The sequence below is a fragment of the Zingiber officinale genome, chromosome 9A (assembly GCF_018446385.1).
Source record: "Zingiber officinale cultivar Zhangliang chromosome 9A, Zo_v1.1, whole genome shotgun sequence".
NCBI classification, from domain to species: domain Eukaryota; kingdom Viridiplantae; phylum Streptophyta; class Magnoliopsida; order Zingiberales; family Zingiberaceae; genus Zingiber; species Zingiber officinale.
Window position 1 is genome coordinate 11,635,340 of NC_056002.1, and position 72,089 is coordinate 11,707,428.

At 37.6% G+C, this 72,089-nt stretch overlaps 3 protein-coding genes across 3 annotated transcripts; all 3 read left to right on the forward strand.

Annotated features, from left to right (window-relative positions):
- The first annotated feature begins 20,695 nt into the window (after positions 1-20,695).
- On the forward strand, positions 20,696-21,779 carry LOC122020665 (cyclic phosphodiesterase-like). Its single transcript, XM_042578675.1, has 3 exons — positions 20,696-21,102; positions 21,197-21,251; positions 21,329-21,779. The coding sequence occupies exons 1-3, from the start codon at positions 20,803-20,805 to the stop codon at positions 21,538-21,540; spliced, it is 567 nt and encodes a 188-aa protein (XP_042434609.1). The 5' UTR covers positions 20,696-20,802; the 3' UTR covers positions 21,541-21,779.
- A 1,910-nt stretch (positions 21,780-23,689) lies between these two features.
- LOC122019027 lies at positions 23,690-23,995 on the forward strand. The gene has a single exon (XM_042576538.1). It carries the CDS (start codon positions 23,690-23,692, stop codon positions 23,993-23,995), a length of 306 nt encoding a protein of 101 aa, XP_042432472.1.
- A 2,623-nt stretch (positions 23,996-26,618) lies between these two features.
- LOC122020664 (VQ motif-containing protein 4-like) lies at positions 26,619-28,522 on the forward strand. Its single transcript, XM_042578674.1, has 2 exons — positions 26,619-27,366; positions 27,915-28,522. The coding sequence occupies exon 1, from the start codon at positions 26,629-26,631 to the stop codon at positions 27,340-27,342; it is 714 nt and encodes a 237-aa protein (XP_042434608.1). The 5' UTR covers positions 26,619-26,628; the 3' UTR covers positions 27,343-27,366; positions 27,915-28,522.
- Positions 28,523-72,089: the final 43,567 nt, after the last annotated feature.

Consider the following 72,089-nt stretch of genomic DNA (forward strand, 5'->3'; position numbering starts at 1 on the left):
ATCCATTATACTCACCTCACATATTTGAAGCTCCATTGTATCCTTGACCTCTCAATCTTAATAATAACAACTTATGTTTTGCAAACAATTCATCAATAGCCTTTGATCCTGTCTGAGAAGCCTGACAAAACGGAAAGTTGGGAGAAAACCTACTGCTGATGAAGAATAATACCTGTAGAATACCGATTCGAGAAACCCAAAGCGGATCTAGGAGAATGAAGTCAAAGAATGCCCTCCTTATGCGAAGATCCAAAGACGAAAGGAAAGCTTTAATGAAGAAAACCGAGATATGGAGCTTCCAAGGCTTCCTACGCACAAGAGACCAACCAACACTATTGTCAGTGACCTAAGACCGAGGTGGGAATCCCTGACTAGACCCTCCGACGCTCAAGTCAGTGATATCTCTTTTTTGTGTGGAAAACCAAAAAGAAGAAGAAGATGAACAGTAGTTGAAAACTAGGGTTGTCAGTGTGAGCATCAACGTGAGCATACCTGGCCAACGGAGAGGATTCCCCCTTTTATACCACTTCATATAACCTCCGTAGTCATGAAGTGGACCCCGGTTTGTTAGAGTTTGTTATGAGATGACGTAAGCCACGTACTTGCAGAAAATGACTTTTAAAAAATCTTTTTTGTACCCCAGATGTACCTTTTTTGTCATCTAGTACCTGCAGAAGAGTCTAGAAACATTCTTCCTGCCGAGTTAGTCAACCTGTTATACGATTACATAAAGCAAATATTTTCATAAGCTATTCATAAATATCCTTAAAATGTTTATTCTCGTCCTGTCCTATAAGTTATATTTTATCACCTTTATTTGGTTATCCTGTCTTCACTATGTTGTGGACAACCCGATATTATATTATGTTTTGTATCGGTCGGGATTGACCATAGGTTTCGTACAAGCGGGTTATTATTTTTATTTAACACATGTCCTCTTCGTCCGATAATATATTATAAATCCTGTACGGTCTTGTAGTTGCTCATTCTCGGACGATCATATACATCCGCCTGATATTAGTCTATATTCGCATGTGCTAGCTCAGACAATCCTGGCCGATATTGGCCTTTCTTTCTTAAGATATATCCTGACCGATATTAACCTATCCTTTCTTTAAGATATTGTCTCGGCCGGTGTTGACCTATATTTTCTTAAGTGTGTTAGCTCGTCCGATATTTGCCTATATTTCCTTAAGCATGTTGTCTCGGATGATATTAGCCTACCCTTCTCAAGATGTACTCCGACCGGTATTAGCCTATCTTTTCTTTAAGGTATTATCCCGACCGGTGTTGGCCTATCTTTTCTTTAAGGTATTATCCCGGCCGGTGTTGGCCTATATTTTCTTAAGCATGTTACCTCGTCCGATATTTGTCTATATTTCCTTAAGCATGTTATCCCGGACGATATTAGCCTATATTTTCTTAAGCCCGATATCTCGGCCGATATTTACATTACTTAATTCTGCTATCTCTTTTCTTTCCCCTTTTCTCCGGGGACCTACTAAAACTAACCCATATCAGTCTTCTTCAAAGAAATAGCAGAAGTGTTAGATACATATACAATAGCAAGAAATCTTTCAATAACACATCCATGTTTGTTCACGTATATTAAAACAACTCTCATTTGCTCTTTGACTGAAATATCTCGACATTCATCAACCATAAGAGAAAATATATTGTCTTATATTATTAAGAATGACATTTGTGACTTCAACAGCATAAGCTCATGTTAAATCCTTTTGAACTGTTGGAGACATCATTTGATTGTTTCCAGAGGCATTTTCATTCATTGTTTTAGCAACCTCGTCATTTCTTTGGGTATACCACTCAATCAATTCAAGAAAATTACCTTTATTTGAGAAATTCAATGACTCATCACGTCCACGGAAAGACAAACCTGTTGGTTAGTCCTAGGAAGATCGTACTGGTTCCACTGTATAAAAATTTTGTACAAGTGTCGAACCTTTCCTAAATAACCTATTGTGTTCTTTAGAAGTTAAATTAGGAATCGCAGATGGAACTTAACATCATTGATTCCAAATTTAACTTATCTATTCTTAATGGTTTAGATTTGAATCGCAAGCGGAACTTAACACTATTGATTCAAATCCACCTATGTTATTAATTCCATTAAATATTAATTTCCAAAATTGGCTTCCAGGACTGTATGACGAGACACATGACCTTCTTGGATATGGTAGCAACCACCACCGCCTAGACAAAGCCTTTTAAGGAAAGCTAATATTTAATTTCCTTAAATAACTCTAGGTTTAACCAAAAAAAATAATTGAATCACAAATTCAAAAAATAAAATAAAAGAAACACAACTTCGAAACAAATCTGAAAACTCTAGAATCATATGTCTCTTGTGTTTGGTATTTCCAAAAATAACTATACAAAGAAAACTAGTATGATGTCGAAAATAATTACTAGTTATACCTTTCTTTGTAAGCAAATAATCTCTTGATCTTCTATCGTATTCCTCTTCTTATCCCGGACGTTGTGTGGGCAACGATCTACCACGATGAGAATCCACCTAAGTCACCTTCTTCTCTAAGCAAAATTTGGCCATCATAATTCTCCAAGAGAAGTAGAGGTCCGACCACCACCATCAAGCTCCAAGGGATGCTAGAAACAAAAATTTCTTTCTCTCCTTCTTCTCCTAGCTAGAACCAGCCACCATTGATTGCTCTTGTGTTGATGCCGCTGACCACAAAGGAGGAAGAGAAGAAAAGAGAAGAAGAAGAGACCCTAGGGCCGGCCACACCAAGGAGGAAAAGAGAGGAAGAAAAAAAATAGAGTCGTTAGTCATGAAGGCACCTCTACCCCCTCTTTTATAATCCTTGGTCTTGGCAAATAAGGAAATTTTAATAAAAACTTCCTTAATTCTTTTGCCATGAAAAATAAAATTTAATTAATTAAAATTAAAAATCTTTTCTCACATATCATGGTCGGCCACTATAAACTCCAAAACAAGGAGAGTTTTAATTAACACAAGAATTAAAACTTCCTAATTTGTTTCCAAAAATTTATAAAATATTTCTCCAATAATTTTTCCCTTCATGGTGATTTGTAAAAAGGAAATTTTATAAATTAAAATATTTCTTTTAAATATGTGGATGATTTCCAAAAAAGAAAGTTATCTCAAAAAATTAAAATCTCCTTTCAATCTACAAATAAGGAAAAATATCAAATCTTTTCTTAATCTTTTGTAGAAACTAATAAAAAAAATATTTAATTTTTAAACTCTCTTTCAAATCATGAACATGGTTAAAAAAGGAAAGTTTTCTTAAAATTAAAATCCACCTTTCAATCTACAAATAAGGAAAGATTTCAAATCTTTTCTTAATCTTTTGTAGAAAGCTATAAAAGGAAAGATTTAAATTTTAAACTCTCTTTTAAAACCATGGAATCCACATAAGAAAAATTTTTAAAATAAAATTACTTTTTGTTTTAATAGGGTCGGCCACCTAAGCTTGGGTTCAAGCTAGGGCCGGCCACCTCATGAACCCATGAACCATGCCTTTGGCCGACCCTAGCTAACTTGGTCGGCCCCTATAGGATGGGTAAGAAGGTGGGTATAGGTGGGTATCGTTGGTTGCTACTCAGAAAACCTAGAGGTTCCACTGTACAAAAATTTTGTACAAAGGTCTGAACCTTTTCCTAGCTATCATGTGTTCTTTTAAATTAAATTTTGGATCGCCTGCGGAACTTAACACGTTTGATCCAAAACTTAATCTATTTGTTCTTTTAGGTTTTGACTTGGATCTCCTGCAAAACTTAACACGTTCGACCCAAACCACCTTAAGTTATTAATTCCATTAAATATTAATTTCCATAATTGGTTCCCAGTACTGACGTGGCGAGGCACATGGCCTTCTTGGATATGGGAGCGACCACCACCGACTAGACAAAACCTTTTATGGAAAGCTAATATTTAATTTCCTAAAATAACTTTAGGTTAACCGAAAAGAACAATCAAATCACAAGGAAAAATAAAACAAAAGAACACAACATCGAAAAACATATTCGAAATACTAGAATCGTAAGCCTCTTGTATTTGGTATTATTTCCATAAATAACTAGTATGATGCGGAAAGGAAAAATTACTAGTTATACCTTCTAGAAAGACCTCTTGATCTTCTACCGTTTTCCTCTTCTAACCTCGGATGTTGTGTGGGCAACGATCTTCCGAGATGAGAAACCACCAATCACCTTCTTCTCCTCCTAGCTAGGTTCGGCCACAACAAGGAAGCTTTACCAAGGATGAAGAACAAAACACCAACCAAGCTCCAAGAGATGCAAGCTTTCTCTCCTTCTTCTTCTTCTTCTTCTCCAAGTAGTATCCGGCCACCACAAGAGCTCCAAGGGAGATGAGGGATTTGGCCACCACAAGAGGAAGAGAGAGAGAGAGGATGATGGCCGGCCACAACACCAAGGAAAAGAGGGAGAGAAATAATAGAGGTTCTCTCTCATGAAGGCACCCCCTCCCCTTCTTTTATATTCCTTGGCCTTGGTAAATTAGGAAATTTAATTACAATAAAATTTTCTTAATTTCCTTGACATGATTTAATTGAGAAAAATAAAATAAAATTTCGCAATTAAACTATAATGACCGGCCACGTCATGGAGGAATAAATTAGACAAGTTTTAATCAACAAATTAAACTTCCTAATTTGTTTCCGGAAATTTTAAAAATAAAATTTCTTTTCAAAAATCTCTTCATGGTTGATAAAAAGAAATTTCTATAATTTTAATTTTTCAACATGTGAATAATTTTTAAAGAGAAAATAAAATATCTCACCAATCTACAAATAAGGAAAGAGATCTAATCTCTTTCTTTAATCTTTTGTAGATCATTTACAAGAGAGATATTTTAATTTTAATTCTCTTTAATAAATTATATCTTCCACATAATAAAAATTAAAATTAAAATTCTTTTTTTTTAATTTAATATGGCCGGCCCCTTCTAGCTTGGGTTCAAGCTAGGGCCGGCCACCTTAAACCATGCTTAGGCCGACCCTAGCTTGATTCCAAGCTAGCTTGGTCGGCCCCCTTTAGGTGGGTATAGAAGGTGGGTATAGGTGGGTATAGTACTCTATAAATAAGAGGCTACGATAGGGACCGAGAGGAGGAATTGGTTTTGGTCTCCCGATAAAATTAAGCATCTCGTGTTCGCCCCGAACACACAACTTAATTTTATCAATAATAATTCATTCCACTAGAGAACTATTATTGAACTACCGCACCAATCCCAAATTACATTTTTGGGCTCCTTCTTATTATTAGTGTGTTAGTCTCCCTGTGTTTAAGATATCGAATGTCCACTAATTAAGTGAGTTACTGACAACTCATTTAATTAATATCTTAGTCCAAGAATAGTACCACTCAACCTTATCGTCATGTCGGACTAAGTCCACCTGCAGGGTTTAACATGACAATCCTTATGAGCTCCTCTTTAGGACATTATCAACCTAGTATCTCTAGGACACAGTTTCCTTCTATAATCAACAACACACACTATAAGTGATATCATTTCCCAACTTATCGGGCTTATCGATTCATCGAACTAAATCTCACCCATTGATAAATTAAAGAAATAAATATCAAATATATGTGCTTGTTATTATATTAGGATTAAGAGCACACACTTCCATAATAACTGAGGTCTTTGTTCCTTTATAAAGTCAGTATAAAAGAAACGACCTCAAATGATCCTACTCAATACACTCTAAGTGTACTAGTGTAATTATACAGTCAAGATAAACTGATACCTAATTACACTACGACCTTCTAATGGTTTGTTCCTTTCCATTTTGGTCGTGAGCTACTGTTTATAATTTATAAGGTACTGATAACATCATCTTCTGCATGTGACACCACATACTATATTATCTACAATATAAATTAATTGAACAACTACAATCAAATGTAGATAATTTGACCAAATGTGATTCTTTATTCAAAATAAATATTTACAAAAGCTTAGGCTTTCAGTATACACTCCAACAGGTATAGTACTCTATCATTAAGAGACTACGATAGGGACCGAGAGGAGGAATTGATTTTGGTCTCCCGATGAAATTAAGCATCCCGTGTTCGCCCCGAACACATAACTTAATTTCATCAATAATAATTCATTCTACTAAAGAACTATTATTGAACTACCGCACCAATCCCAAATTACATTTTGGGCTCCTTCTTATTATGAGTGTGTTAGTCTCCCTGTATTTAAGATATCGAATGTCCACTAATTAAGTGAGTTACTGACAACTCATTTAATTAATATCTTAGTCCAAGAGTAGTACCCCTCAACCTTATCGTCATGTCGGACTAAGTCCACCTGCAGGGTTTAACATGACAATCCTTATGAGCTCCTCTTGGGGACATTATCAACCTAGATTACTAGGACACAGTTTCCTTCTATAATCAACAAGTCACACTATAAGTAACACCATTTCCCAACATATCGAGCATTTTGATTTATCGAGCTAAATCTCACCCTTTGATAAGTCAAAAAAATAAATGCTAAATATATGTGCTTGTTATTATATTAGGATTAAGAGCACACACTTCCATAATAACTAAGGTCTAGTTCTTTTATTAAGTCAGTATAAAAAGAACTTACCTAAAATGGTCCTGCTCAATACACTTAGAGTGTACTAGTGTAATCTATTAGTCAAGATAAACTAATACCTAATTACATTATAACTATTCCAATGGTTTGTTCCTTTCCATTTTAGTAGTGAGCTACTGTTTATAATTTATAAAGAACCGATAACACGATCTTCTATGTGTGACACCACACACTATTGTTGGATCGTAAAACATCGATAGAGGGGGGGGTGAATATCGAGTTGAAAAATAACGAGTATAAACGCAGCGGAATAAGAAAATTGAACACAGTGGATTTACTTCGTTCGGAGCCTGTGACGACTCCTACTCGAAGGCCCGTACTCCGTGAGTACTTTCGTTGGGCAATTCACTAGCAATTCGAAATATAGATTACAAGTTAAGTACAATATTGCTAATAAGGAAAAATTACCGATAATAAAAAGACTTAGAACAGAAAGGAAAAGCTTGTCGGAGATCGCAGCGCAGCAGGAGCACAAGGAAGCAGATTCTTCGTTCTGAGAGTTGTGTCCTTGAAGCTTGCTCACCCCCTCCTTTTATAGCCCTTTGGAGGGGTCTCCAGAGCTTATCAGATCCCAAAAATTCGGATCAGATGAGGAGAGTTCGAATCTGGCTGATCTGAGTCGTCTCCAACTACTTGTTTGACACAGTCATCTTCCAAAGGTCATAACTTTTGACTCCGAACTCGGAATCAAGCTTTGTCAGTTGCTACGCGTGCAGAATTTGAAGCTCTACATTTGTATCTACAAAATAGAGTTAGAAAAATATATGTATAGACATGTTATATAGATTTATGAGTTAGGTCTTGTCTTTCCGAGACCAGAACCTAGTCAGGGTCTCAATTTAGAGATCCAAAATGGACCTAAACTGGACCGACGCCTATTGTCCCTTAACTGGGATGCGTCCTCACAGTCACTCTCCTCCAGAGACTTACCTTTACTTACCTGCCAGACGTTCGGTCAGCCCTTCGACCCATCTGGACTTTGTGCCAACTATCCGGTCAGCCCGTCGACCTAGCTGGACTTCATGCCAAGCGTCCGGTCAGCCCGTCGAAACGCTTGGACTTCGTGTCATCTATCTAGTCAGTCCGTCGACCTAGCTGGACTTCTCGCCAAGCGTCTGATCAGCCCGTCGACCCGCTTGGACTTCGTGCCAGACATCCGGTCAGCCCGTCGACCTGTCTGGACTTAGCCTGCATACTCGATCAAAGCATTAGATAACGACAAACCTAACTTAACATATTTGTCATTCATCAAAACCTGGGTTAAATCGCTAGTGCTAACCGCACCAACAACTATGTTATCTACAATATGAATTAATTGAACATCTACATTTGGTATGAATGTAGACACTTGACCAATGTAATTTCTAAATAAATGTTTATACAAAAGCTAGGTTTTTAGTATATACTCCAACAAAACCTTATTTCAAAAGAAAGCGTGTAACATCCAAAGTTGTCATTAATCGAGTGTGATATGCAACCTCCATTCCACGCCCCTGTGCTTGTAGCAAATGTGACACACTTTGTCGTTGATTTTGAAAAGCCTCAAGTTGTGTTCTTGCATCATTGTGAGCACTAGCTACACCACCAACATGCGTATTAAATACTTCCATTGCTTTTCTCCAATTAGTCATCCCTAAATTAGTAAATGCCTCATCTCTAACTCGACATCCTCTATGAGAATTTTTAAAGAGATAAAATCAAAACAAAAAGTTGCATCTTTTGATATGCAGTGCTCTAACCATGAAAATTTGTTAAACCAAGCAACTTGGAAACTTTTATGCTTTTTACCAAATTATATTTGGGGATAACTATGACCAAATGGTTGGCAAGGTCCTCTAATCAAATATTATCTTTGAATATAATCTCTAATAGAAACATCAAATTTATTAATTGGGTTGCGTAGCCTTGGGTCACTAACAACATCATTCGGGTTGAATTCAATGCGAGGATATTTTTTTTTTACTGTTTTCTTCCATATAATTCTCAGAAGACTCAATACTTCGTTTTAAAATTTTCTCCATAACTTATGTCAATTCATCAAAATTATTGATTTATGCAATCAACATAACAATTAAAGTACTACCAAGTATAAATCATGAAATTAGGAATTAGATGAAATAAGGAACAAGATTCACCTAAAATTGAAGGGATTTTACTTGTAGTGGAGAATCGTCGGCGGAGCACAGTGGTAGCGGTGTCAACCGAATAGGCGAATCGCAAACAGTAGTGGCGTCACTGGCGTGAGGCGTCGATGAAGTGAAGAGGCGCAAAGATGAGGGCAACGGTTTGAGGAGATCGGAGAGGGGGAAACAATGAGATCTCTTAGCGCGATTAGGGTTTTTTGTTTGAAGAAGAAAGGGTGGCTTAGAAAAAGAAGGTTCAGCTACTGGAAAAAGCTTTTGGAAAAAGGATTGAGAACGAGAAAGAAAAGGAAAGCTATTGGAAAAAGGATCGGGAATGAGAAAGAAAAGGAAAGGTGTTTTTAATGACACTTTTGAGAAATGGTCCAATAAGTTTAAAAAGGAGACCAGCTTATCGACAGTAGTTGCTATAAGTAGGGGTGATCATGGATCGGGTTGGTTCAGTTATTGGGATAAAGAATTATCCGACCCTACTAGATCAGATAATGCAATATCAGAACCCTACATCCAGTCCTATATCCAGCGATTTTTTTTTAGTTCAATTTGGGTCAGTATGAGCTGGTTTGTCTGTTTAGAGGGTTGACTGCTCAACCCTGTAGATCTTAATGAACAACTAGAATTAATTATATATTGTTGGTGCAGTTAGCACTAACAGTGTAACTCAGATTTTGATGAATGACAAAGTAGGTTAAGTTAGTTTCGTTGTGATCTAATACTTTGACTAAGTGTGTCGGAGAAGTCCAGCTAGGTCAACGGGTCGACCGGATAGCTGGCACGAAGCCCAGCTAGGTCGACGGGCCGACCGGATAGCTGGCACGAAGCCCAGCTAGGTCGACGGGACGACCGAATAGCTGGTATGAAGTTCAGACAGGTCGACGGGCTGACCGGATGTCTGGCAAGTAAGTTAAGGTAAGTCACCGGAGGGGAGTGACTTGGTGAGGACGCATTCCCAGTTTAAGGGAACAGTAGGCGACGATCCAACTTAAAATCATTTCGGGAATCTAAGTTGAGATCGTGACTAGATTCCAATCTCGGTGAGACGGAGTCTAATTACTACTCTATAATTATGCTAACACTTTATTTTGCAGGGTAGTATAAATTTCATTTGCCTCGGACTAACATTTTCTTGCAAAAAATTGAGTTGCTGGAAAATGGTGGTCCAGGCGCCCGGACTCCGGGCGCTCGGAAGGGATCCGGGCGCCCGAAGCTTCCTATATAAGGAGGCCACCACCTGAGCAAAAGACAACAACTTTTGCTACGATTGGCCTCATGTGCGATGCTTTCAAGATGCTTTTGCTACGCTACGAAGCTTCTCCGATAACCAACAATTTAGTCTTTACTCTCTTGTTGTCGATAATTTAATTTTGCAAATTCCTATACTCATTTTGTAAATATCTTTTCGAATTATTAGTGATTGCTCAACGAAAGCACTCAATGAGTACAAGCCTTGGAGTAGGAGTCGACGAAGGCTCCAAATCAAGTAAAATTAGTTTGTGTTAGCATTGTATCTTTCGTATTTCCACCGTGTACTCCACTCGATTTAATTATGAATTTTTTGAACGCTATTCACCCCCCTCTAGCATTTTCATGATCCAACAAGTGGTATCGGAGCAGGTACCACTCTGATTTGGTGCAACCACCAATCAAACAAAAGGGGTGAAATGCTTTTTTATTTTTTTCCGACTTTAAGTTTTTTGATACAAACTAAACTGATATCGTTACCTTTTTGGAATTATTTTTTTTAGTAAATTAAACTGAATTGGTGCAACACCAATTCAGTCTTAAATTTCCTTTTTCTCCCGCACTGCTAATCCAAGACCAAGTCTTGAGATTTTTTTATTGTTTCCTTATGTGCAAGATCAATGTCTCAAATCGAAGGTTTCAGCACAGTTCGTCCTCTTCTGTTCAATGGTGACGACTTCCTGATAGATCGATTAAGTGCGATAGAGGGGGGGGGGGTGAATATCGCGCTCTTTTAAAAACTTTTCTTTTTATATTTCAAAACAATTCGAGTAAGCAGCGGAAAATATAAAGAGATAATAAGTTCATTTACTTCGTTCGGAGCCTAGCTCGACTCCTACTCGAAGGCTCGCAATCCTTGACTGCACCAATGAGCAATCCACTAAGATTCTTCTTCCCGAAAATCTCGGAAAGAAGTAATGCGTATAAAATATAATAATATAAGATAGTAACAAGCATACTATCTTATATGAGTTTAAGTGCAATACAAAAGTAAAGTATACCGACAGTATGTGAAAGTTGAAGCTCGATCGGCACTTGCTTGCGTGTAGAAGAGTTGTAGAGCAGTAGCACAAACAATAGCAGCTAGCACAGAGATTGACTTCGAACTTGAATAGTGTTTTTTAGCCCTGGACCTTGAGCTCTCTTTTATAAGAATCGTCGACGTTCGGTCGACCGATCCCTGGGTTCGGTCGACCGAACCCGCTCCATTCCTTCTGTGCTGAGATTCGCTGAGATCTGATCTTCAAGCATTAACTGATCTTTAATGGTTCGGTCGACCGATAACCTTGTTCGGTCGACCGAACGATGGACTTTCCTTCTCGTCAAGATTCGCACTTAATGCTCCATTAATGCTTTTACTATTCAGTCGACCAAACCTCATTTTCGGTCGACCGATCATGCTGTGATACCATATTTGCGAGCCTGATCTGTTTTGCCATTTTTGCTTGTTCGGTAGACTGATAAAATGTCTTTTTTGATCGACCGAACCTCCTGTTCAGTTGACCGAACCCTTGGTCAAATGAAGCTTTCTAAGTGCTAGTCGCATGCCCGCTGACAGAGCCTGATTCTGAGTTCTGAGTCAATAGTTATGACTATTTGAAGTTCAAAGGGTCATATATATGATTCTGCAACACAAAGTTAGTTCGATATAATAATAATATTCCTGCAAAACAAAGTTAGCACAGTTATAATACATGAGTAGTAATATGCATGAGTATAACAATTAGGACTGTCTTGATCTCAACTTGGAAACCTTCCCGGTTTCTTCAGTTGTATCAGCGACCTTAGGTTGTTCCCTTCAGGAACCCGACCTCACTGTCGCTCCTCCAGTTATTTACCTCAACCTACCTGCCAAACGTTGGGTCCTCCAGACCTGTTTGGACTTTACTGTCTGGTCGTGACTAGGACTTTCTCGATTGAGTAAATAGCCTGCACACTTAACTAAATCATCAGATCATAACAAGACTTAAATTGAACCTTTGACAACATCAAAACTCAGGTTTGATTCTGGTGCACCTTACACCAACACTTCCCCTACTGGAAGAAGTGAATGAAGGTCTATCTGAAGACCGCCTTCGACCAGTGATTTAGCGTCACCAGAGGCTACAAGGCGCCTATCGACAACTCCAAAAATCCATTGGACCTGAAATAGTGGAATCCGGACATGAAGAAGAAAGCCCAGACGAACTTCAAAGCCCTCAACACGTTGTAATGCGGGCTAACGAAGGACGAGATGAACCGAGTGGGCCCGCACCAAAATGTAAAAGAACCGTGGGACAAGCTTATTGAACTGCACGAGGGAACAAGCGACGCTAAGGTAACCAAATGAGACATTTTATTAAATAAATTGTTTAATATTAAAATGAAGGAAGGAGAAACGACAAGTCAATTCCATGCAAGAATAAAAGATATTCTCAACGGGCTCCACACTATGGACTACTAAATGGAGAACCGCGACTTAATCAGGTACGCTCTAAACGCATTTCCTCGAAATGCATTGTGGGCATCCATCATGGATGCCTACAAGATTTCGAAGAATATTTCAAAGTTAAAGTTAGATAAGTTGTTTTGTGAACTTGAGTTACATGAGCAAACTAACGCCAGAACTGAGAAAGGTGTTGCTCTTTTTACAGGTTCCTCCAAGGAAAAGACAAAGACCAAGCCTGAACCTGAAGATGAGTCTGACCAAGATTCAGAAGACGAAGAGTACATGGTGAACTTGGTAAGAAAGATGTTCACTAGAAGAAAGAAAAACTTCAGCAAAAAAGACCTGCAGAAGATCAACTCCACCGACGAACCAAGAAATGTGACATGCTTCGGGTGCAACAAGAAGGGTCACTACAAGAACGAGTATCCAAAATTGAAGAACGACAAGTCAAAGACAACCAAAAAGAAGGCACTCAAAGCAATGTGGGATGAATCGTTTTCAGAGGAATCGAAGTCGAAGACTAGAAGAACCGGAGCTACCTCGCGCTGATAGCCCGCGAGTCAGAATCGGAGGACGAATCAGAAGACGGATCTGAACCTGAATCGAGTCACGAGTCCGTACTCATTTCCGAAGGTTCCAATGAGGTAAATTTTTATTTGAGCAGAAAGTTTTTTAAAGTTATTTCTTGCCTAAATAGAAAATTAACTGAACAAGAAAATCAAAATAAATTGCTCCTTGAGGAAAACCAACAACTCAAAGAACAAATTGCAAATTCTAATCCAAATCAAGTTTTAACACTCGAGGAGGAAAATTCAACACTAAAAGATGAAATTAACAAACTAAAAGGGCAATTAGAAAACTTTACAACTAGATTTAAAAATTTAGATCTTATCTTAAATAACCAAAAGGTTGTATAAATCTGGACTTGGACACAAGTCAAACTCAAATAAATCATTTATATCACTAATAACGCAAAATAAAAAAACAAACCAAAGCTTGGGTTCCGAAAACATGTTTAACCACGCAAGTAGGAATTAATAAATATTATGTACCTAAAAATAAAATATATTATGTAAAAATCCAAAAATCCAATTTAGAATTCTAACTATAAAATTAAATCAATTAAACCAATATCAAATAATAGAAATAACTATAGAACCAAAATAAAACCAAACTATCATCAAATTGATTACAATTATAAAAGTAATCGACATAAACCAAAATTAAAATTTAACTCAGATCAATAATTTAGGGGGAGACTTCAAACTAGTTGGCACATCCAAAAATAACCTACCCGGCAGGGTAATTAGGATTAGCTTAAAAAGGGACTAAGTTTAACTTGACCTACGGTACTAATAAAATTTTAAATGATAGTAGGTTAGGGAAGCTCAGTCTATGCATGTTTAAGAAGATATGGCTTCGACTTAGTGCATTTGGTTGAGTGGAACTAACTGAAGCTACCCCTTACAGATCCTAACCAGTTAGACCAAGGTTTTGTATTAAGTTCAGTGGATAAGACTATTTGGAAAACCTCGAACACATGATTACTCTAATGATGTCCAGGTGACTCACCATAACCCAAAAGTTTATACAAAGAATGTCTATTTGTTATGTCCAAAGCTAAATCTGAATCTAACATAAAGTTAAACCAAACCCTAAAAATTGAACTTAACTTCATCTCACAAAAATTATAGATTTCCCTGATTGAAAACATAAATCGGGTGAGATGACTAAGGACTTTAAATTAAATTAAATATAATTAAATTAAATTAAATTCAAAGTTTAATTTTAAAATTTTCTTAAAAATATTTTAGCTTAAAATTATTTTAAAAAACATTTTAATTTAAAACTTATTTTAACTTAAAAAATTATTTTAAAATTTATTTGAACTCAAAAAAATTACTTTAAAATTATTTGAAAAATTATCTAAACTTAAGATTTTCTTTTAAAAAAAATATTTTAACTTAAAATTTTCTAAAAAAAAAATATTTCAAAAATTAACTTAACTTAAATGTTTAACTTAACTTGAATTTGATCTTAAAAATTAACAATTAAAACTTAAAAATTAGATTAAAATTAACTTGAACTAATTTTTAAACTCCTACCTATTGTAGGAAACCAAGTGGATATTGGACAGTGTTACTCCAAACATATGATTGGAGATCATACCAAATTCACTTAATTAACCTACAAAAGCCTAGGAACCGTTGCCTTTGGAAACAACGACAAGCTCAAAGTAATTGGGATAGGTAATATTGAACTCAAAACCGATTTCATTATTAAGAAAGTTTTACTTGTTGAAAAACTCAAGTACAATCTGTTCTTAGTATAAGTCAACTGTGTGATTCTAGTTATAAGGTTAGGTTTCTTTCTAATGAATGTTTAGTTAAGCACTTAGATAACCCTACTATAAGCCTAAAAGGGTTTAGAAAAGACAATATCTATGCAATTCACCTAACATTTTCTTCACTCAAGTGTTATTTAACACAAAAAGAAGAAACATGGTTATGACATAGAAGAATGTCACACACAAACTTTAGAAATATAAGTAAATTAAATGGATTAGTTAGAGGCTTACCAAAATTATCCAATTTAGACTCAATAATTTGTAATGCTTGTCAACAAGGAAAATAGATAAAATCAACTCACCAATCAACTAATCAACTTCAAACAAATTCAATATTAGAACTATTACACTTAGATTTATTTGATTCTCATGGGATTAAATCAATAAATGGAAGTCTATATTGCCTGGTGATAATAGATGACCACTCTAGGTTCACTTGGGTAAAATTCTTAAAAAGTAAAGATGAAACATTTGAAATCTTCATTAATTTTTGCCAACAAGTTGAAAATGAAAAAGATCTAAAAATTAAAAGAATCAGAAGTGACAACGGAGGAGAATATAAAATCACAACTTTAACCAATTTTGTCTGGAAAATGGTTACTATCACGAATTCTCATACCCTAAAACACCTCAACAAAGTGGAATCGTAGAAAGAAAAAATAGAACTCTACTTGAAGCTTCTAGAACAATGCTGAATGAATACAACTTACCAAAATATTTTTGGGCAGAAGCTGTTAGTACAACCTGTTATGTACTAAACCGCAGTACAATAAATAAAACTCATAATAAAACATTATTTGAAATATATTATAATAAACAACTTAATATTAATTATTTTAAAGTACAACCAAGTGATTTTGTTCAAAATAGCCCTAGTGAAAATCTAAGTCAAGAAGAAGAAGAACAACCTCAATTAAATGAACCTAATAAAACCATAAGAGTCAACCCAAATCATCCAATTGAACAAATAATTGGTAATCCAGACTTAAGGGTTCAGACTAGGTCATCCTTTAGAAACTAAAGTCAAATATCCTTAATCTCAAAAATTAAATCCAAAACCATAGCTGAATCCTTACTTGACCCAGACTGGATCATAGCTATGCAAGAAGAGTTGGCCCAATTTGAGAGAAACCAAGTCTGAGATTTAGTACCACCACCTAAGAATAAAAAGATAATAGAAACAAAATGAGTAGTCAGAAACAAATTAAGTGAAACCGGGAAAATTATTAGAAATAAGGTCAGATTTGTTGCCAAGGGATTTAGTCAAGTAGAGGGACTTGACTATGATGAAACATATGTCCTAGTAGCCAGACTTGAGTCCATTAGAATGTTGCTCAGCTATGTAGCTCATAAAGGATTTAAACTCTATCAAATGGATATTAAATCCGTATTTTTAAATGGGCTAATAAAAGAGGAAGTGTATGTAAGTCAGCCACCTAGGTTTGAAAGTCTAGATCATCTTGACCATGCATTTAAACTAAAAAAAAGCCTTATATGACCTTAAACAAGTACCTAGGGCATGGTATGAAAGGTTAACCTCTTACTTAATTTCTAAAGGATTCAACCAAGGACAAATTGACCCAACCCTATTTGTTAAATCAATCAAACAAGATATTTTTATAGCCCAAATCTATGTAGACGACATAATTTTTTGGTCAACAAATTCAGAATTTTTACAAGAATTTACAACTCTAATGGAACATGAATTTGAAATGAGCTTAGTAGGAAAATTAACTTAGTTTTTAATGTTACAAATTAAACAAACAAATGAGTACAATTATATTTATCAACAGAAATATGTTAACAAATTACTTAAAAAAATTGGAATGGATAACACTAAGGAAATAAAAACACCTATGACAACTAACACAACCTTAGATGATGATCCAAATGGAAAATCAATTGACTTAAGATACTATAGGAGTACCATAGGTAGCCTATTATACTTAACTGCAAGTCGACCTGATATTCTATTTGCAGTTAGTAAGTGTGCTAGATACCAAACCTGTGCTAAAGAATCACATTTGACACAAGTCAAAAGAATCTTTAGATACCTTAAAGGAACATCAAATATAGGAATTTGGTATCCTAGGACAAGCAACTTTGAACTAATAGACTATTCTGACTCAAATTACCCTGGCTGTAAACTAGACCGAAAAAGTACAAGTGGTGGATGTCAACTACTTGGCTCATCACTTGTCAGCTGGTTTAGTAGAAAGCAACATTGTGTTGTCTTATCTACTACTGAGTCAGAATATATAGCTATAGAAGAATGTGTTGCATAATTATTATGAATGATGCACACCTTAAAAGATTAATTTTAACTTAAACTTTACAAATATAAAAGTACTAAATGATAATATTAGTTCAATAAATTTAACAAAAAATCCTGTGCATCATTCAAGAACCAAACACATTGAAATTAGACATCACTTTATCAGGGATCATGTCACTAAAGGAGATATTGAACTCAAATACATTGAGCCCAAGTCTAACTTAGCTGACATATTCACTAAACCTCTTCCTGAAAGTGAATTTAGTAACTTATGTCGACAGTTAGGAATGTGCTTAATAGACTAGGACTCTTACTTTTAAAATTATTTTCAAAATTTCCTTTAAAATTTTAGGGTAAAACTTTTTATTTTCCAAACTTCCCTATTTTTTAGATTTTTAAATTAATTCTAGCCTTAGTCTAGATCAAACCCTTAGAAAGCATGCTCCTATAGGTCTAGAACTTGACAAGCATCTCACCAACACACTAGGACTACCTTATTTGTGAAAGGGGTGAGATGTATAGGCAGATTGTCTGGACTTAAGATGTTTATATTTGTGCATTAACATAAGTCTAGGCGTTAAATACTAAACTAATATTAATCATGTTAAGTTATTCAGCTCAATCAAACACCAACTGAATACATTAACTTAACCTGACTAACCAAGTGAAAGCTGCTATCTTTTGGTAGTTAGTAAATAACTAATGGTTAGATAGCTATGTTACTTTAAAAGTAATGTAAGGTTCAGGGGGAGAATTATTATTGAAAATATTTTGCAAAACTTTATTTCAAAAATTATTAAAATGAAAAAAATAGCTTCAAAAATTATTAAAAACTTTAAGATTTCAAAATCTTACTTAAAGTTTTACCATTCGATTTTTGAAAACCTCTCTTATATTTTTTTTTAAAATAATAATAATAAAATAAATAATAATAATAATAATAAAATCATTTTTAAAGTATCCCTTGTTTTCAAAATCCACCCTTATCATCTTATTTTTGAAAGCCTTATATTTTTAACAAGATATTTTTGAAATTATCCCTTTTTTTTAAATTCAATTTTTGAAAGTGTTTTTCAAATGATTTGAAAAATGTTTTAAAGGTTTTCAAAATTCACTTTCATTTTTTTATATACTTTTAATTGTCTAACTCTTTCTAACATTTTTAAATTTTATATTCTTTGAAAAGATAGTACATTTTGTAAATTATGGAAACTATTTTTTACAAAAACTTTATTTGAATTCTTGAAAATTAAACTTTCCCATTAATCCTTACAAATTTTCTGTTAAACTTTTTCTCTTTCCTTTACTTAGCCATTTTTCTTAAACCTATTTATGCTTGTTTTTTTTTTTTTATGAATATCAAAGGGGGAGGGTTAGATGGATTAAGTTAGGTGAAACATCAAACATCAAACATCAAAATAACACTAACTTAAACCATATCCTATTTATTCATATTTTCACTAACTTAACTCAGGTTGTCATTGCATCAAAAAGGGGAAAATTGTTGGTGCAGTTAGCACAAAACGGTCTAACTTATGTTTTGATGAATGACAAAGTAGGTTAAGTTAGTTTCGTTGTGATCTAACACTTTGATTGAGTGTGCAGGAGAAGTCCAGCTAGGTCGACGGGCCGACCGGATAGCTGACACGAAGCCCAACTAGGTCGACGGGCCGATCGGATAGCTGACACGAAGTTCAGACAGGTCGATGGGTTGATCGAATGTCTGACACGAAGTCTAGCTAGGTCGACGGGCTGACCTAATCGCTGACACAAAGTCTAGACAAGTTGACGGGCTGACTGAATGTCTAGCAGATAAGTTAAGGTAAGTTACTGGAGGGGAGTGACTTGGTGAAGACGCGTTCCCAGTTTGAGGGAATAGTAGGCATCGATCCAACTTAAAACTATTTCGGGAATCTAAGTTGAGATCGTGACTAGATTCCAGTTTCGGTGAGACAGAATCTAATTACTACTTTATAATTGTGCTAACACTTTGTTTTGCAGGGTACTATAAATTTCATTTGCCTCGGATTAACATTTTCTTATAAAAAATTGAGTTGCTGGAAAATAGTGGTCCAAGTGCCCGGACTCTAGGCGCCTGGAAGGGATCCGGGCGCTCAGAGCTTCCTATATAAGGAGGCCACCACCTGGAGCAAAGGACAACAACTTCTGCTACGATTGCTCTCGTGCGTGCTGCTTCCAAGAGGCTCTTGCTACGCTGTGAAACTTCTCCGACAACCAACAATTTAGTCTTTACTCTCTTGTTGTCGGTAATTTAATTTTGCAAATTTCTGTACTCATTTTGTAAACATCTTTTCGAATTATTAGTGATTGTCCAACGAAAGCACTCAACGAGTACGAGCCTTGGAGTAGGAGTCGACGAAGGCTCCGAACCAAATAAAATTGGTTTGCATTAGCATTGTATCTTTCGTATTTTCACTGTGTACTCCACTCGATTTAATTATGAATTTCACAATCCAACATATATGAATTCTTTAAATAATTTACTTTAGATTTAATTTAATGATTCCTATTTCACTATATTAGACTTCTCCTTGACTCAAACTTTTAGATTCAATTTAGTCCAATTTAAGTTTAATCCCTACAAGATAAGAGTGTATAATTATAAATAAGAATTCATAAAAATAGGAAATAATATAACAAAACTCATAATATAAATCCAACTCAACAAATATGTTAAGAATCAATAATTAATTATATAAAAGAATTAAAACATGAAAATTATAATTATAATTATGTGACAAAATAATAATTATCAGCATAGTTAAAAAGAGATTTTTTATTATTTCCGTTGTAGCTGAATGAGGTTTTCTTTTTTTAAAAAGTACGAATTTTAAATAAAAAAAGAAAACAAAGTTTTTTTTACAAAAAAATTGAGAATCACCTTTATCTCGTTCATTTTGATCTTACGTACCAAGGGGGCATTGCCACTTATATGTTGGAATTTTCTTTCTCTATTTAGACAACATGACATGTTAGAATACTTTCTTTATAATGATTTTTTTTTTTGTGAAATACTTAAAGCTAAATTGTTATAAACTCACTGTCTAGTTGGATTTTGGTTTTTAGACAACATGGCATGGTTCATTTAGATATCACCAAGCTTTTAATTCAAACATATTTGATTATTTAAATTTTATATTTTAATTCTTTTTTGATTGATTGATAATTTGATATTTTAAATTTATTTGTTAGTTCTAAAAGTTTTTATTTATTTATTTATAAATTTAATAAGAATTTTATTGATGAATATAATTTAAAAATATTATTCGTGGATATTATTATAATATATCTACAGACCATTCATAATATAGATATATTCAAATTTATTCCCAATCTATATTTCTTTATCAACTTAATTAAACTTGTATTAAATTTTATTAAAATTATTTTAACCTATTTGAAATTATTTTGATATTGTTGTAGCAATTATATCCATATGATAAGATAAGATATTATTTTTATATTTTTTAAAAAAAAGTTATGTTATTGGCAAAAATATAACAAGGAAGCTTTTTGATTTTCCTCGCATACGTTTCATGTGCACGTGGGCCTGGACCTGTGTCCTTCTCGGTCCGTTTCGAGGCCCGAATATTCATTGCGATATGGCTCGCATACACTCGCTGCCACCGGCGAGCACTCCACCTTGCTTTTCCTCCACCGCCGCATCGCCAGCTTCCTCCGCTTTTTCCCCTACTACCCGTCGGCACCCTGATGGCCGAAGATCCAGCCAAGGCGGCGAAGGAGGTGTACTCCGTGTGGGCCCTTCCGCCGGATGACGTCAGGGACCGGATCAAGCGCATCATGGCTGCCCTCCGCTCCGAGTTCGGCGGCCCTGCTTTCGAGCCCCACATCACCGTCGTCGGCGCCATCTCCCTCGCCCCCGACGATGCCCTCTGCAGGTTCCGATCCGCCTGCGCCGCTCTCTCTCGCTACCCTGCCCGTGTCTCCGCCGCCGCCCGCGGCACCTTCTTCTACCAGTGCGTCTTTCTCCTCGTCGACCCTACCCCCGAGGCACGCCCTTACTATCCAAATCCCTCATTTTCCCCCCTTCAGATCCCACCTCAAAACCTTAACTGGATTTCTTCTTTTGTTTGCTATTGACAAGGTGGTCGCGACCAAATCCCACTCCTGCATCCACTTCGGATACGAGAATTCAACGCGTAAGCTTACCAATTTCACTCAAAATTTGCTCTCTTCCTGGAGATTGTTGGACTTCTGATTGCCCTTCGGATCGCAGCGTATATGCCGCATTTGAGTCTCTTGTACGCGGATCTTCCGGACGAGGTGAAGGAGAAGGCTCGGTTGAGGGTGGAAGAGCTGGACAAGGAGATCACCGGCATCAACTTCGAGGTCGCAGCGCTCGCGCTCTACAGGACGGACACGGAAGACAAGAGCTTGGAATCGTGGGAGCCAGTGGAGGTCTACCAGCTGCCCCCAAATCCCAAGTAAACTCCTCCGTTCCATTTCACTCATAAACGGTTCTTAGTATGCATACAATCTGCTCGACCAATGGCCACAATGAACTGCAATAAGCTTTTGAATACTTTCTGCAATGCTTCTACCCAAAATAGTTATTTGTTACTGAATTTCTAAATCTGTTTGGCGATAACAATGCTATAAAATTGCAATCCATAAATCTGTTTGGGTCACAATAAATGAACAAATCAACAGTAAGTATTAGGTTTGTAGATTTTCTTTTGAGACAAGCAGATATTCTAAAATGAGAGCCAATGTTGATAATTCAATGCCATCTCAATATTTATGGGCATCCAACATTTTGATTGTACAATGCAATGGACATCAATCAATCTGATAGTGGCAGTCCATGTATCAGTGAACATCTACAATTCCTGGTGAATTTGTCACCCTCGTGACCATCTATTGAAGGGCATTGCTTCTGAGACCTTTTGATCGCCAGTTAACTACGGAAGAATTTGTTTCTTCTTTTATTTTGTTCTGAAGAACAAGGATGAGCTTAGATGGTTCAGTAAAACCAAGTGCAACTTACAATTGTAATAAGATGGTGTAATGAAATGAAAACCGAGAATCTGATGCTGGAAAAGGATGTGTTGTGCGACTAAAATATCATAGTGTTGTTGGTAAGCAATGACCATTTATGTTTACCGATATCATGAAGAGATCAAAAGAAAGTTCATGACCTCATCCATCACCTGAAGATGAATGGCAAGCTTAACGAGAGGAATGGTAGATCGTCATACTAGGTAACAACGAAGTGAGAAGCTTAAGGACGAAGAGGGAAATGTTAGGAAAAGCAAGTGCAATTTTTGTTTTGCAGTAAGTGTTGTGACAAAATGAAAAGTGAGAAATTGATTCCCATCAAGGATGTGCGTCCAAAATATCATTCAAAGCACATGTGGATAAGCTATGACCAGTTATGTTTGCCAATAACTTTGAGAGTTTGTAAGGAAGTTTATGACCCTGAAAAATCTTATCCAGTCCCCCAAGAGAAATAGTAGGTATTGAGAAGGAAAAAGAGCATCTTAAGACTTGAAATGTATGGAAACAGGTGGAAAGAGGAGAAAATAAGAATAAAAGTAAACAGGATACTGAAAACCCAATTGAATTAGATTGAATGACCTCAAACGTTCAACTAAGGACAAATCTTATTCTTTTATTCTTCAATTAGAGAGCAAAATGTATAGGTGGTATTTAAAAACACCTCATAATAGAGAAGCCAAAATTCTGACAGATCAACAATCTGTCTGTCCTTTTCTTGCATTTAAGGATAGAGAACACCTTAGATAACTACATCAGCAGTAAAAGCTTGTCATTTGAGAAGTGAAAACCCAATCCGTAATCTACAATTATATTTGCTAAATAAAGTTTCTTCAATATAAATAGAATGGTGAGAAATAGAATAAAAATATTGATTCAATTGTTAGTCATAGGAGTATATGACTGGCTGTATGTGACAATTGCTGGCCAAGAAGACCAATAAAAAAGTAATCGCTCAAAATATTTGTTTACAGATAACATCGTCTTCTAGGAAATTATTGGATTAAGTCCTAACTTCTAAGCATCCTCAGCCATTCAGTGATCATCCATCTTCCCATGATCTACATGAAGACAACACAAAATTGCCGGAAATGATAGAACAAATATATATGAACATTCTTCGAATCTCTTGCCCTCATGCTTAACTGTTCTCTGCACTGTTTCTTGCGCAATGTTTTGTTGCTTGACTATGACTTAATTTCCAGGTATATATGTACACTAGTCATGACCTACAATCTATGGTTGCTTTTGAATCATTGCTTTTGAAATCAACTCATATAGTCTGAATCAGTTCTCCAAATTGATGTTTTAAAAGTCGAATAAGTGTTTTGGAAGTTTGCTATGGCCATTGACTGGATTACTGAGCAATTTAATTGGTAAGTGCCTGTCAAACTGACCATTAATGAAGACTTTCATATCCAATCTTGTCAATGCCTGATAGGATTAGCCATTGTTGCATCTTAATTAGTTTAGAATCATAAAGGAAGTAATAATAACATTAATCATGCCATATCACTCTGCTTGCTCTGCCCTATAAATATATCACCTCCTCTGCTACTCAAATTAAAGAAGCAATTTAGATATGGAGGAGTTAAATGAATCAGAGGTGATGTGGCCGGATGATGACCGCCGGACCAATGTGGTGGTCGCAGATTGGTTTTTGTCTTCCTTCCCTGCTGCACCCAAGGACATCACAAACACTAGCAGTGAAGAGGAGAAGGAGAAGGGGTGGGTGCCTCCACATGTTGAGGAGGCATGTAGACGTCGGGGGATGGAAGGGAGGGCAGCGATGTCGGTGTGCTCTGGGCGGGGACGAACGCTGAAAGGCCGCGACCTCTGTGACGTCCGGGACTATGTACTCTGGTTGACTGGCTTCTTGGAAGGATGATAGATGGACGAGAGTTTGATGTTCTGCAGTAATTATAAGAGATCTCTCTTCTCTATGGATTAGGGGAAAAGTTCAAGAGTGTTCATAATGAACATTTGATAAGAAAATCTCCTGTTTTGTAGAATTTAACCAGACAAATGAACCAGCAGTTGTTGTCTGTTCAAATGAACAAGTAGTTTGCTGGCAATTGCCATAAAACAGTGCACCAAAAATTAGGTCATTACTCATCAGAAACACCATAAAGGTTGACTTATAAATGCAGTAAATGAGTCTTAAATGGCTCATTGGAGTCGTCTCTGTCTTGATTGTTCATTCAGCAACTGCGTGCCACAGTCTCCTTCCACAAAGTTGATAAAACTTGTCATAGAAAGATGGAATAATGATCAATTCGGATAGGCAGGAAATCAGGAGTACTTTTTTTTTAAGTTAATATTATTAAAAGGCACTTCTCTTTTTAAAATTATCAATATATATATAATTTTCTATTTAAAATATCCTTTGCTCCACTTTAAAATTATATTCAATAACATCACTTTAGAGCTGCTTTTTCTCAAATTAGTTCAGAGCAGTTTGATCAAAACAGCTTTAAGGTAGAGTAATTTTGACGAAAATAGTTCTAGCATAGTATAATTTTAGTCACAAGAGCTCTAAGATGGAGCATATAGGAGTATTATAGATAAAAATAAAAATTAAGTTAAACTTTTTGAATATTCTTTTAAAGTGGGCACTCATTAATTTTCTGTCATTTGGATAAATTGTAACAGATAACTAAAAATGATTATATAATGTAATAAAAAATATGAAATTAATTTTTAACAAACAACAGATAATGGACGAAACATTCTGCATCATGTTTTATAGACAATTTCAAATCAACATCATTTCATCTTGTCTCATCATGTTTTATCAGAATCGTATTGAATTAAAAAAAAAATGTTAAAACATCGACCAAACTGCTACAACGCATCATGGTTCAGACAATCGTCATCTGCACCATCTCTCCTGGTCTCCTATGTGTTACAAAATCCAAAACCATATGAAATCGGCTCGGTTCAAGCCAAAAAAAAAATAACACCAGATCAATTTCAAAGTCCTCGCAATTTATTTTCTCATTATATAATCTAAAAATGGACTATATAAAACATCTCAAATGAATATAATTATCTTTGCTATAATGATTACGAGCCAATGCCCAAAGAAATGACGTGTCACTTATGCTTAGTGTTCCAAAGCCGTCTCTATTAACCATTTATAAAAATATTCATATCAATTTTTTTATAAAATCTCTTAAATCTAAAATAAATTATCTATTTTATTAAATTTGGACATCATTTTTTCCTACCCACTACATCAGCTACTCTAAAATTTTATTATCCGCCCCTAGAACATAACTCAGACAATGAGCACATGACATTTCTGACAATGAGCACATGACATTTCTGACATAATAATTAAGGGTCGATTCTCAAGAACTAACGACTTAATATTTATACTACCATCCACCTAATGTTTGTATATTTATATTTAGCTCTCTCTATATCCATGAGGTCGACATTAAAGAGACCATTAATATAATCTATTTATATTTTTCTAAAAAAAATTTATCTTAATTTTTTTATTATTTTCTTCTATCTTTCATTATTTTTATTTTTATTTTCTCTTATAATATTTATTTTTTATTATCTAATTTATCCTCTTTATTTTTCATCTCCCTTAAATTAAATAATATTTTAATATTAAAAAATATTTTTATTTAAAATTTAAAATTTAAAATTTTAGAGAAGCTGCCCTCTTAAAATTAATCGATTAACTTGATTAACCTGATCTAGGATGCAAACAAATCGAATTGAGTTGAGTATATAAAAAAATTTAAGGTTCGAATTTGGCTCGAAATAGGTATATTCGAGTTCGAGCTCGATTCGAAGCTCGAAAAATTTAAAATATTTGGTTCGAGTTCGGTTCGAATTAGGGCTCGGGTTCGAGTTCGGCTCGACATATTTGAACATGTTCGCGAACTATTCAAATTATTGCTAAAAAATAAGTTCGAAAGGCTCGAAATTTATTTATTTAACTTATATTAATAAATATTAAGGCTCGTTAGCAGTTCACGAGCGACGCGAACAATATAATTTGGACTCGTGTTCAAACATGTTCAAGTTCGACTCGAATTCGATAAATTCGAATACAAATCAAATATTTTTCGAACTGAATCGAAAAGCTCGCAAGCTAACTCGATTCGTTTGCAGCCCTAACCTGACCAAGCCGATCCAAGAGCCTATTCCCTTTTATGAATGGGCCAAATTTGACTCTCACTATAGAATAAAAGCAACCCAGGACGTAGCACAAACGATAGGTGTATGACATCTCTAGCATAATAGTCAGAATTGATTGGTATATGACATCTCTAGCATAATAGTCAGAATTGATTCTCAAGAACTTGACGACCTAGGATTTATCCCATCATATGCTTGATGTCTATATACTTATATATACTTCTTTCCATATCTATGGGACCGACACTAGGACGATTGTACATTAAAGAACCAGGGGAAGAAGCAGACTCCAAGCTCCCTCCTCTTCCTCTCCTGCCTCTCCCGCTTCTCCAACCCTAAAAAATGGATTTTTATCCATCAATGGAGAAGGAGAAGACCCAGTCCCCGAGCTTCTCCGCCAGCAGCAGCAGCAGCAGTAGAAATGGAGCGGCGGCGGCGGCGGCGGTTCCGTCATTGATCATTCCCAAATCAGTGCCAAAGTCTGTGGATGTCAGCGCTTTCGTCACCACCTTTATCCAGGCCGACGCCGGATCCTTCAAGCAGGCCGTCCAGATGCTCACCGGCTCCTCCGAAACCGCCGCCAAGCACCACCATCACTCGGCGCCTGCTCTGCTTCCCGCAAAGAACGGGGTCTCGGTTGCAGCCATGGCGACGGGGCCGAAGAAGCCGGCGTTCAAGCTCTACGAGCGCCGCGGGAGCCTCGAGAATCTGAAAATGATAAGCCCGATGATCCCCAGCTTCGCGGGGCCTTACTCTAGTTCCCCCCTCGGCGCCGCGTTCTCCCCGCGCAGGCAGCCGGAGATCCTCTCCCCCAGCGTGATCGACCTGCCGTCGTTGACCCTCAGCCCCGTCACTCCGTTGATCCCTGATCCGTTCAACCGGTCGCCGCAGCCGAATCCGCCACCGGCGGGCGCAATCTCGGCTGAAGAGCGGGCCATCGCCGAGAAGGGATTCTACCTGCACCCTTCTCCTAGGACCACGCCGAGGGACGCGGCGCCACCGACCCTGCTGCCGCTCTTCCCGGTGACATCGCCGACGGCACCCGCTGCTTCCGCCGCCGCCTCTTCTTCCTGAGAGATGCTTGCTCCTCGTTTCGTGGTATGAGAATCAATCAATGATTGAATTGTACAAATTTTTTTCTGCAGCTTCCTTCCTGCCATCTCCCTACTGGGCAATCTACAGCTTAATCGATCAAACATGGGATGGATGATTCCTGCAAGATTTCGCTACCTTTTCTTCCACAAAAAAAACTCATTTTTATCTCATCCAATACTTATCTACTTGTCAATTGTTTAATTTTCTTGTGATTTTCCATGAGATTTCCTCGCAATTTTACTGTTCTTGACAGCACAGAAGACGAATCTGATTCACAATTCCACTTACTCCTAAATAGCTGCTTTCTTCCATTGACAACCTGTGACCTGCTTTTTCTTGCTTCTTCTTCTTCTTCTTCTTTTGTCATTTGGCAAGTATACCTAACCTTTGAGAACTGTACAAACTCCTCAAAGTGGAGAATAACTTACAGTGATCATGAAGTCACGAGAGTTTATGTTTCATGATAGTAAAGGAATAAAAGCTTTCAGACTCGATGCCTACTTGTTCACGCATTAAAGCTGCCATTGACAATCTTCCTTATCTATTTGCAGCTGAAGTGAGTCCGGTGAAACAACTGAAAATGAAAGAATTGATAGCCAAACAACTTTTGAAATTTCTGAGAAAATGCAGTTGCAGGTTACGTTGAATTTAACAACAAAAGTAGAAAAAATTGGCAATCTTTTGGCCAAAGTTTCAAGCAACGCTGACAGATTTGACTGACACTAATGGATTAGTTGTTGTTTTTAATTGATTAATCTTAGAGCAGAGAGGCTTCTTCCTGCTTAATGAGGATAAGATTGAACCTCGTCTTGGTTTCTTATTCAACATCTTGCTTGAACAATTTTACGGTCCGATTTCTTTTTCATCGGTTCTCACAATAAGTCACAGAATTGCAGCATGTTTCACCTTTTCCCGGGATAAATCATGAAAGTGTTGCAGCCAATTATCGGCAGTGACCCATAGTCTTCATCCTCTGATAAGACCGCCCAATGCTAAATCAGTACCAGATGCTTTTTCCCAACGATCGTCCGGTTCAAATTTTTTCCATTAAATTCAATGCCAGCACTCCCTTTAGCGGTCCACAGTAGCTTGACCGCTGCAGCGATGTGTGGGCGAGGGGATTAAGTTTTTTCTCTGTGCTATAGGGGGGATTTAATGATTTTTTTTAAGTCTGACAAATTTTAACTCAATCCTCCCTTTTTGGGTTCTTAATTTTCTCCACTCATGCAATTAATGGTTTGCCTGAAGAAACCGAAGCTGGATTACGAATTAAAGGATGATCCTTTCTCATATATTTATGGAAATTGATTATCCGCATCTACTTTACTGATGAAGTTCATCAATCTTCACTAATATACTAATATATGTAAAGAAACAATCCTCTGATCATAAAAGCGGATCAAGGATATTCTCTGAAAGAAACCTTGTACTTTTAGGTTGAAATATTAATGGCCAGTTTCATAAATATTAGCTATTTTAACAAATAAATTGCATTTAATTTATATATATATATATAGATAGATAGATGAAAAGATATGCTAACCGACCGTTCATTGGGAAATAGTCCGTGATAAAAAATTTTAATGGCTGGAATTAATCTAGGTATTTTGATTCATTTTATTTTATTTTTTATTTTTAGTCGGGCATCTGGATTTGATCCCAAGCTCGACTCTTGTGTTTTTTTATTTGTTTTTAATTTTTAAAAATCATAAATTTCTTAAAACATCCTAAATACATATATTATCTAGCACCTATAATTATTTATCTTGGACATTATAATATAAGAGAAACCTTAATCCTATAGAAAAATCTTATTAGTTTAAATCTATTATAATTTTACCTCTAAATTTTAAAATCTTAAACCCTAATACATATAATATATACCATGAAAGTCTAAAATTTTTAATCTTAAATAGTAAAATTAAAAAAAGGAAGCTTGATCCTAGAGGAAATATATATATATATATATATATATATATATAAAACTAAAATCCCTTAGAATATATTTTGATGAAATATTTAAATCATAATTAATGTGTTATACTAAAAATATCATTAATTATTAATATAATCATCCAAAGTACGGCAATAAAGTCACTCATCTAAGAGTGAGAGCCCAAATATACTTCTACACTTTGATAATTTTTTAAATATAAAAATTAAAAACATAAAAAATTGTAGTGCCTGAGGTTATGTTCACTCCAGGCACCGTTATAATCCGTTGTAAGATTATAAAAAACAGGAGATAAATTATGGGATAATTTTATAGCTAATCGTTGTAAGATTATACTAAGGATGGGAGGGGAATAAAATTAGTAATGATCTGGGTGGTAAAAAGGTAATTCGACCCAAGTGAATATTAGTTTTGGACACTTCAATAACACATGAAAAAGTACAGACACATGATTACTAATGAACAGAGACCTGATTACTAATGAAGATTTAATCCTAAATTTTATAATGACAATACTACTGCACTGGCCAATTATACATCCCGATAGGGCAAGTGATTGCAGTTTAGTGTGTAGTGTCCTTGCTAATACTAGTAGGGGTTTCGAAGTTGGATAACTGGGCCGGATACGGCCTGGGTCCAGTTGGCCCCTTTTGTTTAGTCTGCCGGATTTGCCCGGTTTGTGAGGGACTGTGTCAGGCCCGACTTGTCACTTTAAGCCCTCCCGATTTTTCCAAAAGCTATAAAATAATAAAAAAATAAAACATCTAAAAATATCCCGAAATAAAAAGAATATATAAGCTTTTTGTAAAAATAAATATTTTATAAAAATATTATATATTTATTTATTTATTTTTAATTATCTCCAGTTAAGATCGCAATTGGCTTAATCGATTGGCAACTGGCTTAATCCGATTGGCATCTCTGCTTCTCTTCATATGATTTTAGTGCTATCTCACTGAACTATCCACGTGGACATGTTTAATGGAAGTCCATAAGAGCATTCACAGTGGTTAACGCCCATTGAGAGCTCCTTCGTTATCATGTCTGCGCCACATCAAAAGTTAAAAACCTCACACCTCTTTCCACTATCAAAAAATCTCTCAACAATTATTTCATGGGTCTCACACTTTTCATTATATATAATTCTCATTTCTCCTTTATATTTTACATTATACACTATTAAATTTTTATATAATTTAAATTTATAAATTATTAATATGAAATAACATTAATAATTAAAAAAATACATAAATATTACAGTATATCAAATAAAAATATATAAATTATAATAATATATAAAAATAAACGTAAACTCATCTACACTAGGCCATGTCTCTGTTTATTTTTTTTCTATCATTTTCTCATGTAAATAAAGTTGTCCTGGTGTCATCTCACTAGTATCCTTCATAAGAATTTAATAATCCTTATGAAAGATCTCGACTTCCCTTAAAGTCATTTTTGTATTTGATATTCTTTAATATCTTGTCATTCTTTGTCGATGTTATATTCTGTTGGAACCCCAAGGTTGGTTTTGGTGTGATCAACAAGTTAAGTTAGGTTCTGTTGTTTTCTAACCTTGTGTCTAAGTGTGCAGAAGCTTAGGAGCACATGTACTCGAGCGGAAGACGCAGCTAGCGAGAAGGACGGCACGCGGTGCGTCCGAGGGACGAGGCGCTGCGGAAGAGTACACCGGCGGACGAGAAGGAAGTGCGCGCGATGGTTCCGAGGTACGAAAGCCAGAGCGGAAGATTGCTCAGGGAGCAAGAGACGCAGCTAGCGCGAAGGTTGGCACGGGGTGCGATCGAGGGACGAAGTCTGCGGATGAGTACGCTGGTGGACGAGAAGGGACACGCGGCAATTCCGAGGGACGAGAAGCCGGAGAGAAGCACGCTCGAGAAGATCGGAAGATGGGTTCGGGTAAGCCATATTCCGGATGTCAGAGATCACCCAATCAAGCGGATCCGGAGCAGAAGACCCGGACCGAGACGGGGACTTAACGGAGAAGTGGTCCCGGACAAAAAGTCAACCGTAGTTGACTTTTTGCTCCGGGGCGCCCGGACCCTGATTTTGACCAAGATCGCGATTTACGTGATCTGAACGTTGGGGATAAAACTTTATCCCCAGGCGCCCGGAGCCTCCGACCAAGGCTATAAATATAGCCTTGGTCCAGAAGCTCTTCATCAGTTCAGAAATTGTAAACAACACTTGTGTCCTTCCACTGTTTAGATTAGCTTCTGTCTTTCTGTGCTTACACTGCTGTAAACGAGGCTTCTCCGCCTGAAGGAGCTCTTAGTGCGATCTTCATCCTTGGATTAACAACCTCCCCGGTTGTAACCAAGTCAAATTCGGTGCCTCGTTTTTATGCTTTATTTTCTGTTTAATCTATTTTTTATGTGTTAGCTTAATCGTACGAGAAAGGGTTGTGTTTGATTTTTCAGGGCTATTCAACCCCCCCTTCTACCCGGCTGCATCGGTCCTACAAGTGGTATCAGAGCCGAGGTGCTTCAGGAGGACTAACCGCCGAACGAAGCAACAAGATGACCGGATCCAACATCCACGCACCAAAATTCGAAGGGGACTTCGCTAGCTGGAAAAATCGAATGAAGGTATTTCTTGAAACAGATTATGATTTATTACTAACAATGGAATTTGGCTATGAAGCACCAGAGGGCAAAGCAAGAAATCAATGGTCAAAGAAGGAGCAGGCTGACCACGTGGCAAATAAGAAAGCAGAATTCCATCTGCTAAGTGTACTTCCAACACAAGAAGTCAATCGAGTCGGTACCTACAACTCGGCAAAGGAGCTTTGGGAGAAATTCCTGGAGTTACACGAAGGAACATCCGAAGCCAAACTTGCAAGACGGGATTTACTTCGTAACCAGCTTACAAACCTCCGATTTGAAGAAGGTGAAACAATTGCACATCTACACTCGAGGATTCAGGAACTCATCACTAGACTTACGAATCTCAGAGAAGAGGTAAGTAACCGAGATTCGCTAAGGTATGCCCTAAATTCCTTTCCTAGAAACTCAAAATGGGCATCACTAGTAGATGCCTTTTACATTTCAAAAGATCTAGAAAAAATTTCATTAGACGAATTCTTTTCAACTTTTGAAGTGCATGAGTCAAGATGTGCAGGTCCGAAGGAGCCCAAGAATAATGTCGCTCTTAAAGCTTCGAGAGACGAACCTGAGTCAGAATCTTCTCTCGACAACGAGGAAATGGTAATGATGGTAAGACGATTTAAAAATATTTGTAAATCTAGGAAATCTAACCATCCGCAGGGAAGAAAGAAAAGAACCATCCGCTGCTACCATTGCGATGAAGAAGGGCACGTCAAGGACAATTGCCCTAAACTGAAGAACAAAGGGAAGGACAAGGGTAAGAAGCCTATCCAAAAGCGCAAGGCCCTAAAAGCGACGTGGGACGATACGTCGTCGGAATCGGAAGTCGAGGAGTTCTCCGGGCTCGCGTTAATGGCGAGTCATCAAGACGACGACTGCGAGTCAAGCTCTTCCGAAATGAGCATCGAAAGCATCGATGAAGGGGGAGCCACGTCCGAAGAGAGCAACAGTTCAGGGGGAGAAACCGACAACGAGATCGACAAGGTAAGTGAGGTACGATCTCTTCCTCCTGATAAAATGTTTAAATTCATTAAAATTTTAACAAAAGATTGCTGCAAATTAGAAAATGAAAATAAAGATTTAAAAGCAATATTAGCTACATCTTGTCCGTTAGAAATGCTAGATAAATCAAATTTAGAAAATGAAAAATTAAAATTAGAAATTCAAAATTTAAAAATTCAAGTAGAAAACTTGAAAAACTCTGCTTGCTCATCTAAAACCAATTTTAGAAGGTTCAATAATTTGAATTGGTATTATAGATATCACCAGGGACAAATTAAAAATATCTCTAGAAAATATGTCCCTAAGAAATTTTTAGTTAATCCAGTAGGTTGGAACCTTTATTGGGTTCCTAAATCTTGCTTAGTGTAAATTTTAAAATCAAAGTTAGCGCTTTAAGTGAGAAAATTAAACAAAAATTTCTTTATGGGCTTTGACTAGAAAGTGGTTGTTGCTCCAATAACCAAGAAGGCCTAGTGCCTCGCCACTGCCTGGAAGCCAAATATTGAAATAAATGTTTAATTAATAAAGCATTAATACTAGAATTATTTAATGCTTTAAAAAGTTATTCAAACATGTTTCAAAATTTTGACATAAATTTTTTTTTTAAATAATTAATTTTTTTAAAATTCTATTTTCAAAAATAATTTTTACTTAGAGTGTTTAGAAAAATTAAGTTTTATTGATTGCAAAATTCTTTTTCTAACTTAGAATCTTTTGACTTAGAAATTTTTTTAAGGTAGCTTTTCAAAATTTTCTAAGTCTTTAACCCTTAGATTTTTTTTGGAACCCCATTTTTTTGTGATCAAAGGGGGAGAAGGATAAGTATAAGTCTAGGGGGAGGTAGCCTAAAACTATTTTTTTTCTATCTTTGTGCACTAAATTGTAAATTTAGTTAGTTTATTTTTTGTCTAGTTAACCCTAGCTTAACTTGGGTTGATCACACCAAAAAGGGGGAGATTGTTGGAACCCCAAGGTTGGTTTTGGTGTGATCAACAAGTTAAGTTAGGTTCTGTTATTTTCTAACCTTGTGTCTAAGTGTGCAGGAGCTTAGGAGCACAGGTACTCGAGCGGAAGACGCAGCTAGCGAGAAGGACGGCACGCGGTGCGTCCGAGGGACAAGGCGCTACGGAAGAGTACACCGGCGGACGAGAAGGAAGTGCGCGCGATGGTTCCGAGGTACGAAAGCCGGAGCGGAAGATTGCTCAGGGAGCAAGAGACGCAGCTAGCGCGAAAGTCGGCACGGGGTGCGATCGAGGGACGAAGTCTGCGGATGAGTACGCTGGTGGACGAGAAGGGACACGCGGCAATTCCGAGGGACGAGAAGCCGGAGGGAAGCACGCTCGAGAAGACCGGAAGATGGGTTCGGGTAAGCCCTATTCCGGATGTCAGAGATCACCCAATCAAGCGGATCCGGAGCAGAAGACCCGGACCGAGACGGGGACTTAACGGAGAAGTGGTCCCGGACAAAAAGTCAACCGCAGTTGACATTTTGCTCCGGGGCGCCCGGAACCAATCCGGGCGCCTGGAGCTGTCCGGGGCGTCCGGAATGCTTCCGGGTGCCCGGACCCTGATTTTGACCAAGATCACGATTTACGTGATCTGAACGTTGGGGGATAAAACTTTATCCCCCCCAGGGCGCCCGGAACCCTTCCAGGCGCCCCGACCAAGGCTATAATTTTTGATCAGTTCAGAAATTGTAAACAACACTTGTGTGTTTCCACTGTTTAGATTAGCTTCTGTCTTTCTGTGCTTACACTGCTGTAAACGAGGCTTCTCCGCCTGAAGGAGCTCTTAGTGCGATCTTCATCCTTGGATTAACAACCTCCCCGGTTGTAACCAAGTCAAATTCGGTGCCTCGTTTTTATGCTTTATTTTCTGTTTAATCTATTTTTTATGTGTTAGCTTAATCGTACGAGAAAGGGTTGTGTTTGATTTTTCAGGGCTATTCAACCCCCCCTTCTACCCGGCCGCATCGGTCCTACATATTCCATTGTGTTGCCCTCTCTGGCTTTAGATTTGCCCTTCATCTTCACTGCCTTTTGCCCTATCGGGCGAATGTAGACTTTAAAGTCATCTAAATCAACACTTGTATCTGGATTTGATGTTGAAATGTTCCCCCTGATTCGGATGTCCTTGTCTTCTTGTTAGAGTAATGAGCAACTGATTGTGGAGTATATATCTCATATTCTTTGAGAACCCTCCACACATGCATATACTTAAAATCTTTGTTATTGTTGTCGGCTTTCCACATATTCAGTGCATTCTCCAACACATTCTCGTCACTCCAACCGCTTTGCTAATAAGTATAAAAATTATTATAAGTTGTAGAAAATTTATTTACTGTCACGCCCCCAGCAGAGTCCCTACCGACAAAATTTCGTGAGCATCTCTCATGTACCGATGACAATATGAAGCAATATACATACACAAATAATATAATAACATATTCAACAACCCACACTACTGGATATAAGCACAACCACAAAGTATAATAAGCCCACACGGCTAAAAGTAAACACACAACCACGCAGTATAATAACAACCCACACGGCTAAAAGTAAACGTAGAGGAAAATCATAAAATAATACGAATGTAAAACCAACAAAGTCACTAACTAAAATACCTGCAACCACCAAACTAGACTCCAAAATCCACATTGACTTATTAGAAAACAAAATACGCAAAATCAACATACCACCCAAACAGTAACAAAACCAAAAAAAAGATTATCCTCGAGTGTGACGTGGGACTGGCAGCCGAGACTCTCCAAGCATCTATGACACATCTACCTGTTACCTAGCGGAAGAAAACTAGTTTGCAAGGTGATGAGCATTGGAACTTAGCGGGTAAGGAAAGATAGTGCATGAACATAACATATAAATAAAGAATGCTAAAAGGAATCAGTCTCATAAAGAAAGTAGCAGATACCATCCTGATAATATAATAACGTTCATACCTGAAGCCATATCCTAGGCTAACAATAAAAGGTCAGAAGTGCTACTAATCTGCTATAGTACTGCTCATAACTACAGAGCTAATATGTAAGGTATATAAACATTTCCAATAAATAAACTAATGTCTAAACACCTACAATGAGAGTATATCTCAATATAAGTAAGCATATCAGCATATGTGAACAACAGCAGTAAGTAAGCAATAACAACATCTGTAAAACAACAGCAGCCAAAACAAGTATACTAACAGCGTATGCACGGATGGTCACTCCCGCTCACCCCTCTTCACTATGACCCTTATATGGTCGAGAGGCCAGGTCAGTGACAGACTGTACACCACTCCAACTACTACCCTCTCGAGTGGCCGAAGGGACAGTTGCATAGTAGCTAACTAGCTACATCTGCGACGGGGGGCCATGCTGCTCGCAACTCCAGCTATCACTACCTATGAGTGACTGGGTGGAAGCACGACAGGACAAGTGACATCAACTCCAGCTACCACTCTCTCGAGTGGTTGAGGATACGACCCTGGTCAACGACTCTCTCGGCCGCAAGGGAGAATTTGTCGTTGACATGGATACCATGATATGATGCGCAACATACAATAGTCATCATATAAATATAAACAGGAACATGTATGCTACATGAAGCCAACATGCTCAATACGATACATAAATAAACGACAATCAAAACATATAAGGTGTTGGAGTGTATACTGAAAGCCTAAGCTTTGTAAACATTCATTATGAATAAAGAATCACATTTGGTCAAATTTTCTACATTTAGTTGTAGTTGTTCAATTAATTTATATTGTAGATAATATAGTATGTGGTGTCACATACAGAAGATGATATTATCAGTACCTTATAAATTATAAACAGTAGCTCACGACCAAAATGGAAAAGAACAAACCATTAGAAGGTCGTAGTGTAATTAGGTGTCAGTTTATCTTGACTGTATAATTACACTAGTACACTCAGAGTGTATTGAGTAGGACCATTTGAGGTCATTTCTTTTATACTGACTTTATAAAGAAACAAAGACCTCGGTTATTATGGAAGTGTGTGCTCTTAATCCTAATATAATAACAAGCACATATATTTGATATTAATTTCTTTAATTTATCAATGGGTGAGATTTAGTTCGATAAATCAACAAGCCCGATAAATTGGGAAATGATATCACTTATAGTGTGTGTTGTTGATTATAGAAGGAAACTGTGTCCTAGAGATACTAGGTTGATAATGTCCTCAAGAGGAGCTCATAAGGATTGTCATGTTAAACCCTGCAGGTGGACTTAGTCCGACATGACGATAAGGTTGAGTGGTACTACTCTTGGACTTAGATATTAATTAAATGAGTTGTCAGTAACTCACTTAATTAGTGGACATTCGATATCTTAAACACAGGGAGACTAACACACTCATAATAAGAAGGAGCCCAAAAATGTAATTTGGGATTGGTGCGGTAGTTCAATGATAGTTCTCTAGTGGAATGAATTATCATTGATAAAATTAAATTGTGTGTTCGGGGCGAACACGGGATGCTTAATTTTATCGGGAGACCAAAACCAATTCCTCCTCTCTGTCCCTATCGTAGCCTCTTATTTATAGAGTTCTATATCCACCTATACCCACCTTATATACCCACCCAATAGGGGCCGGCCAAGCTAGCTTGGGAACAAGCTAGGGCCGGCCTAAGGCTGGCCCTAGCTTGAACCCAAGCTAGTGGGGGCCGGCCAAATTAAATTAAAAAAGAAATTTAATTTTAATTTTTATTATTATGTGGAAGATATAATTTAAAGAGAATTAAAATTAAAATATCTCTCTTGTAAAAGATCTACAAAAGATTAAAGAAAGAGATTAGATCTCTTTCCTTATTTGTAGATTGGAGAGATGTTTTATTTTCTCTTTAAAAAATTATTCACATGTTGTAAAATTAAAATTATGGAAATTTTTTTTATTAACCATGAAGAGATTTTTTGAAGAGAAATTTTATTTTTAAAATTTCCGGAAACAAATAAGGAAAGTTTTAATTGTTGATTGAAACTTGTCCAATTTGCTTCCTCTTGATGTGGCCGGCCATTAGAGTTTATTTGGGAAATTTTATTTTATTTTTCTCAAATAAATCATGTCAAGGAAATTAAGGAAATTTTATTGTAAATAAATTTCCTAATTTGCCTAGGCCAAGGAATATAAAAGAAGGGGTGAGGGTGCCTTCAAGAGACACAACCTCTATTATTTTCTCTCCCTCTTTTGTTCCTTGGTGTGGCCGGCCATCCTCTCCCTCTCTTCCTCTTGTGGTGGCCGAACCTCTCTCCCTTCCTTGGAGCTCTTGTGGTGGCCGGATACTACTTGGAGAAGAAGAAGAAGGAGAGAAAGCTAGCATCTCTTGGAGCTTGGTTAGTATTTTGGTTTTTCTCCTTGGTAAAGCTTTTCCTTTGTGGCCGAACCTTGCTTGGAGGAGAAGAAGGTGGTTGGTGGTTTCTCATCTCGGTAGATCGTTGCCCACACAACGTCCGAGGTTAGAAGAGGAATACGGTAGAAGATCAAGAGGTTTTTCTACAAGGTATAACTAGTAATTTTTATTTCCGCATCATGCTAGTTATTTATGGAAATAATATCAAATACAAGAGGCTTACGTTCTAGAATTTCGAATATGTTTTTTCGATGTTGTGTTCTTTTGTTTTTTCTTTTCCTTGTGATTTGATTGTTCTCTTTGGTTAACCTAAAGTTATTTTAGGAAATTAAATATTAGCTTTCTATAAAAGGTTTTGTCTAGTCGGTGGTGGTTGCTCCCATATCCAAGAAGGCCATGTGCCTCGGCACGCCAGGGAACTAATTATGGAAATTAATATTTAATGGAATTAATAACTTAAGGAGACTTGGGTCGAACGTGTAAAGTTCCGCAGGAGATCCAAGTCAAAACCTAAAAGAACAAATAGATTAAGTTTTGGATCAAACGTGTTAAGTTCCGCAGGCGATCCAAAATTTAATTTAAAAGAACACATGGTAGCTAGGAAAAGGTTCAGATCTTTGTACAAAATTTTTGTACAGTGGAACCTATAGGTTTTCCGAGTAGCAACCAACAATTGGTATCAGAGCTAGGGTTTTGCCTCTGTGTATTTGGTATTTAGTTTAATTATGCACATGTCATACATAATTTAGGCAGGTTAATAGTAGGATGTGCTAACTTTGTGGATGCAGGATCCAACTATTATGGCTTTTAGTTATTATGTGTGTGATTGGACCCTTGGACATGTCAAGGGCATTTAAATGTGTGTGCATGATTGTATTCAAATACAGCAGGAGCTGTATTTAGTTTTATTAGGATTTTATTTTTGATCTAGATACATGTACATTCCTTTTATGGAATATAGGATCAAAATGTAAAATTCTATTTATGTCGCGGATCGAATCTTGCAAAGCGTGGAACCTTCTAAGGACCAGAGGCGCAGCGGAACAAGGAGCAAGATGGATGCGACAGCTAGACCCGGTGGCGGTGGCCAAATATGGCAGCAGCTTGGGATGACAACACACGGAGGACAACTAGAGATAAAAGCCATAATAGTTGAAAATTAGTTTCTCTATTTATATTATGCTGTGTGTGTATGTTAGTTTACAAGTAAAGTATGCTAGCATAGTTAAAATTCCTCATTTATAAATAACTAAGTGGGAGAGAGATTTTTTAAATAAATCTCATGGTCTCCATTACTGGTTTGTAAGTGATGCAAATAAGCTTGCGCGTTGGCTCAAAGTGCCTTCCTCCATAACGGATGAGCTTGTTTGCGGATCACTAGAACAGACTTCCATTTTGGATGACTATAGGAAGTTAATTAAGAGCGTGTGATCTTCCCCAACGGAAGGGGCATAATCTTATTAATGGACTTAGTGTCAAGTAATGGTATACACTTAGACACATCTAATAGTATCCTCCCCAACGGAGTCACTGCTATTATTTGTGTGACCAAATGATACCAACTATTAATTTTATTTGTCAAAAAGTTAGGTTGATAAGATAATAAAATTAATGGGTTAAAACCCTCCTTTTACAAATGTTGAATTTGTATACGTCCACACTAACGTGGCATACAAAATTCACGGTGTTATGAGGTGTTGGTTAATTTAAAATAGTATTGTTTGAGGAATCAATATTATTCTAAATTTAGAGTTCTGACCAAAAGTTATTTGTGATTCTTAGGATGTCTTTCAACCCACTGTCCATCATACTTCAACAGAATAGACTTACTGGACCAAACTACATAGATTGGAAAAGAAACCTGGACATTGTTCTTACTGCTGAAAGCTATAAATATGTACTGACTAAGCAATGCCCTGATGCACCTACTGGTGAATCTACCCAAGAGGAGATTGAATATCATAGGAAATGGGTAAAAGCAGATGAGATGGCGCGGTGTTACATTTTGGCTTCAATGTCAAATGTATTGCAACATCAGCATCAAGATTTACCAACAGCCTATGATATTATGAACAATCTCAAGGAACTCTTTGGTCATCAGGATAGGGCTTCTAGGCAAGAAGCCATGAGAAAGATAATGACAGCCACCATGCAAGAGGGTACTCCTGTAAGGGATCATATCCTAAAGATGATGGCTTATGTGAATGAGATACAGATCCTTGGAGGAGAAATTGATGGGGAAACCCAGATCGATATGATCCTCCAAACGCTACCTAGAAGTTTTGAGCAGTTTCGCCTGAACTATAATATGAATAAGAGGGTTTATTCATTAGCGGAACTACTGACAGAACTTCAAGCAGCAGAAGGATTATTTCGTCACAATGCTCAAATTCACTATGCTGAAAATGGTTCTACTTTTAAACCGAAGGAAAGAAGAAGAAGAAACAAGTCGGTTCAAGAAAGAAAGTGAATAAATCTCGAGTACAGGATTTAAAGTGGAATGAAGAAGTCAAGGGCAAGTGCTTCATCCGAAGCAGTGACATGGAAGGCTGATCCTCGTAGGAACCAAAACAAAGGTATATCTCGATACTCTAGTTGTTGAAACATGTTTAGCGGTGTTATCTACCAAAGACCGTGTGTAGATACGGAGCCATCGATCATGTCTGCATTCCTTGCAGGGTTCCAGGAAACCCAACGACTATCTGAAGGAGAAATTACTGTCACATGGGCAATGCTACTAAGGTGGCATTGTTAGTGGGAGACGTCTACTTATCTTTTAGTAGAAATAGAAATTTGATTTTAAGAAATTGTCTTTATGTACCCAGTTTTAGAAAGAATTTAATTTCGTTTCAAAACTGTTTTTAGATGGATATTCAGTTTCTTTCAGAACGATGTAGTTATTAAAAGAAATAAAGTGATTATCTGCTCGTGCATTAGTTGGCAATTTGTATACTTTAAATCCAATTTCTTCCACAAAGCAAAACATGGAAATTTATAACTCATCTTCTAACTCTAATAAGAGAAAAGAACCTTGGAAATGAACCAAGCATATCTTTGGCATCTAAGGCTTGGTCATATTAACTTAAGTAGGATTCGGAGGCTTATAGCTGATGGACTTTTAGTTCATTTGAGTTGGAAAATTTTCCAACTTGTGAATCTTGCTTGGAAGGTAAAATGACCAAGAGGCCATTCAAGGCCAAGGGTATAGAGCCAAAGAAGTGTTAGAATTGGTTCACTCCGATTTGTGTGGTCCTATGTCCGTCCGTGCAAGAGGAGGTTTTGAATATTTTGTCTCTTTCATAGACGATTATTCAAGATATGGATACATTTACCTAATGCGCCGCAAGTCCGAGTGCTTTGATAAGTTCAAAGAATACAAGGCTGATGTGGAGAAACGACTAGGTAAAAGTATCAAGACACTACTCCGATCGTGGTGGCGAATACCTCTTAGAGAGTTTAGGAATTACTTATCGAGGCCGGGATTCAATCCCAATTGTTCGCACCTGGAACACCCCAACGGAATGGTGTAGCAGAACGAAGGAATAGGACTCTTATGGAGATGGTTAGATCAATGATGAGTTATTCAGAATTACAAATTCGCTTTGGGGATATGGAAACAACAGTGTATGTTCCGAACTTAGTACCTTCTAAATCAGTTTCTTCTACTCCCATAGAATTGTGGAATGGGCGAAAGCCCGCCTAAGACATATTCAGATTTGGTAGTCCAAAGACATGTCTTGAAACCAGATCGATAAGTTAGAATCCGTCATGAAGTTCGCGTGTTTGTAGGATATCCCAAAGGAACGAAAGGTGGTTTATTCTATAGTCCTAAAGACCGTAAGGTCATTGTTAGCACCAATGCCCGCTTTTAGAAGAAGACTATATAATGGATCACAAGCCCAAGAGCAAAGTTGTTTTAGAAGAACTTAGAGAGGACATGTCTACTTCAGTACCAACAAGACAAGATGAAGTACCACAAGAGACCGCAACACGTGTCACACATGATACACAACCACGCATTGCCTCGTCGTAGTGGGAGGGTTGTAAGGCAACTGAAGATTCATGTTTTTGGGAGAATCTTGGTTTGATCCTGTAAACATGAACCGATCCCGGACATATGATTTAAGCACTCCAAGATGATCAAAGATCTTGGCAAAAGGCGATGAATTCGAAATAGAGTCAATGTACTCTAACAAGGTCTGGAGCTTGTAGAACCACCGATGGTGTAAAAGCCGTTGGATGTAAGTGGATCTACAAAAGGAAAAGAGGGATGACGGAAGGTAGAAACCTTCAAAGCTAGGCTTGTTGCGAAAGGGTACACTCAGAAAGAGGGAATCGATTATGAGGAAACCTTTTCACCAGTAGCCATGCTTAAGTCTATCCGGATACTCTTATCCATTGCTGCTCATATGGATTATGAGATTTGGCAAATGGATGTCAAGACAACTTTCCTTAATGGAAGTCTTGAAGAGAACATCCATATGAAGCAACCAGAAGGGTTCATTGAAAAAGGCAAAGAGCATCTAGTGTGCAAGCTCAATCGGTCCATTTATGGACTGAAGCAAGCTTCAAGATCTTGGAACATCCGGTTTAATGAAGTAATCCAGTCATATGGATTTATTCAAAGTCCGGATGAGTCTTGTGTATATAAGAAGTGTAACGGAAACGTGGTGGTATTTCTTGTACTATACGTAGATGATATTTTGTTAATTGGCAACAATGTCAAGATATTATCGCGTAAGGGTATGGTTGTCCAAACAATTTGATATGAAGGACTTAGGAGATTGTGCACACATTCTTGGGATCAAAGTTATAAGGGATCGTAAGAAAAGAATGTTGTGTCTATCCCAAGCTTCATATATAGATACAATCCTTGCTCGCTTTAGCATGCAGATTCCAAGAAAGGTTTCTTACCTTTTAGACATGGAGTAGCTCTATCTAAAGAGATGTCTCCAAAGACGTCGAAAGAGATAGAGGCATGAAAGCAGTTCCTTATGCTTCGGTGTAGGAAGCCTAATGTATGCAATGCTATGTACGAGACCGATATCTGTTTTACGTGGGCATGGTCAGCAGATATCGAGTAACCTCGACAAGGACATTGGACTGCGGTAAAGCATATATTAAAATACCCGAGAAGGACTAGAGATTATATGCTAGTTTACCAAGCGACGATCTGCTCCTCATGGTTACACATTGATTTCCTTCAGATAGGGATAACAATGAAGTCTACATCGCTATGTGTTTACTTTAGGAGGTGGAGCCATTTCATGGAGGAGTGTTAAGCGGAATGCGTTTGGACTCAACCATGGAAGTGAGTATGTGAACCTCTTAGGCAGCCAAAGAAGCAGTATGACTCAGGAACTTTCTAATGGACTTAGATGTGATTCCTGGTTTGCCCAAAATCATCACAATTTATTGTGATAATAGCGGTGCAGTTGTAAAATCGAAGGAACCATGAGCTTATAAGGCAAGTAAACATATAGAGCGCAAGTACCACCTGATACGAGATATCGTGAAGCGAGGAGAAGTTGTCATCGCCAAGATTGCATCAGCGGATAACCTGGCAGATCCTTTCACTAAGGCCCTTCCGGCGAAAGCTTTCGATCGGCATGTGGAGGGAATGGTAATCAGATGTATGGTAGAAGATATGACAGCTTAGTCATTAGTATAAGTGGGAGATTGTTGGAGTGTATACTGAAAGCCTAAGCTTTGTAAACATTCATTATGAATAAAGAATCACATTTGGTCAAATTTTCTACATTTAGTTGTAGTTGTTCAATTAATTTATATTGTAGATAATATAGTATGTGGTGTCACATACAGAAGATGATATTATCAGTACCTTATAAATTATAAACAGTAGCTCACGACCAAAATGGAAAGGAACAAACCATTAGAAGGTCGTAGTGTAATTAGGTGTCAGTTTATCTTGACTGTATAATTACACTAGTACACTCAGAGTGTATTGAGTAGGACCATTTGAGGTCATTTCTTTTATACTGACTTTATAAAGAAACAAAGACCTCAGTTATTATGGAAGTGTGTACTCTTAATCCTAATATAATAACAAGCACATATATTTGATATTAATTTCTTTAATTTATCAATAGGTGAGATTTAGTTCGATAAATCAACAAGCCCGATAAATTGGGAAATGATATCACTTATAGTGTGTGTTGTTGATTATAGAAGGAAACTGTGTCCTAGAGATACTAAGTTGATAATGTCCTCAAGAGGAGCTCATAAGGATTGTCATGTTAAACCCTGCAGGTGGACTTAGTCCGACATGACGATAAGGTTGAGTGGTACTACTCTTGGACTTAGATATTAATTAAATGAGTTGTCAGTAACTCACTTAATTAGTGGACATTCGATATCTTAAACACAGGGAGACTAACACACTCATAATAAGAAGGAGCCCAAAAATGTAATTTGGGATTGGTGCGGTAGTTCAATGATAGTTCTCTAGTGGAATGAATTATCATTGATAAAATTAAGTTGTGTGTTCGGGGCGAACATGGGATGCTTAATTTTATCGGGAGACCAAAACCAATTCCTCCTCTCGGTCCCTATCGTAGCCTCTTATTTATAGAGTTCTATACCCACCTATACCCACCTTCTATACCCACCAATAGGGGGCCGGCCAAGCTAGCTTGGGAACCAAGCTAGGGCCGGCCTAGGTATAAAATTGGGTGGCCGGCCCTAGCTTGAACCCAAGCTAGTGGGGGCCGGCCAAATTAAATTAAAAAAAAAATTAATTTTAATTTTTATTATTATGTGGAAGATATAATTTAAAGAGAATTAAAATTAAAATATCTCTCTTGTAAAAGATCTACAAAAGATTAAAGAAAGAGATTAGATCTCTTTCCTTATTTGTAGATTGGAGAGATGTTTTATTTTCTCTTTAAAAATTATTCACATGTTGTAAAATTAAAATTATGGAAATTTCTTTTTATTAACCATGAAGAGATTTTTTGAAGAGAAATTTTATTTTTAAAATTTTCGGAAACAAATAAGGAAAGTTTTAATTGTTGATTGAAACTTGTCCAATTTGCTTCCTCTTGATGTGGCCGGCCATTAGAGTTTATTTGGGAAATTTTATTTTATTTTTCTCAAATAAATCATGTCAAGGAAATTAAGGAAATTTTATTGTAAATAAATTTCCTAATTTGCCTAGGCCAAGGAATATAAAAGAAGGGGTGAGGGTGCCTTCAAGAGACACAACCTCTATTATTTTCTCTCCCTCTTTTGTTCCTTGGTGTGGCCGGCCATCCTCTCCCTCTCTTCCTCTTGTGGTGGCCGAACCTTTCTCCCTTCCTTGGAGCTCTTGTGGTGGCCGGATACTACTTGGAGAAGAAGAAGAAGAAGGAGAGAAAGCTAGCATCTCTTGGAGCTTGGTTAGTATTTTGGTTGTCGTCCTGGGTGAAGTTCTTCCTTTGTGGCCGAACCTTGCTTGGAGGAGAAGAAGGTGGTTGGTGGTTTCTCATCTCGGTAGATCGTTGCCCACACAACGTCCGAGGTTAGAAGAGGAATACGGTAGAAGATCAAGAGGTTTTTCTACAAGGTATAACTAGTAATTTTTATTTCCGCATCATGCTAGTTATTTATGGAAATAATATCAAATACAAGAGGCTTACGTTCTAGAATTTCGAATATGTTTTTCGATGTTGTGTTCTTTTGTTTTTTCTTTTCCTTGTGATTTGATTGTTCTCTTTGGTTAACCTAAAGTTATTTTAGGAAATTAAATATTAGCTTTCTATAAAAGGTTTTGTCTAGTCGGTGGTGGTTGCTCCCATATCCAAGAAGGCCATGTGCCTCGCCACGTCGAACCAATTATGGAAATTAATATTTAATGGAATTAATAACTTAAGGAGACTTGGGTCGAACGTGTAAAGTTCCGCAGGAGATCCAAGTCAAAACCTAAAAGAACAAATAGATTAAGTTTTGGATCAAACGTGTTAAGTTCCGCAGGCGATCCAAAATTTAATTTAAAAGAACACATGGTAGCTAGGAAAAGGTTCAGATCTTTGTACAAAATTTTTGTACAGTGGAACCTATAGGTTTTCCGAGTAGCAACCAACAAATCAGTCTGAGGGTTTTGCCTCTGTATTTGGTATTTAGTTTAATTATGCACATGTCATACATAATTTAGGCAGGTTAATAGTAGGATGTGCTAACTTTGTGGATGCAGGATCCAACTATTATGGCTTTTAGTTATTATGTGTGTGATTGGACCCTTGGACATGTCAAGGGCATTTAAATGTGTGTGCATGATTATATTCAAATACAGCAGGAGCTGTATTTAGTTTTATTAGGATTTTATTTTTGATCTAGATACATGTACATTCCTTTTATGGAATATAGGATCAAAATGTAAAATTCTATTTATGTCGCGGATCGAATCTTGCAAAGCGTGGAACCTTCTAAGGACCAGAGGCGCAGCGGAACAAGGAGCAAGATGGATGTGACAGCTAGACCCGGTGGCGGTGGCCAAATATGGCAGCAGCTTGGGATGACAACACACGGAGGACAACTAGAGATAAAAGCCATAATAGTTGAAAATTAGTTTCTCTATTGCTTTTATATTATGCTGTGTGTGTATGTTAGTTTACAAGTAAAGTATGCTAGCATAGTTAAAATTCCTCATTTATAAATAACTAAGTGGGAGAGAGATTTTTTAAATAAATCTCATGGTCTCCATTACTGGTTTGTAAGTGATGCAAATAAGCTTGCGCGTTGGCTCTGAGTGCCTTCCTCCATAACGGATGAGCTTGTTTGTGGATCACTAGAACAGACTTCCATTTTTGGATGACTATAGGAAGTTAATTAAGAGCGTGTGATCTTCCCCAACGGAAGGGGCATAATCTTATTAATGGACTTAGTGTCAAGTAATGGTATACACTTAGACACATCTAATAGTATCCTCCCCAACGGAGTCACTGCTATTATTTGTGTGACCAAATGATACCAACTATTAATTTTATTTGTCAAAAAGTTAGGTTGATAAGATAATAAAATTAATGGGTTAAAACCCTCCTTTTACAAATGTTGAATTTGTATACGTCCACACTAACGTGGCATACAAAATTCACGGTGTTATGAGGTGTTGGTTAATTTAAAATAGTATTGTTTGAGGAATCAATATTATTCTAAATTTAGAGTTCTGACCAAAAGTTATTTGTGATTCTTAGGATGTCTTTCAACCCACTGTCCATCATACTTCAACAGAATAGACTTACTGGACCAAACTACATAGATTGGAAAAGAAACCTGGACATTGTTCTTACAAAGCTATAAATATGTACTGACTGAGCAGTGCCCTGATGCACCTACTGGTGAATCTACCCAAGAGGAGATTGAATATCATAGGAAATGGGTAAAAGCAGATGAGATGGCGCGGTGTTACATTTTGGCTTCAATGTCAAATGTATTGCAACATCAACAAGATTTACCAACGACCTATGATATTATGAACAATCTCAAGGAACTCTTTGGTCATCGGGATAGGGCTTCTAGGCAAGAAGCCATGAGAAAGATAATGACACCACCATGCAAGAGGGTACTCTGTAAGGGATCATATCCTAAAGATGATGGCTTATGTGAATGAGATACTGAGATCCTTGGAGGAGAAATTGATGGGGAAACCCAGATCGATATGATCCTCAAACGCTACCTAGAAGTTTTGAGCAAGCCCGAACTATAATATGAATAAGAGGGTTTATTCATTAGCGGAACTACTTACGGCAGGCAGCAGAAGGATTATTTCGTCACAATGCTCAAATTCACTATGTCGAAAATGGTTCTACTTCTAAACCGAAGGAAAGAAGAAGAAGAAACAAGTCGGTTCAAGAAAGAAAGTGAATAAATCTCAGTGTACGGGATTTAAAGCTGGAATGAAGAAGCCAAGGGCAAGTGCTTCATCTAGCGGACATTGGAAGGCGGACCGTCCTCGTAGGAACCAAAACAAAGGTATATCGATACTCTAGTTGTTGAAACATGTTTAGCGGTGTTATCTACCAAAACCGTGTGTAGATACGAGATGTCATCATGTCTGCAATTCCTTGCAGGGGTTCCAGGAAACCCGACTATCTGAAGGAGAAATTATCTACATGGGCAATGCTACTAAGGTGGCGGTATTGCAATGGGAGACGTCTACTTATCTTTAGTAGAAATAGAAATTTGATTTTAAGAAATTGTCTTTATGTACCCAGTTTTAGAAAGAATTTAATTTCGGTTCAAAACTGTTTTTAGATGGATATTCAGCTTCTTTCGATAACGATGTAGTTATTAAAAGAAATAAAGTGATTATCTGTTCGGTGCATTAGTTGGCAATTTGTATACTTTAAATCCAATTTCTTCCACAAAGCAAAACATGGAAATTTATAACTCATCTTCTAACTCTAATAAGAGAAAAGAACCTTCGAAAATGAACCAAGCATATCTTTGGCATCTAAGGCTTGGTCATATTAACTTAAGTAGGATTCAGAGGCTTATAGCCGATGGACTTTTGAGTTCATTTGAGTTGGAAAATTTTCCAACTTGTGAATCTTGCTTGGAAGGTAAAATGACCAAGAGGCCATTCAAGGCCAAGGGGTATAGAGCCAAAGAAGTGTTAGAATTGGTTCATTCTGATTTGTGTGGTCCTATGTCTGTCCAGGCAAGAGGAGGTTTTGAATATTTTGTCTCTTTCATAGACGATTATTCAAGATATGGATACATTTACCTAATGCGCCGCAAGTCCGAGTGCTTTGATAAGTTCAAAGAATACAAGGCTGATGTGGAGAAACGACTAGGTAAAAGTATCAAGACACTACGGTCAGATCGTGGTGGCGAATACCTCTTAGGAGAGTTTAGGAATTACTTATCAGAGGCCGGGATTCAATCCCAATTGTTTGCACCTGGAACACCCCAACAGAATGGTGTAGCAGAACGAAGGAATAGGACTCTTATGGAGATGGTTAGATCAATGATGAGTTATTCAGAATTACCAAATTCGTTTTGGGGATATGCTCTGGAAACAACAACGACATTCTGAACTTAGTACCTTCTAAATCAGTTTCTTCTACTCCCATAGAATTGTGGAATGGGCGAAAGCCCAGTCTAAGACATATTCAGATTTGGGGTAGTCCAGCACATGTGCTGAAACCAGATGCTGATAAGTTAGAATCCCGTACAGAAGTTCGCGTGTTTGTAGGATATCCCAAAGGAACGAAAGGTGGTTTATTCTATAGTCCTAAAGACCAGAAGGTCATTGTTAGCACCAATGCCCAGTTTTTAGAAGAAGACTATATAATGGATCACAAGCCCAGTAGCAAAGTTGTTTTAGAAGAACTTAGAGGACATGTCTACTTCAGCAACAATACAAGATGAAGTACCACAAGAGACCGCAACACGTGTCACACATGATACACAACCACGGACAAAGTGCCTCGTCAGAGTGGGAGGGTTGTAAGGCAACCTGAAAGATTCATATTTTTGGGAGAATCTTCGGATTTGATCCCAGGTAAACATGAACCTGATCCCCGGACATATGATGAAGCACTCCAAGATACAGATGCAGCATCTTGGCAAAAGGCGATGAATTCTGAAATAGAGTCAATGTACTCTAACAAGGTCTGGGAGCTTGTAGAACCACCTGATGGTGTAAAAGCCGTTGGATGTAAGTGGATCTACAAAAGGAAAAGAGGGACAGACGGGAAGGTAGAAACCTTCAAAGCTAGGCTTGTTGCGAAAGGGTACACTCAGAAAGAGGGAATCGATTATGAGGAAACCTTTTCACCGGTAGCCATGCTTAAGTCTATCCGGATACTCTTATCCATTGCTGCTCATATGGATTATGAGATTTGGCAAATGGATGTCAAGACAGCTTTCCTTAATGGAAGTCTTGAAGAGAACATCCATATGAAGCAACCAGAAGGGTTCATTGAAAAAGGCAAAGAGCATCTAGTGTGCAAGCTCAATCGGTCCATTTATGGACTGAAGCAAGCTTCAAGGTCTTGGAACATCCGGTTTAATGAAGTGATCCAGTCATATGGATTTATTCAAAGTCCGGATGAGTCTTGTGTATATAAGAAGTGTAACGGAAACGTGGTGGTATTTCTTGTACTATACGTAGATGATATTTTGTTAATTGGCAACAATGTCAAGGTATTATCAGACGTAAGGGTATGGTTGTCCAAACAATTTGATATGAAGGACTTAGGAGATTGTGCACACATTCTTGGGATCAAAGTTATAAGGGATCGTAAGAAAAGAATGTTGTGTCTATCCCAAGCTTCATATATAGATACAATCCTTGCTCGTTTTAGCATGCAGGATTCCAAGAAAGGTTTCTTACCTTTAGACATGGAGTAGCTCTATCTAAAGAGATGTCTCCAAAGACGCGCGAAAGAGATAGAGGGCATGAAAGCATGCTTCGGTCGTAGGAAGCCTAATGTATGCAATGTTATGTACGAGACCCGATATCCGTTTTGCCGGGCATGGTCGTGAGATATCGAGTAACCGACAAGGACATTGGATGCGGTAAAGCATATATTAAAATACCGAGAAGGACTAGAGATTATATGCTAGTTTACCAAGCGGACGATTTGCTCTTACACGGATTCTGATTTCAATCGGATAGGGATAACAATCTACATCGGGCTATGTGTTTACTTTAGGAGGTGGAGCCATTTCATGGAGGAGTGTTAGGAAATGCGCTTCGGACTCAACCATGGAAGTGAGTATGTAGTAGCCTAAAGAAGCAGTATGACTCAGGAACTTTCTAATGGACTTAGATGTGATTCCTGGTTTGCCCAAAATCATCACAATTTATTGTGATAATAGCGGTGCAGTTGCAAACTCGAAGGAACCACGAGCTCATAAGGCAAGTAAACATATAGAGCGCAAGTACCACCTGATACGAGATATCGTGAAGCGAGGAGAAGTTGTCATCGCCAAGATTGCATCAGCAGATAACCTGGCAGATCCTTTCACTAAGGCCCTTCCGGCGAAAGCTTTTGATCGGCATGTGGAGGGAATGAGAATCAGATGTATGGTAGAAGATATGACAGCTTAGTCATTAGTATAAGTGGGAGATTGTTGGAGTGTATACTGAAAGCCTAAGCTTTGTAAACATTCATTATGAATAAAGAATCACATTTGGTCAAATTGTCTACATTTAGTTGTAGTTGTTCAATTAATTTATATTGTAGATAATATAGTATGTGGTGTCACATACAGAAGATGATATTATCAGTACCTTATAAATTATAAACAGTAGCTCACGACCAAAATGGAAAGGAACAAACCATTAGAAGGTCGTAGTGTAATTAGGTGTCAGTTTATCTTGACTGTATAATTACACTAGTACACTCAGAGTGTATTGAGTAGGACCATTTGAGGTCATTTCTTTTATACTGACTTTATAAAGAAACAAAGACCTCGGTTATTATGGAAGTGTGTGCTCTTAATCCTAATATAATAACAAGCACATATATTTGATATTAATTTCTTTAATTTATCAATGGGTGAGATTTAGTTCGATAAATCAACAAGCCCGATAAATTGGGAAATGATATCACTTATAGTGTGTGTTGTTGATTATAGAAGGAAACTGTGTCCTAGAGATACTAAGTTGATAATGTCCTCAAGAGGAGCTCATAAGGATTGTCATGTTAAACCCTGCAGGTGGACTTAGTCCGACATGACGATAAGGTTGAGTGGTACTACTCTTGGACTTAGATATTAATTAAATGAGTTGTCAGTAACTCACTTAATTAGTGGACATTCGATATCTTAAACACAGGGAGACTAACACACTCATAATAAGAAGGAGCCCAAAAATGTAATTTGGGATTGGTGCGGTAGTTCAATGATAGTTCTCTAGTGGAATGAATTATCATTGATAAAATTAAGTTGTGTGTTCGGGGCGAACACGGGATGCTTAATTTTATCGGGAGACCAAAACCAATTCCTCGTCTCTGTCCCTATCGTAGCCTCTTATTTATAGAGTTCTATACCCACCTATACCCACCTTATATACCCACCCAATAGGGGCCGGCCAAGCTAGCTTGGGAACAAGCTAGGGCCGAAATTGGGTGGCCGACCCTAGCTTGAACCCAAGCTAGTGGGGGCCGGCCAAATTAAATTAAAAAAGAAATTTAATTTTAATTTTTATTATTATGTGGAAGATATAATTTAAAGAGAATTAAAATTAAAATATCTCTCTTGTAAAAGATCTACAAAAGATTAAAGAAAGAGATTAGATCTCTTTCCTTATTTGTAGATTGGAGAGATGTTTTATTTTCTCTTTAAAAAATTATTCACATGTTGTAAAATTAAAATTATGGAAATTTTTTTTATTAACCATGAAGAGATTTTTTGAAGAGAAATTTTATTTTTAAAATTTTCGGAAACAAATAAGGAAAGTTTTAATTGTTGATTGAAACTTGTCCAATTTGCTTCCTCTTGATGTGGCCGGCCATTAGAGTTTATTTGGGAAATTTTATTTTATTTTTCTCAAATAAATCATGTCAAGGAAATTAAGGAAATTTTATTGTAAATAAATTTCCTAATTTGCCTAGGCCAAGGAATATAAAAGAAGGGGTGAGGGTGCCTTCAAGAGACACAACCTCTATTATTTTCTCTCCCTCTTTTGTTCCTTGGTGTGGCCGGCCATCCTCTCCCTCTCTTCCTCTTGTGGTGGCCGAACCTTTCTCCCTTCCTTGGAGCTCTTGTGGTGGCCGGATACTACTTGGAGAAGAAGAAGAAGAAGGAGAGAAAGCTAGCATCTCTTGGAGCTTGGTTAGTATTTTGGTTTTTCTCCTTGGTAAAGCTTTTCCTTTGTGGCCGAACCTTGCTTGGAGGAGAAGAAGGTGGTTGGTGGTTTCTCATCTCGGTAGATCGTTGCCCACACAACGTCCGAGGTTAGAAGAGGAATACGGTAGAAGATCAAGAGGTTTTTCTACAAGGTATAACTAGTAATTTTTATTTCCGCATCATGCTAGTTATTTATGGAAATAATATCAAATACAAGAGGCTTACGTTCTAGAATTTCGAATATGTTTTTTCGATGTTGTGTTCTTTTGTTTTTTCTTTTCCTTGTGATTTGATTGTTCTCTTTGGTTAACCTAAAGTTATTTTAGGAAATTAAATATTAGCTTTCTATAAAAGGTTTTGTCTAGTCGGTGGTGGTTGCTCCCATATCCAAGAAGGCCATGTGCCTCGCCACGTCAGTACTGGGAACTAATTATGGAAATTAATATTTAATGGAATTAATAACTTAAGGAGACTTGGGTCGAACGTGTAAAGTTCCGCAGGAGATCCAAGTCAAAACCTAAAAGAACAAATAGATTAAGTTTTGGATCAAACGTGTTAAGTTCCGCAGGCGATCCAAAATTTAATTTAAAAGAACACATGGTAGCTAGGAAAAGGTTCAGATCTTTGTACAAAATTTTTGTACAGTGGAACCTATAGGTTTTTCGAGTAGCAACCAACAATTGGTATCAGAGCTAGGGTTTTGCCTCTGTGTATTTGGTATTTAGTTTAATTATGCACATGTCATACATAATTTAGGCAGGTTAATAGTAGGATGTGCTAACTTTGTGGATGCAGGATCCAACTATTATGGCTTTTAGTTATTATGTGTGTGATTGGACCCTTGGACATGTCAAGGGCATTTAAATGTGTGTGCATGATTATATTCAAATACAGCAGGAGCTGTATTTAGTTTTATTAGGATTTTATTTTTGATCTAGATACATGTACATTCCTTTTATGGAATATAGGATCAAAATGTAAAATTCTATTTATGTCGCGGATCGAATCTTGCAAAGCGTGGAACCTTCTAAGGACCAGAGGCGCAGCGGAACAAGGAGCAAGATGGATGTGACAGCTAGACCCGGTGGCGGTGGCCAAATATGGCAGCAGCTTGGGATGACAACACACGGAGGACAACTAGAGATAAAAGCCATAATAGTTGAAAATTAGTTTCTCTATTGCTTTTATATTATGCTGTGTGTGCATGTTAGTTTACAAGTAAAGTATGCTAGCATAGTTAAAATTCCTCATTTATAAATAACTAAGTGGGAGAGGGATTTTTTAAATAAATCTCATGGTCTCCATTACTGGTTTGTAAGTGATGCAAATAAGCTTGCGCGTTGGCTCTGAGTGCCTTCCTCCATAACGGATGAGCTTGTTTGTGGATCACTAGAACAGACTTCCATTTTTGGATGACTATAGGAAGTTAATTAAGAGCGTGTGATCTTCCCCAACGGAAGGGGCATAATCTTATTAATGGACTTAGTGTCAAGTAATGGTATACACTTAGACACATCTAATAGTATCCTCCCCAACGGAGTCACTGCTATTATTTGTGTGACCAAATGATACCAACTATTAATTTTATTTGTCAAAAAGTTAGGTTGACAAGATAATAAAATTAATGGGTTAAAACCCTCCTTTTACAAATGTTGAATTTGTATACGTCCACACTAACGTGACATACAAAATTCACGGTGTTATGAGGTGTTGGTTAATTTAAAATAGTATTGTTTGAGGAATCAATATTATTCTAAATTTAGAGTTCTGACCAAAAGTTATTTGTGATTCTTAGGATGTCTTTCAACCCACTGTCCATCATACTTCAACAGAATAGACTTACTGGACCAAACTACATAGATTGGAAAAGAAACCTGGACATTGTTCTTACTGCTGAAAGCTATAAATATGTACTGACTGAGCAGTGCCCTGATGCACCTACTGGTGAATCTACCCAAGAGGAGATTGAATATCATAGGAAATGGGTAAAAGCAGATGAGATGGCGCGGTGTTACATTTTGGCTTCAATGTCAAATGTATTGCAACATCAGCATCAAGATTTACCAACGATTTATGATATAATCTCAAGGAACTCTTTGGTCATCAGATAGGGCTTCTAGGCAAGAAGCCATGAGAAAGATAATGATGACCACCATGCAAGAGGGTACTCCTGTAAGGGATCATATCCTAAAGATGATGGCTTATCTAAACGAGATACAGATCCTTGGAGGAGAAATTGATGGGGAAACCCAGATCGATATGATCCTCCAAACGCTACCTAGAAGTTTTGAGCAGTTTCGCCTGAACTATAATATGAATAAGAGGGTTTATTCATTAGCGGAACTACTGACAGAACTTCAAGCAGCAGAAGGATTATTTCGTCACAATGCTCAAATTCACTATGCTGAAAATGGTTCTACTTCTAAACCGAAAGGAAAGAAGAAGAAGAAACAAGCTGGTTCAGCAAAGAAAGTGAATAAATCTCAGAGTACAGGATCTAAAGCTGGAATGAAGAAGCCGAAGGGCAAGTGCTCTGTAAGCAGGCAGGATATTGGAAGGCGGACTGTCCTCGTAGAAACCAAAACAAAGGTATATCTCATATTCTAGTTGTTGAAACATGTTTAGCGGTGTTATCTACCAGCACCTGGTGTGTAGATACGGGAGCCACTGATCATGTCTGCAATTCCTTGCAGGGGTTCCAGGAAACCCGACGACTATCTGAAGGAGAGATTACTGTCTACATGGGCAATGCTACTAAGGTGGCAGCTGTTGCAGTGGGAGACGTCTACTTATCTTTTAGTAGAAATAGAAATTTGATTTTAAGAAATTGTCTTTATGTACCCAGTTTTAGAAAGAATTTAATTTCAGTTTCTAAACTGTTTTTAGATGGATATTCAGTTTCTTTCAGTAACGATGTAGTTATTAAAAGAAATAAAGTGATTATCTGTTCTGGTGCATTAGTTGGCAATTTGTATACTTTAAATCCAATTTCTTCCACAAAGCAAAACATGGAAATTTATAACTCATCTTCTAACTCTAATAAGAGAAAAGAACCTTCGAAAATGAACCAAGCATATCTTTGGCATCTAAGGCTTGGTCATATTAACTTAAGTAGGATTCAGAGGCTTATAGCCGATGGACTTTTGAGTTCATTTGAGTTGGAAAATTTTCCAACTTGTGAATCTTGCTTGGAAGGTAAAATGACCAAGAGGCCATTCAAGGCCAAGGGGTATAGAGCCAAAGAAGTGTTAGAATTGGTTCACTCTGATTTGTGTGGTCCTATGTCCCATGCAAGAGGAGGTTTTGAATATTTTGTCTCTTTCATAGAGCGATTATTCAAGATATGGATACATTTACCTAATGCGCCAAGTCAGTGCTTTGATAAGTTCAAAGAATACAAGGCGATGTGGAGAAACGACTAGGTAAAAGTATCAAGACACTACTGATCGGATCGTGGTGGCGAATACCTCTTAGGAGAGTTTAGGAATTACTTATCGGAGGGATTCAATCCCAATTGTTCGCACCTGGAACACCCCAAACAGAATGGTGTAGCAGAGCGAAGGAATAGGACTCTTATGGAGATGGTTAGATCAATGATGAGTTATTCAGAATTACCAAATTCGTTTGGGATATGCCTGGAAACAACAGAGTATCGTTCCGAACTTAGTACCTTCTAAATCAGTTTCTTCTACTCCCATAGAATTGTGGAATGGGCGAAAGCCCAGTCTAAGATAGGGTAGTCCAGCACATGTGCTGAAACCAGATCTTGATAAGTTAGAATCCCGTCAGAAGTTCGCGTGTTTGTAGGATATCCCAAAGGAACGAAAGGTGGTTTATTCTATAGTCCTAAGACCAGAAGGTCATTGTTAGCACCAATGCCCGCTTTTAGAAGAAGACTATATAATGGATCACAAGCCCGATGCAAAGTTGTTTTAGAAGAACTTAGAGAGGACATGTCTACTCTAGTACCAATAGTACAAGATGAAGTACCACAAGAGACTGCAACACGTGTCACAAATGATGCATAGTTACAGACAGTGCCTCGTCGTAGTGGGAGGGTTGTGAGGTAACCTGAAAGATTCATGTTTTACGAAAAGTCTTCGGACTTGATCCCTGGTGAACATGAACCTGATCTCCGGACAGATGACGAAGCACTTCAAGATAAAGATGTAGTATCTTGGCAAAGAGCGATGAATACTGAAATAGAATCTATGTATTCTAATAAGGTCTAGGAGCTTGTAGAACCATCAAATGGTGTAAAAGTCGTTGGATGTAAGTGGATCTACAAAAGGAAAAGAGGGATAGATCGGAAGGTGGAAACCTTCAAAGCAAGGCTTGTTGCGAAAGGGTACACTCAGAAAGAGGGAATCGATTATGAGGAAACCTTTTCACCGGTAGCCATGCTTAAGTCTATCCGGATACTCTTATCCATTCCGCTCATATGGATTATGAGATTTGGCAAATGGATGTCAAGACGACTTTCCTTAATGGAAGTCTTGAAGAGAACATCCATATGAAGCAACCATAGGGGCAAAGAGCATCTAGTGTGCAAGCTCAATCGGTCCATTTATGGACTGAAGCAAGCTTCAAGGTCTTGGAACATCCGGTTTAATGAAGTGATCCATCATATGGATTTATTCAAAGTCCGGATGAGTCTTGTGTATATAAGAAGTGTAACGCAAACGTGGTTGTATTTCTTGTACTATTCTTAGATGATATTTTGTAAATTGGCAACAATGTCAAGGTATTATCGGACGTAAGGTATGGTTGTCCAAACAATTTGATATGAAGGACTTAGGAGATTGTGCACACATTCTTGGGATCAAAGTTATAAGGGATCGTAAGAAAAGAATGTTGTGTCTATCCCAAGCTTCATATATAGATACAATCCTTGCTCGTTTTAGCATGCAGGATTCCAAGAAAGGTTTCTTACCTTTTAGACATGGAGTAGCTCTATCTAAAGAGATGTCTCCAAAGACGCGTCGAAAGATATAGAGGACATGAAAGCAGTTCCTTATGCTTGGTGTAGGAAGCCTAATGTATGCAATGCTATGTACGAGACCGATATCTGTTTGGCATGGTCGCAGACATCGAGTAACCTCGACAAGGACATTGGATGCGGTGAAGCATATATTAAAATACCGAGAAGGACTAGAGATTATATGCTAGTTTACCAAGACGATGATCTACATGGATTTTGATTTCCAATCAGATAGGGATAATGAAGTCTACATCGAGGTATGTGTTTACTTTAGGAGGTGGAGCCATTTCATGGAGGAGTGTAAGCGAAATGCGTTTCGGACTCAACCATGGAAGTCGAGTATGTGATAGCCTCTTAGGCAGCTAAAGATGACTCGGGAACTTTCTAATGGACTTAGATGTGATTCTGGTTTGCCCAAAATCATCACAATTTATTGTGATAATAGCGGTGCATTGCAAACTCGAAGGAACCACGAGCTCATAAGGCAAGTAAACATATAGAGCGCAAGTACCACTGATACGAGATATCGTGAAGCGAGGAGAAGTTGTCATCGCCAAGATTGCATCAGCAGATAACCCGCGAGATCCTTTCACTAAGGCCCTTCCGGTGAAAGCTTCGATCGGCATGTGGAGGGAATGGTAATCGGATGTATGGTAGAAGATATGACAGCTTAGTCATTAGTATAAGTGGGAGATTGTTGGAGTGTATACTGAAAGCCTAAGCTTTGTAAACATTCATTATGAATAAAGAATCACATTTGGTCAAATTTTCTACATTTAGTTGTAGTTGTTCAATTAATTTATATTGTAGATAATATAGTATGTGGTGTCACATACAGAAGATGATATTATCAGTACCTTATAAATTATAAACAGTAGCTCACGACCAAAATGGAAAGGAACAAACCATTAGAAGGTCGTAGTGTAATTAGGTGTCAGTTTATCTTGACTGTATAATTACACTAGTACACTCAGAGTGTATTGAGTAGGACCATTTGAGGTCATTTCTTTTATACTGACTTTATAAAGAAACAAAGACCTCAGTTATTATGGAAGTGTGTGCTCTTAATCCTAATATAATAACAAGCACATATATTTGATATTAATTTCTTTAATTTATCAATGGGTGAGATTTAGTTCGATAAATCAACAAGCCCGATAAATTGGGAAATGATATCACTTATAGTGTGTGTTGTTGATTATAGAAGGAAACTGTGTCCTAGAGATACTAAGTTGATAATGTCCTCAAGAGGAGCTCATAAGGATTGTCATGTTAAACCCTGCAGGTGGACTTAGTCCGACATGACGATAAGGTTGAGTGGTACTACTCTTGGACTTAGATATTAATTAAATGAGTTGTCAGTAACTCACTTAATTAGTGGACATTCGATATCTTAAACACAGGGAGACTAACACACTCATAATAAGAAGGAGCCCAAAAATGTAATTTGGGATTGGTGCGGTAGTTCAATGATAGTTCTCTAGTGGAATGAATTATCATTGATAAAATTAAGTTGTGTGTTAGGGCGAACTAATTTTATCGGGAGACCAAAACCAATTCCTCCTCTCTGTCCCTATCGTAGCCTCTTATTTATAGAGTTCTATATCCACCTATACCCACCTTATATACCCACCCAATAGGGGCCGGCCAAGCTAGCTTGGGAACAAGCTAGGGCCGGCCTAGGTATGAATTTGGGTGGCCGGCCCTAGCTTGAACCCAAGCTAGTGGGGGCCGGCCAAATTAAATTAAAAAAGAAATTTAATTTTAATTTTTATTATTATGTGGAAGATATAATTTAAAGAGAATTAAAATTAAAATATCTCTCTTGTAAAAGATCTACAAAAGATTAAAGAAAGAGATTAGATCTCTTTCCTTATTTGTAGATTGGAGAGATGTTTTATTTTTCTCTTTAAAATTATTCACATGTTAATAAAATTAAAATTATAGAAATTTCCTTTTATTAACCATGAAGAGATTTTTTGAAGAGAAATTTTATTTTTAAAATTTTCGGAAACAAATAAGGAAAGTTTTAATTGTTGATTGAAACTTGTCCAATTTGCTTCCTCTTGATGTGGCCGGCCATTAGAGTTTATTTGGGAAATTTTATTTTATTTTTCTCAAATAAATCATGTCAAGGAAATTAAGGAAATTTTATTGTAAATAAATTTCCTAATTTGCCTAGGCCAAGGAATATAAAAGAAGGGGTAGGGGTGCCTTCAAGAGACACAACCTCTATTATTTCTCTCCCTCTTTTGTTCCTTGGTGTGGCCGGCCATCCTCTCCCTCTCTTCCTCTTGTGGTGGCCGAACCTTTCCCTTCCTTGGAGCTCTTGTGGTGGCCGGATACTACTTGGAGAAGAAGAAGAAGAAGGAGAGAAAGCTAGCATCTCTTGGAGCTTGGTTAGTATTTTGGTTTTCTCCTTGGTAAAGCTTTTCCTTTGTGGCGAACCTTGCTTGGAGGAGAAGAAGGTGGTTGGTGGTTTCTCATCTCGGTAGATCGTTGCCCACACAACGTCCGAGGTTAGAAGAGGAATACGGTAGAAGATCAAGAGGTTTTTCTACAAGGTATAACTAGTAATTTTTATTTCCGCATCATGCTAGTTATTTATGGAAATAATACCAAATACAAGAGGCTTACGTTCTAGAATTTCGAATATGTTTTTTCGATGTTGTGTTCTTTTGTTTTTCTTTTCCTTGTGATTTGATTGTTCTCTTTGGTTAACCTAAAGTTATTTTAGGAAATTAAATATTAGCTTTCTATAAAAGGTTTTGTCTAGTCGGTGGTGGTTGCTCCCATATCCAAGAAGGTCATGTGCCTCGCCACGTCAGTACTGGGAACCAATTATGGAAATTAATATTTAATGGAATTAATAACTTAAGGAGACTTGGGTCGAACGTGTAAAGTTCCGCAGGAGATCCAAGTCAAAACCTAAAAGAACAAATAGATTAAGTTTTGGATCAAACGTGTTAAGTTCCGCAGGCGATCCAAAATTTAATTTAAAAGAACACATGGTAGCTAGGAAAAGGTTCAGATCTTTGTACAAAATTTTTGTACAGTGGAACCTATAGGTTTTCCGAGTAGCAACCAACATAAGGTTGGTATCTAATATCTATTGGTTCAGCGGGGCCAGCAAGAGGGAAGGGGTGAATTGCCTGCAAATAAAGAATACTCTCCTCAAGACTTTTCAACTCAGAAATTAATAGCAACAATAAAATGTAAAGCAACAGTAATAAAAGAGAGACAGAAAATTTAACTTAGTTACAACCAGGGGGTTGTTAATCCAAGGCAGTCGAACAACTCCACAAGAATGTCTCATTCACTATAGGCGGAGAAGTCTTTTTTACACACTAAGAATACTCAGAAGTTGCTAGGAACTTGATACAGAGTTGATACATCTATTCCTAGCTCTAGAGGCCTTTATATAGCTCCTAAAAATTTTATCTCGGGTCTTGAAGGTGCCTCCAAGAGGGTTGAGGGCGGCTCCAATGGATTTGACTGGATAAAACCTTATCTGCTTCGCAAACTGTAATCTAGATTGGGTCTGAGGCGCCTCGAATGCCCTTGAGGTGCCTCAAACAAGGTTGAGGCGCCTTCAAGGTAATGGAGGCACCTCCAAGACTGCAGTCAGCGTAGGTGCCTTCAGCACTTCGTTGAAGGCGCCTCCAACTAGCTTTTTCAGCTCCTTTTGACTCATTTTCTTCTTCTGAAGCTCCGATTTCTTGGGTGATTGCGGCTAATCGAAATAGGGTTCACCCAAACCTAATTTCTGGCCTTCTCCTCGAGTAGGCTTCTGTCCCGGCTTCTCGTCCCTCAAACGCCGTGCACGCTCTTCTCGTTCACCAGTGTACTCTTCCGCAGCTCTTTCATCATTTGGACGCACCGAGCCCGTCGACTCCCTTCCCGTGTCGTCCTTCTCACTAGTTGCGTCTTCCTTTCGACTTCCTGCACTCCTAAGCTCATGCACACTAAGACACAGGGATCAAATAACAAACAGGACCTAACCTAACTTGGTTGATCACATGAAAACAACCACGGGGTCTAACAATCTCCCCCTTTATGATGTGCATTAACCCAAGTTCAAGTTAGGAAAAAAAACAGACAAGTCGTAATTTAAAGAAATTACTAAACTAACATTTTAAGCAGAAAGGCTGCAATAAAAGAATTTGCAACACTGAGAAGTTTTTTTAAAATTTTTAACTCTTCCTAAACTAGCTCTCCTTAAACTTGTTCCTCTCTTTCCCCCCTTTGATCACAACAAAAAAATGAGGTCATAATTTTCAAGTAGAAATTTTCTAAGGAAAAGTTCAAGTTAAAAAAGAATCTCAAAATAATTTCTAAGTTAAAAAATTTTTCTTTTGAAAATTTTCTAAGTGAAACGTAGGTAAGATTTAAACAAAAATTTCTAATTTCATAAAAATTTTAATTTCGAAAAAATATTATTTGAGAATTTTTCTATGTAAAAAATTTTATGCATGAAACATTTTTCTAAAAATATTTTTGAAAAAATTGTTTGAAAAATGTTCAAAAAATATTTTTAAAGCATTATTTGATTCTAATTTTAATGCTTTACCAGAAAGTTAATTAAACATTTTATTTTAATATTCGGGCTTCCAGGTCGTAGCGAGGCACTAGGCCTTCTTGATCATTGGAGCAACAACCACTTCCTTAGACAAAGCTTTATAAAGAAATTTTAACGTTTAATTTTCTCGCTGAAAGCTTTTAACCAATAAAAAATTAGTCTAGAAAAGATTTTGGAACCCAGTAAAGGTTCCTTCCTACTGAATTAATCAAGAACTTAGGGGGTACATAACTTTTAAGAATTTTCCTAAGTTGTCCCTGATGTTTCCTAATGTACCAGTTTAATTTTTCATATAACTTGAGTTTTGATTTTGGAAATTTATCTAAACATACATAATCATTTTTTAATTTTTAATTTCATTTTTCAATTTTTCATTTTCTAATTTTAAATTACCGTACATTTCTATTGGGCATGTTTTTGCTAAGTTTAACTTCAACTCATTATTCTCTTTTTTTAATTTAACTAAGTCTTTAGTGAGAACTTTTATGAATTGAAAGGACTGCTTGGGAGTCAGATTACGTACCTCACTTACCTATATTTCTAATGCTCCCCCTTCATCGCAACTTTTTTCTTCTGATGATCCTCCCCCTTCATCTATGCTCATTTCCAAGCTAGTTTCTTCGAAAAGATGGTTGACCATTAGTGCTAATCCCGAGAATGCTTCGACTTCTGATTCCGAGGATGATGATTCATCCCATGTAGTCTTCAGATTCTTGCGCTTCGAGAACGTTGGCCTTTGAGACTTCTGCTTGTCCCTTTTCTTTAATTTTGGGCAGTCGTCCTTGATGTGCCATTCTTCGTTGCAGTTGTAGCATTAGACCGTCCTTTTGTTGCATTATTGTTTCCTCGACTGCGATCTAAATTTATTAGTTTTAATAAATTTATTTAACTTCCTTACCAATAACGCCGCTTCAGTTTCATCAATCGACGCTTCAGAGTCGGGATCTTCCTTTTCGGCTTGTAGAGCTATATTGAGATTTGGCTTCTCTACTTGTTTTGGCTCTGAAATTCGAGATTCGTGAAGTTCAAATGTAGAAAATAAATTTTCTAAACTATTTACCTCAAAGTCCTTAGAGATGTAGCATGCATCTACTAAGGACGCCCATTCTGGAGACCTTGGGAAGGCGTTGAGCGCATACTGGATTGAGTCTCGGTTTGTTACCGATTCTCCGAGGTTGTTCAATTGTGTTATCAGCTCCTTAATTCTCGCTTGAAGTTGCGCTACCTTTTCACCGTTGTTCATTCAGAGGTTAGTCAGCTGAGTCTGGAGGATGTCGCGCCTTGCTAATTTCGCTTCTGATGTGCCTTCGTGGAGCTCTAAGAATTTTTCCTAGAGGTCTTTGGCGGAGTCGTAACTTCCAATTCGACTTACCTCCTGAGGCGGCAGAATGCTGAGCAAGTGAAATTCCGCTTTTCCTTTGGTCACGAAATCGACTTGCTCCTTTTTTGTCTCTTGGTACTCTTCTTATCTTTTGGGGCTAAAAAATCAAATTTCATAGTTAGAAGAATGTCAAAATCCATTTTGAAAAATACCTCCATTCTTCGTCTCCATGTAGCGAAGTCTCCGTCGAACTTCGGGGATGAATGCTTGTTCTGGTCATCGTCTTGATCCTTGTGCTTCAGTCGGCGGTCAGTCCTTTTGAGGTAGTCTGGCTCTGATATCACTTGTTAGTGCAGCGGGGCCGACAAGAGGGGAGAGGTGAATTGCCTTCAAATAAAGAATACCCTCCTCAAGACTTTTCAACTCAGAAATTAATAGCAACAATAAAATGTAAAACAACGTTAATAAAAGAGAGACAGGAAATTTAACTTGGTTACAACCCAGGGGGTTGTTAATCCAAGGCAGTCGAAAAGCTCCACTAAATTGCCTCCTTCACTAGAGGCGGAGAAGCTTTTTTTACACACTAAGAACGCTCAGAAGTTGCTAGAAACTTGATACAGAGTTGATACATTTATTCCTTGCTCCAGGGGCCTTTATATAGCTCCTGGAAATCCTATCTCGGGTCTTGAAGGCGCCTCCAAGAGGGTTGAGGGCGCCTCCAATGGATTTGACCGGATAAAACCCTATCTGCTTCACAAACGGTTATCTAGACTGGGTCTGAGGCGCCTCCAATGCCCTTGAGGCGCCTTCAAGGTAATGGAGGCGCCTCCAAGACTGCAGTCAACGCAGGCGCCTTCAACACTTCGTTTAAGGCGCCTCCAGCTAGCTTTTTCAGCTCCTTTTGACTCCTTTTCTTCTTCCGAAGCTCCGATTTCTTGGGTGATTGTGGCCAATCGAAATAGGGCTCACCCGAACCCAATTTCTGACCTTCTCCTCGAGAAGGCTTCCGTCCCAACTTCTCGTCCCTCGAACGCCGAGCACGCTCTTCTCGTCCACTGGTGTACTCTTCCGCAGCTCTTTCGTCTTTCGGACGCGCCGAGCCCATCGACTCCCTTCCCGTGCCGTCCTTCTCGCTAGCTGTATTTTCTGCTCGACTTCCTGCGCTCCTAAGCTCCTGCACACTTATACACTGGGATCAAATAACAAACATGACCTAACTTAACTTGGTTGATCACATCAAAACAACTACGGGATCCAACAATATCTGCTAAATATTATAGATGACAACAAGAGACTGTATGGATATATAAACGAATAACTCAAAGGTTTGAGTGGAAGATCAAGCGCAGGAAAATATGAGTGGAGTCAAGGTAAAAACAATTACTTATCCAAAATAGTTCATGCATCAAGGTCAAAGTACTAAAAGAAACAAAGCAAGAAGTACCCGCCTTAATACATAGATCGTGTCCAAAATCCCACGTCGAAACGCTCGTCCTGATTCCAAGTCTTGCAATCACATAGTATTTTTAGCTAATTTCATCACGCATCAAGTAGCTAACTTAAAACCCAAATCTAATTGGTATGCACCTTTATTGAAATGATCATTAACCTTATCCATTCCATAACCCAATTAAACTAAGTTTATTCATGAGTCATCTCTCAAAACTCACCCAAGTTCATTGGTATTACACTAATTAATTTTCCCAACCGATGGGTACAGTTTACCTCTCAACTACTAAATCTATATACTAAATAAATTTGTAGTTAGACTATCCTCAACTGATCTATTACCAAATTTAATCCATTAGTTTCCCAAACGTACAAATAATCAATGCATCAGAATCTGAGTTCTCCCAATTAGCCAAATCATTGATGTAAGTTTAATAAGAAACAAGATTTCATTAACCCTCAACTTCTTACGGTGGGTGTTCATTGCCCCAGCAGTGGCTCACAACAACAAGTGGTCGGCGATGGTGCTGAGGTCTAGGGCAGAAACACGAGAGGAAGCTCGACTCTTACTATCTAGCCCTTGTAGCGGTCGGTGGGTCGATTGTGTTGTACCTTGCGAAGAAGCCAGGAGGAGAGGGTGGTCGCAACTCCGTCAATGGCGTCAGGGTCACGGCAGCAGCGTGTTTTGAAGTTGCGAGAGGAAGTGGCGACGGTCGTCATTGGCGTGGAACTGTCGAGGTTAGGGCACGATGAAGAGGGGAAGAGGATCGACGGCTATGGTGCCCGCATGAGGAGGAGAGCAAGTTCGACGGAGGAGTTGGGGAGAAGGGTTTGGCGAAGGAGGGGGCGACGTCTGTGGCTCGTCGTGTGAGGGGGAGAGGTCGCGAGAGGGTGAGAGCTCGGGAAGAGAGGTCGGCGTGGGAAGGAGATTAGGGCACGGTATAATTTTCTTTTATAACTTAGGGATTTGTAAATTGAACCTTAGATCAATTCCTCAATCAACTCCCACCTACGGGTATTTCAAATAGGTTTTTCTCGATTCCAAAAGTACATCCCCTCTAAATACGTTGTACGAGCTCCGATTAATTCCAGAAAAATTTCTAAAAAATCCTAAAATTTCCAATAAGAATATTCGTCAAATAACCTTATTATTATTTGGACACTGTATTTTATATTCTCCCTACTAATAAAAATTTAGTCCCCAAATTTACTGCTTAACCCAAGAATCCTCATCTAAGGGTAACAACTAAGCAGCATATATATATATATACACTACTCTATCATAGTATCATAAATAAATTTTCAATTGTAAAAGATGACTGATTATGAATTATCCTGCTTCCGCTACACTAATATTATTGTAGTTAACTGGTCTTCCCCAATTTCAATTTCTGTCACTGGTTTTGTTTTGTAGGTGGAAGTTATATTATACACTATCATATCGATGTTAATATTATCCCCTATAACACTTAACCGTTGTAAAGCATTCTTGTCCCATGTGAAATTATCTGAGCTTTAGAAACAATGCACCTCATTCCAGAGACAATTTTGAATGAGAGGCACTAAACGGAATCTTGTACTAGATTTATAAGAGACCAAAGAAAAGAAGAGTTTAAAGAGGAATCTGTAAATAATGAAAAAAAACAAAAACTTATATGCAAGGCTTGGGTATTGCATTATTGACTATCAGTTAGCATGCAGAAGTGAAAGTGGGGGTGGAATGATCACATGGGATTTGGTCGGGGACATTGTACAATGCAGGTACAAGAAGGAATTGAACTGTCTAGCAGATATCGATTAAACATTGGCTCCAGAACCGCACTAGGAATGCTCTAACCATCCTTCTATTTACACAATAACATGCAAACCATTGATATTCCATAGTATTACAAACAAAACACGTAACTAGCACAAAACAGGAATCTTTTCCCCCAAGGAAACATAATTTGTCAATGCATTAAAGACTGATGATGTTATTTAGAATTGTGAAACTCATTTCAATCTAAAGTGATTAAGTTGCTTAATTAGGTGTACATTACTGACTTATAAAAGTTGCTTAATTACGACAAGAATAAAATTGAATCTGGTAGAGGAAGCATATAAAATCAGCATGGATAGGTCATTATAGAAGTGTATACAATAGTACAGACATAAGTGTGCTTTAGTGTAAGCATAAATACATTTACCAGAAATAACTTACATCTTATAATTTGGAGATATCCTGCCGCTGCCTGATCCCTAAACTCGAAAGTCACATCGAGGAATCAAATCATGAAAATCCAAAACACAGAAAAATAGACCTCGCAAACCTATGGCTTTAATACCAAAAATTGATATCAGATTAACTCAAAAAAAAATCATAAATCGAAACAAGATCGAAATCCCACAAACATAAAACCCAGCATTTGACTCGAACCTGGCTCTGATACCAAAAATTGGTATCAGATTAACTCGAAATTCATAACACGAAAAATAACAGACATCGTAAACCTGCTCTGATACAAAAAATTGATATCAGATTAACTCGAAAATCCAAAACACGAAATCCAAAACACCGAAAATAAGTCTTGTAAACCTATGGCTCTGATACCAAAATTAGTATTAGATTAACCCGAAAATCCAGAACGCGAAAAATAGGCATCGAAAATCGATTCTGATACCAAAAATTGGTATCAGATTAATTTGAAAATTCATAACACGAAAAATAACAGACATTGAAAACCTGCTCTGATACCAAAAATTAGTATCAGATTAACTCAAAAATCCAAAACACGAAATTCAAAACACCGAAAATAAGACTCGTAAACCTATGACTCTGATACCAAAATTAGTATCAGATTAACCCGAAAATTCAGAACACGAAAAATAGGCATCAAAAACCGACTCTGATACCAAAAATTGTCACACCCCGGAGGAGTCCCTACCGACAAAATTTCGGTAGCATCTCCCCTGTACCGATGATAATATGAAGCAATATACATACACAAATAACATAATAACATATTCAATAACCCACACAGCTGGATATAAACACAACCACGCAGTATAATAAGCCCGCACGGCTAAAAGTAAACACACAACCACGCAGTATAATAACAGTCCACACGGTTGAAAGTAAACGTAGCGAAAAATCATAAAATAATAGGAATGTAAGACCAACAAAGTCACTAACTAAAATACCTGCAACCACCAGACTAGACTCCAAAATCCACATCGACTTACTGGAAAACAAAATACGCAAAATCAACATACCACCCAAACAGTAACAAAACCAAAAAGAAGACTATCCTCGAGTGTGACGTGGGATTGACAGCCGAGACTCTCCAAGCATCCATGACTCATCTACCTGTTACCTGGAAGAAAACCAGTTTGTGAGGTGGTGAGTATTGGAACTTAGCGGGTAAGGAAAGATAGTGCATGAACATAACATATAAATAGAGAATGCCAAAAGGAATATAGTCTCATAAGGGAAGTAGCAGATACCATCCTGATAATATAATAACGTTCATACTTGAAGTCATATCCTAGGCTAAGATTAGAAGGTCAGAAGTGCTACTAATATGCTATAGTATTGCTCATAACTACAGAGCTAATATGTAAGGTATATAAACATTTCCAATAAATAAACCAATGTCTAAACACCTACAATGAGAGTATATCTCAACATAAGTAAGCATATCAGCATATGTGAACAACATCAGTAAGTAAGCAATAACAACATTTGTAAAACAGCAACAACCAAAGCAAGTATAATAACAGCGTATGCACGGATGGTCACCCCCGCCCACCCCACTGCACCATGACCCCTGTATGGTCAAGAGGACAGGTCAGTGAAAGACTGTACACCACTCCACCTACCACTCTCTCGAGTGACCGAGGGGACAATTGCATAGTAGCTAACTAGCTACATCTGCGACGGGGTCCCTGCTGCTCGCAACTCCAGCTATCACTACCTATGAGTGACCGAGTGAAAGCACGACAGGACAAGCGACATCAACTCCAGCTACCACTCTCTCGAGTGCATGTTAAGGATGTGGCCATGGTCAACGACTCTCTCGACCGCAAGGGAGAATTTGTCATTGACATGCATGCCATGATATGATGCGCAACATACAACAGTAATCATATAAATATAAATAGGAACCAGGTATGTTACATTAGGGATGTAAACGAGCCGAACCGAGCCGAACAATATTAGGCTCGAGCTCGACTCGTTTAAGTTATATTCGGGCTCAAGCTCAGCTCGAGCTCGAATCGATATTTTATCACAAGGCTCGAGCTCGGCTCGTTTTAGAATTATCAAGCTCGCGAGCAGTTCGAGTTCGGCTCGTTATTAGCTCGATTATCAAAGTTAACGAGCCTAACTCGTTAAGCGAGCTCAGGCTCGTTTTCAGGCTCGTTTTTGGCTCATTTTAGAGCTCATTTTTTGGCTCATTTTAAAGCTCATTTTAAGGCTCGTTTTAGAGCTCATTTTTTTTTGCTTGTTTTAGAGCTCATTTTTTGGCTCGGTTTAAGACTCGATTTTTTAGCTCGTGAGCCTATAAACGAACATGTTCGCGAGCTCACGAGCCAAATATCCTTACGCTCAAGCTCGGCTCGATAAAACTGTCTAGCTTGAAATCGAGCTCGAGCTCGGCTCGATAAGATAAACGAACGAGCTTTTTACTGAATCGAGCTCCGAATAGATCGCGAACCGTTTGGTTCATTTACATCCCTATGCTACATGAAGCCAACATGCTCAATATGGTACATAAATAAACGACAATCAAAGCATATATGGTTGGTATCTAATATCTGTTGGTGCAACGGGGCCGGCGAGAGGGGAGGGGTAAATTGCCTGTAAATAAAGAATACTCTCCTCAAGACTTTTCAACTCAGAAATTAATAGCAACAATAAAATGTAAAATAGCAGTAATAAAAGAGAGATAGGAAATTTAACTTGGTTACAACTCTGGGGGTTGTTAATCCAAGGCAGTCGAACAACTCCACTAGAATGTCTCATTTACTGTAGGCGGAGAAGTCTTTTTTACACATTAAGAACGCTCAGAAGTTGCTAGAAACTTGATACATAGTTGATACATTTATTCCTACCTCCAGGAGCCTTTATATAGCTCATGGAAATTTTATCTCGGGTCTTGAAGGCGCCTCCAAGAGGGTTGAGGGTGCCTCTAATGGATTTGACCGGATAAAACCTTATTTGCTTCGCAAACGGTAATCTAGACTGGGTCTGAGGCGTCTCGAATGCCCTTGAGGCACCTCAGACAAGGTTGAGGCACCTTCAAGGTAATGGAGGTGCCTCCAAGACTGCAGTCAGCGCAGGCGCCTATAACACTACGTTGAAGGTGCCTCCAACTAGCTTTTTCAGTTCCTTTTGACTCCTTTTCTTCTTCCGAAGCTCCGATTTCTTGGGTGATTGAGACCAACTAAAATAGGGCTCACCCAAACCCAATTTCCGGCCTTCTCCTCGAGCAAGCTTCCGTCCCGACTTCTCGTCCCCTCGAACGCCGCATACGCTCTTCTCGTCCACCGGTGTACTCTTCCGCAACTCTTTCATCCTTCGGACGAACCGAGCCCGTCGACTCGCTTCCCGTGCCGTCCTTCTCGCTAGCTGCGTCTTCCGTTCAATTTTCTACGCTCCTAAGCTCATGCACACTTAGACACAGGGATCAAATAACAAACAGGACCTAACCTAACTTGGTTAATCACATCAAAATAACCACGGGGTCCAACAATCTCTCCTTTTTTGATGTGCATCAACCCAAGTTCAAGTTAGGGAAAAAAACAGACAAGTAGTAATTTAAAGAAATTACTAAACTAACATTTTAAGCAGAAATGTTACAATAAAAGAATTTGCAACACTGAGAAAAAGAAATTTTTAATTTTTAACTTTCCCTAAACTAGCTCTCCCTAAACTTGTTCCTCTCTCTCCCCCTTTGATCACAGCAAAAAAATTGGGTCATAATTTTCAACTAGAAGTTTTCTAAGGAAAAGTTCAAGTTAAAAAAGAATCTCAAAATAATTTCTAAGTTAAAAAATTTTTCTTTTGAAAATTTTCTAAGTGAAACTTAGGTAAGATTTAAACAAAAATTTCTAATTTCATAAAAATTTTAATTTCGAAAAAATATTATTTGAGAATTTTTCTATGTAAAAAATTTTATGCATGAAACATTTTTCTAAAAATATTTTTGAAAAAATTGTTTAAAAAATGTTTTTAAAGCATTATTTGATTCTAATTTTAATGCTTTACCAGAAAGTTAATTAAACATTTTATTTCAATATTTTGACTTCTAGGTCGTGGCGAGGCACTAGGCCTTCTTGATCATTGGAGCAACAACCACTTCCTTAGACAAAGCTTTATAAAGAAATTTTAACGTTTAATTTTCTCGCTGAAAGCTTTTAACCAATAAAAAATTAGTCTAAAAAAGATTTTGGAACCCAGTAAAGGTTCCTTCCTACTGAATTAATCAAGAACTTAGGGGGTACATAACTTTTAAGAATTTTCCTAAGTTGTCCCTAATGTTTCCTAATGTACTAGTTTAATTTTTCATATAACTTGAGTTTTGATTTTGAAAATTTATCTAAACATACATAATCATTTTTTAATTTTTCAATTTCATTTTTCAATTTTTCATTTTCTAATTTTAA

What these genes read in the sequence shown, in the direction of transcription:
- LOC122020665 (XM_042578675.1), top strand. Translation starts at nt 20,803, where the DNA reads ATGGCCGAAGATCCAGCCAAGGCGGCGAAGGAGGTGTACTCCGTGTGG. An exon ending in TCGTCGACCCTACCCCCGAG is followed by an intron (nt 21,103 to 21,196) that starts GCACGCCCTTAC and finishes GCTATTGACAAG; the next exon opens with GTGGTCGCGACCAAATCCCA. An exon ending in CGGATACGAGAATTCAACGC is followed by an intron (nt 21,252 to 21,328) that starts GTAAGCTTACCA and finishes TTCGGATCGCAG; the next exon opens with CGTATATGCCGCATTTGAGT.
- LOC122020664 (XM_042578674.1), top strand. Translation starts at nt 26,629, where the DNA reads ATGGAGAAGGAGAAGACCCAGTCCCCGAGCTTCTCCGCCAGCAGCAGC.
- LOC122019027 (XM_042576538.1), top strand. Translation starts at nt 23,690, where the DNA reads ATGGAGGAGTTAAATGAATCAGAGGTGATGTGGCCGGATGATGACCGC.